Below are 70445 nucleotides of genomic sequence, written 5' to 3'. Positions count from 1 at the left end.
TATTATTTTCAAAAGTAGCCATTGGATCCAACAACTTCTGAACCTCCTCCATATTTGATAAAAGCTTTGGGGTTTCGGGAGTCGCGATAGTGTTAAAACAATTTTCTGCGTAGGGGAGTTTTAGTTGTTATCATAGGAGCTGCTTTTTTGACTGGGGTCTCTGGAGTTTCATTGGGCTTAGGCATTTCCTCATTAGCAGGAAACTGGGCTTCAGTTTCAATTTTAGGCGCAGGCTCAACAATTTTGACTGCATTCTTGATAGCTACGTCCTGCTGAACATTAACTTCAGAACTTGCTGCATCTGTAGGACTAATACCGAACTTTGACTCTAGTCAAGCTTGACATGCATTTCGAGAGGTGTTTAGCCAATCAAATTTGAAGTTGATGATGTCATTCTTCCCGAAAATAACGCTCGTACGCCACCAAACGGGACAATTTGGCATAGGCGTATCTCAAGGAAGAGTCACAACCTCGGACCTCAGCGCTCTGTTCTATTTTCTTTAGTGTTATTTTCGCGTTTGAACGAGGTTAAAATTTGTTTAAAACGTTAGCACGCCGAAAATAAATTAAAAATGCCGCAAATCATCATTTATTTCAAAAAACTCATGGGTAAAATCCTTCAGAATTTCGTTCAAACTTAGGCCCTGGGTTGTCATTATAAGCTAAATGGTTTTAATATTAGTAAATAACATCAATATTAGCAAACTAAATTAATACAATCATGCACATCATCAAATTAAATTGTGGCCACGGTTAGCCTCAGTCAAAAGCCACTAATGTAAAATAAAACCGCACTATTTCTTCACGCGCAATATCACAAATTATCTTAGGTGCATGGTGAATAGGCGAGGGGGATGAAACAGATTTTGCGAGTATGCATTCACCCCTCCAAATGCATGTCACAGACGAAGGAGAGAGTCCGACACTTTCCCCTATTTATTTTTGGTATTAATAAATAACATTGTATTACCAAGTGTAATGTGTATACGGTGTACACCTTTCCAAAGAGTGATTTACCCCTCGAGTGTTCCTGGGTGAAAACCTAACGCGAGATCCAACTCAACACGAATACTTCTTCCATCCACAAAACGTTTCCCCTTATTTGCACTTGTACCCATTGTCTAATTGCCCGAGGCAGCGCAGCCCGGAGACACTCCCACTCACTTATGGAAAGGGGCTGGGAACTTTGAATAGAATAGATTCGCGACGGATTACCGCCCCTATACTCGTTACAGATTTAGTTGTCACCAGGACCGAACACGTTGTTGCCATATTTTCTTATACATTTAAAACAAGGCTACACCTTTACCTTTGCTGTAAGGCAATTGTAGTGGTATTAAAGTTGAGGAAAAAATTCGTCAAAACGAGACAAATGTACACTATTACTAAATTTTAGCCCCTATCGGAAGAATTCCGAAACGTTTTTCTCTGACGGGGCCTTAAACAATTTCGAGAAAAAGGGACGAACACTTTCGGTACGCGTATCGTCTTCAATTATCTTATCTCGAATTTGGGCCCAATTATTTATCTTCCGTTATTCGTTTCAGGACTTAAAATGTTTCAAGCAATGGCGAAGGTCAGTTCGCTTTCAACGCGGATTATAAAATTTTGGAAACCAAAAATTACGAAGCTAATGGGTAAGAAATCAAAATGGAAAACCTATACGCGAGATTTTTAGCTTCATCCTCGACGATACTTTTACAACGTACTTTTTCAACGCTCTCTTTTTTTCTTCAGAAAAGGTCAAAAACGAACGAAACGTTCCCTTCGCGTCACACGCCGCTTCGTCGTCAACGACGGGACCCTCGATAAAAAAAATTAATTTTGAAACTGACGAAAACGCGTCCGAAAGGTTTTTTAGAAACTTTGCGTCTTTTATTTTTCATTTGTCTATTAACGCTAAATTTCAATTATATATATAGAAAACTTCTAAACGATGAACTTGATAGACAAGAAACAGGAAGAACCACACGTAGTACTAAATCTTCGAAAAGACACCTCTATGGAAAAAATGCTAGTAGAAGTTTGTCGTCTCTTAAAGCTTGTACATTCTGACAAAACAGGTAAATCCGACCGTAGAAGAAGTCTCTTCTATACCGTTTCCCCTCGACTAGAGGTCGGCGTTTGGACAAGATAATCCACAGAATTTTGGTTAATCAGTTATCCATGAATAATAATCAGATAATTATTCGTGACTACATTGCATTAATCATAAACTTCCCGTGGATAATTTCAAATTAAGGATAAAGATAAAACAAACAGATATTATCCTATCCAAATGCCGACCACTACCCTCGACGAAGAAAGGGTTAAAATTTTGTGCCCGAATGGCGTCAAAACTTTCGTGGAAAACTTGTGCCACCAAAAACTAGTATACGCCAACATAGACCCCGACAATTTGGCCGGCGCCACGTTCATGGCCAGAACTATACAACTTTTGAGCCCTTTAACGAGGGAATTCGCGAAAATCGTTAGTGACAGTAAGGCCAACTCGCGTAACTTTGAAAATCTAATTCAATTACTATTTCAGATAGTTTCTATGAAAATCTAATTCAATTAGTATTTCAGATAGTTTCTATGAAAGAAACATTCGTCAAGATAAGGAAATCTCTACAAAGATTTTTAGTCGCCGAAGAAATCGAAAAATGTCAGGTAAAGATGGTTTTCGAAGACAAAGGAGGGAAATTATGCGGAAGCGTCGAGATGGTCGAGTCCGCGACGAAATGTCTCGAAGGTCAACCAGAATTTTTAATCAATTTTACCACGGAGTTTATTGGAAATACGGATCGTTCCGACGGCGGTACGTTTCGCTCTATACTTTTTTATAAATATATATTTTTAATCGATTCTATCAATAACGAGAAATTTTTTCACCTAAAGAACTAAACAATCTCCTCGAAAAAGCGAACGAAAGAGCTCTCCGATTAAAATTTCCGGATGAAAATAGATCTTTCTTCGAATTAGCTAGTAGTAAATTAAGTATTACTAAACCAAAAATTTTTCATTTGCGAAAATCATTTTTCGCTCCCTTTTAGATCCGCGAGCGAGATGGCTATACGCCACGAATGACTCTCGCGAAGCCCGACGAGACAGACACGCTTAGGAAAGTCATTAAATTCGTCGCGCACGAGTTCATTTTCCTTTGCGGTAAAAATAACAAAAATTTGGATGACGTCGCTAAAAAATTCAACGTCGTTGCGCAGGTGCAATTGACATCCGAAGCGGGTACAGTCAAACTATTCGGCAATTTCTCCGACGTCATGCCTGCCGCTAACGCGTTAGAAAATATTCACGTCAAGGTTCGAAAGGACGTGGATTACATGTCCTTCCCAAGTACACCGGCCCTGGAAAGACAGTATTTGCAAAATAATAAACTCGTCAAAGATTACGGCGTTTATATCGAGAAAACCGAGGAGGGCATTTTTCGAATTCATTTTGACTAGGAAAACGAACTGGAATAGTTTTTCGAATCGTTAAAAGATTAAAATAGAAAAAAACCTTACCGTTTCGGGAAAACACGGTTTTAAAATTTTTCATCCGTTTTTCTCAATGGGAGATTGAAATTTATCGCCATTATAATTTTTAAATCGATAGAGATTTTTTGTTAAAATTTCATTAAAAAACTTGTAGAAAACGTACTAAAGTCGGTATTTTATTTTTTTGGAATAATACGAAAGTCGTAAAAAAAGAGTGCGGCTTTTAGTGGTAAATTTTTGTTGCCACTTTCGTATAACTCTAGGAAATAAGCGATTTACGTAAGTTTTTTTAACACAATTTTTTATTTTGCCAAACCGAGTTTATTATTAATTCGGCTTAATATGGGAATTAAGATAAATAACAAAACAAAAACTCAACGCTCGTCGTACGCTCGGAAAATTTCATTCTTTCAATTAACACCTGTTAATTTTGTTATACAAAAATAATACAATAAATACGACGAATGTTGGAGAACTTTGAATACACTTATCAAAACTTAACATCCTTCGTAAAGTTTTTATTTAATTTAATCCTTAATAATTTCTTTTCACATGATACAAGCCGTCGATATTTTGTATTTAAATACGGAACTTTGTGTAATAAAAGGGTAAGCGCAAAATGACTAGCAACGGTAGTACGTAGACGAAAGCCATTTTAATTTACTCGTGGCCAAGCGTCCGAGTTAAATTTCACCTTCAAGGAAATGGTTAACACCATACAAGTCATGCACAACACGTACTTTAATGAAATGGTATGCAGGGAGGCTCGTGGTGGAACATCTCCCATACTTCCCGAATGTAAGGAAACTGAAGGAAAAATTCTGCAAATGCGGTGGGGTGATGGACGTGAGTAATATAAGAAACTTTTATTTATAAATAAAGAGAATAAAAATGTAATAAATATGTGGGTGTGCGTGCTGTTAGGTGCAGCTATGGGACCCGAGAACCTCCACTGAGAACCGAGCGCGGGGGGAGATGTTTCTAAATCTTTTCGTGGAATCGATGGATGCAACAACATCGTTCCCTTCCGGAGTTCCTGTTGCACCTTCCCAACCTCAGGAATTCACAGTCACCGTACCATCAATGGCGGACAAGTTACAATAACAAATCAATCTTGATGAGATAATGACCCAGATAATGGCCGATCCTGAAGAGGACTAATTTTTTCACTCATTCTTTTCATTTATATACTAAACAATTAAAAAAATGAAAATACGTTGACTTTCCCTTTTCATTTATCTACTAAACACACTTTTATCTTCAAAGATAAGACAGAATGCAATCTCATAAGTCTCAAAGCAGTTCACCCTGAAATTTCAATTTTTGATTAAGCATATATTTTAACTCCCCAGATAGCCAGTTCGAGATTTTTATAGTCTAAAAGTGGTTCGAGGTGAAGTCGGTATATAAACCCCCCGAAATATTCCTCATTATTCTACTTCGAGTTACACCCTCCATAAACGTAGTAGTATTTCATATAATTGGTAAAAATGTTTCTGTGTAACACTTGTGATAAGCGGTATAAGAGTGAAAACATGCTGTCAAAACACGTATGCAAGCAGCATGACGATTTTAAATGCCACAATTGTGATCGGAAATTTAAGATAAAATGTTCGTTGGAAAGACACATCCGCGAACGGGTCTCGTACAAAATCCCCCTGGACATAATCCCCCCGGACAAAATCCCCCTATTTTGGATTTGCCAAGACTTTTTCCCCCCGATTTTAGACGTGTTTGTACAAAATCCCCCCAGAGAAAACGTCCAGGACAAAATCCCCCAAAAGGAAAACTGTTCAACAAAATCCTACCGAAAGGATCATTTTATTGAAAATCCCCCAGATAATAGGCATTTAGAAGTAAAGGTAAACGGAAGCCCAAATCCAAAGATTATCTTTAATAATAATGCAAAAGTATAATTCACAAGAGTGAAAGGTATTGCAAACAATGTTCCTAAACCAAAAGAAGTAAACTACTGATTTTGTTTTAACTTATTTCCAAAATTCCAATATTTTGGAAAAGGCGGCATTTTATGGTTAGTCAGCAATATTTTGGAAAAGGCGGAAATTTATGGTTAGTCAGCGATATTTTGGAAAAGGCGGAAATTTATGGTTAGTCTGCAATATTTTGGAAAAGGGGGAAATTTATGGTTAGTCAGCGATATTTTGGAAAAGGCGGAAATTTGTGGTTAGTCAAAAATATTTTGGAAAAGGCGGAAATTTATGGTTAGTCAGCGATATTCTGGAAAAGGCGGCAATTTATGGTTAGTCAGCGATATTTTGGAAAAGGCGGAAATTTGTGGTTAGTCAAAAATATTTTGGAAAAGGCGGCAATTTATGGTTAGTGATAGTCGGCAATATTTTGGAAAAGGCGGAAATTTATGGTTATCAGCAGTATTTTGGAAAAGGCAGAAATTTACGGTTAGTCAGCGATATTTTGGAAAAGGCAGAAATTTATGGTTAATCAGCAATAATTTGGAAAAGGTGGAAATTTATGGTTATCAGCAGTATTTTGGAAAAGGTGGAAATTATGGTTAGTCAGCGATATTTTGGAAAAGGAGGAAATTTATGGTTAGTCAGCGATATTTTGGAAAAGGCGGAAATTTATGGTTAGTCAGCGATATTTTGGAAAAGGCAGAAATTTATGGTTAGTCAGCGATATTTTGGAAAAGGCAGAAATTTATGGTTAGTCAGCGATATTTTGGAAAAGGCGGAAATTTATGGTTAGTCAGCAATATTTTGGAAAATGCGAAAATTTATGGTTAGTCGGCAATATTTTGGAAAAGGCAGAAATTTATGGTTAGTCAGCAATATTTTGGAAAAGGTGGAAATTTATGGTTATCAGCAGTATTTTGGAAAAGGTGGAAATTATGGTTAGTCAGCGATATTTTGGAAAAGGAGGAAATTTATGGTTAGTCAGCGATATTTTGGAAAAGGCGGAAATTTATGGTTAGTCAGCGATATTTTGGAAAAGGCAGAAATTTATGGTTAGTCAGCGATATTTTGGAAAAGGCAGAAATTTATGTTTAGTCAGCGATATTTTGGAAAAGGCGGAAATTTATGGTTAGTCAGCAATATTTTGGAAAATGCGAAAATTTATGGTTAGTCGGCAATATTTTGGAAAAGGCGGAAATTTAAGGTTATCAGCAGTATTTTGGAAAAGGGGGAAATTTATGGTTAGTCAGCGATATTTTGGAAAAGGCTGAAATTTAGGGTTAGTCAGCGATATTTTGGAAAAGGCGGAAATTTATAATTAGTCAGCGATATTTTGGAAAAGACGGAAATTTTTGGTTAGTCAGCGATATTTTGGAAAAGGCGGAAATTTATAGTTAGTCAGCGATATTTTGGAAAAGGCGGAAATTTATGGTTAGTCAGCGATATTTTGGAAAAGGCGGAAATTTATGGTTAGTCAGCAATATTTTGGAAAAGGCGAAAATTTATGGTTAGTCGGCAATTCATACTATTTTCTCCATCATTGGTTCCGCTTTTCCTCGTAGGGGGAATACTACTATTTTTACTACTATCCTACTAAAAAAATTTCCACTGTGGAAAACGACCTCTAAAATAGGAATGACCCCTGAAGGGTTCGTCTCCAAGGTGGGGATTTCGTTCCGTAAGCGGGGGATTTTGTCTCCAATTTGGGAGGGATTTTGTCTCCAGTTTGGGGGGATTTTGTCTGCAAATGGGGGGATTTTGTCTTATGCGCATTTGGACGGGGGGAAATTTTTGGGGGGATTATGTCCAGGGGGATTATGGGAGTCACCCATCCGCGAACAGCATGCCGATGCTAAATATTCGTGTGTTAGGTGCGGAAGAAGTTTCGCGCGCAAAACTCGTCTTAACCGCCATTCCCAGATACACAGCCGAAATCCGTTACCATCTCCTCAAAGGTCTTCCGTCTCAACCTAACCTGACGATTCCTCGTCAGAGGATTATCCGATAGCAACATCTCCAGAAGAGCCCGCCTCTGATAATTCCTTCTCTAACAATGCCGAGGAGATGTTAGCTCTGGGTGATGCCGTTCTTAGCGCTAGATATTCCCCGCCAGATATTCACACACACTTCGAACTCTTTATTACCCCTTTAATCCTCAGTTTAATTAAGTATTTGAGCGACCAAATGTTTAAGAGAAATGGGATAAAGTGGAATATATTGATTCGAGCACGTTATACTAAAGTCTTGGACGATGGTTCAGAAGTTGAGCACACCCCATACATCCGCAGCATAACACATAAAATTAACGAACACATTTTGTTAGGTTTCAATACTACATTTATTTTATCAGCTATTTACGATTTTAGTACATTTTATTCTCCTTGTACAGCCGAATGCTCAAACCTAACTGTATTTTTTCAGCAAAAAGTAAAATGCACATGCGTAATGTTTTTAAAACGATGCAGATATTTCATAATGAAATATTTTTACTATAGTCTGTCAAACGAAAGAAGAGCCCTGAGAAATTTGTCCAAATTGGTGTCGCCACCATCGACCCCATAGTACTTTATCAACTTGTTTTGTTTTGTCAATAGTCGTCTGTAATATAGTCTGCTATAAACAGATAGGCTTAATCGCAATAGAACCAATAAATTTTGCTATATATATTTAATATGTTTATGTTTCATGATTTTTTACGATCATCGAGTATTAAAGAATAAAAAACAAAATTAACGACAAGACACCAGTTTTATCTTTGTTGAACTAGCATTGCAATATATTTTAATGACATAAGTTAAAGTACTCGTCCATAAGTAGTTCAGCATCAAAGCGTCTTCAGTCCACGTTTTCATCAGAGTCTTCGCTGTCTTCTTCCTATTAATTTTAAGAGGTTCAATTGTGGTTTCGATGATGGGATCTTTTTCCCAATACTCATGCATTATATTCTCGACGTGCTCTATTGCCTTACGCCAATTCTCTGGTGTCACACGTTCAATGGCCCTCAATGTTGCATCTTTGACCGTCGAGAGTTTGAAACCAGAATTCTGCTTCGCAACGTCTCACTTGTGCCCATATTAGTTCAATCGGGTTAAACTGGTGGAATCATCACTACCGTGTGACCTCTACTTTTAGCAACCTCGTCAATTTTGTACTTCAGGGTTCAGGGCTTGTGACGCTTTATTATTTCATAAAGTTCACGTCGAGAATATAATGCATGAGTATTGGGAAAAAGATTCCATCACCGAAACCACAATTGAACCTCTTAAAATTAATATGCAAGAAGACAGCGAAGACTCTGATGAAGACGTGGACTGAAGACGCTTTGATGCTGAACTACTTAGACTTATGGACAAGTACTTTAACTTATGTCATTAAAATACATTGCAAAGCTAGTTCAACAAAGATAAAACTGGTGTCTTGTCGTTAATTTTGTTTTATATTCTTTAAGACACGATGATCGTAAAAAAATCATGAAACATAAACATATTAAATATATATAGCAAAATTTATTGGTTCTATTGCGATTAAGCTTATCTGTTTATAGCAGACTATATTACAGACGACTATTGACAAAACAAAACAAGTTGATAAAGTACTATGGGGTCGATGGTGGCGACACCAATTTGGACAAATTTCTCAGGGCTCTTCTTTCGTTTGACAGACTATAAAGGTATTTTGGTGAAAAATACTAAGATAAGAATTCTTTTCAAATATTAAATGTTTTATAATCATGGCATCCCATTGTTCTAGGATTCTTTTTACAACCGTTTCCAAAGACAGCCATCTTGTTTGACATGGTCAAAGTACTTTCTGGGGCTCTATTTTAACGAAATCATTGAATTCTTTGAATTCGGAAATTCTTTTTGCACTATGGCTAAAATACGAATAAATGTCTCTAGGGAGATCCTCGATTGTACGCGGCAATGTCTCGCAGGCTGACGAAGCACACAGATTGAATATATACGCAACCCATGACGCATAAATTAGGACAACGCTCTTTTAAAAGAGCTTGAACGCCACTTATGATCCCCATCAATACAGATGCATTATCTGCAGCAAATCCGATCAAGTTTTCTAGTGGAAGCCCTAACGCTCTAAAAGTTCCAGTAATTTTTTAAATAACGTTTGTGCGTCTGCTTTAGGAACTTCCACTAGTCCCATGAACGAATCACGGACGCGATTAATTTCCTCATCAAAATATCTTGCAACAAAAATGTTTCAAGACATTTGGAACGGTCATACTTAAATGGGTCATTAAATTATTCTTGGATAATTAGAAATTATTAAATTATATTGCTTTTCTCTCACATGACTAACATCTGACCCTCCACAAAATTACTAGTAATAAAAGGGAGCTAGTATGTGCCAACCAATATATTCAGTGCACGCGGATTTTATTGACCAAATTATTTTAACCAATTTAATTATATATGGGTAGGTGTGACTGTTCTTTTTTTTTCAATTTCGAGTTGGGATAGTTTAAAGTCACAAAGCCCAATTTTTAATAATTGTTTTTGATTTATTTATTCTTTTTTATGTTTGTACAAGATAGTGGCTATCCATTAACTCCATGGATATTGATCCCCATAATAGGGCCCGAAGAGTGTACCCCAGAATTTCGGTTTATGTCAGCTTTTTTAAGGCTAGATGTACCATTGAAAAGTGTAATGGATGTCTAAAGCAACGCGTTCGGTGTTTGCTAAAGGCTAGGGCTCTCCATTACAATCGGAAATTCGCGGCAAATAACATTATGGCATGTGTTGTTTTCCATAACATGTGTATGGCGAGTGGCCTTTGGGAAGACATTGACGTAGAAGACGACGATGCTCCATATGTGTTAACGTGTTACTATGGAAGATGGGTATTAAGAAAATTAACAAACCGAAATTCAACGCTCGTCGTTCGCTCGGAAAACTTCATTCTTTCACTTAACACCTGTTAATTTTGTTATAAATATGACAAAAATAATACAATAAAGACAACGAAAGTTGGAGAACTTTGACTACACTTATCAAAACTTAACATACTTCGTAAAGTTTTTGTTTAATTTAATCCTTAACAATTTCTTATCACATTATACAAGACGACGATATTTTGTATTTAAATACGGAACTTTGTGTAATAAAATGGTAAGCGCAAAATGACTAGCAACGGTAGTACGTACACGAAAGCAACTTTAATTTACTCGTGGCCAAGCGTCCGAGTTAAATTTCTCCTTGAAGGAAATGGTTAACACCATACAAGTCATGAACAAGCAGCACAACATGTACTTTAATGAAATGGTATGCAGGGAGGGAAGGGGTGTCGTGGAGGTACATCTCCCATACTTCCCGAATGTAAGGAAACTGAAGGGATAATTTCTGCAATTGCGGTGGGGTGATGGAGGTGAGTTATATAAGAAACTTTGATTTATAAATAAAGAGAATGAAAATTTAATAAATATGTGGGTGTGCGTGCGGTTAGGTGCAGCTAAGGGACCCGAGAACCTCCACTGAGAACCGAGCGCGGGGGGAGATGTTTCTCAACCATTTCGTGGAAACGATGGATGTAACAACATCGTTCCCTTCCGGAGTTCCTGTTGCACCTTCCCAACCTCAGGAATTCACAGTCACCGTACCATCAATGGCAGCACCACCAACTCAGCCGCCACCCCTAAGACGGTCTAGGAATCAAAAGAGACCAAGATTCCAACAACCAACGGAGGACTCAAGACCGTCCTTAGAGGATGGATTGGTGGACGGTGACGGCATTTTAAGTTTATTATGAAGAAAAATGAAATAAAAAAACAATTTAAGATAATAAAATATATTCCAAATTGGATAAAAAATTACTACATGTTTATTTCCTAGAGGCGAAGCATACATTTTCTTCATATAATTAGTAAAAAATTGATAAAAAATCACTTTATTTTCTACTCCACCCTCCCTATAAAGGTTAAGAATAATCCTTACACTGCAGTAAAATGTACAGCGTCTACACCGATTAATTTTCCTTATCCATTGCTCATTAGGCACGAAACCAAAAGTGATCACGCCCTTTGATTTTAACGCCAACATGCTAAAATTGCTTGCTTCACTTTTTCCCATGGCCGAATACGGCATAACGAACACTGCACCATTTCATTTCATTTTTAAACTTGTGTTCTTGAGAGTAGAAAGTTCAAACAAATGGAAGACTTCCCAATTCCAATGAAATATGGTTCATCCGACCCGTTTTCTAATGGTTGTTCGTGTCGGTGTGTGTGTACTCGAGCCCATGGGCGCCTAGTGTATCCATGCAAGGCAAATGGTGTCGAGTGCACCGATCGATTTAACTGAGGAGTTGTGAGCAAATGTGTGCTAGTTTGCAAAAACCAGCAAATTCCTAGCACCTCACGCGCCCCAGACCCTCAAATTATTGTGGGAAGAGCAGGGGAGCCAACTCGGTACCTCATCGAAGAATTGGAAAGAGGTAGCGAGGATTCGCATTTCCAAGATGAGGATCCCAACGAAGATACTTCCTCAGAAGTACTTCCCCAGCTCGAGGTTAGGTTTTGACTTTTTAAAATTAATATAAAATATGGCCACTTTGACGGTGCTGGACATTTAGTGTTGCGACCGCCGCATCAAGCGTGGCATAGCGTGAAAGTCATTCTTTGTTAATTGGCCAGATTTCTTTAAAGACCATTTTAACATAAAGCATCTGAGGATAAATATTGCATGCCCGCATGATTTGAATGACAGCCTCCTTTTTTAAGTTTTCATATGATGTAAGGACAAAATATAAATTTTATAGCCCACCCCGTCTCGTAAAAAACGTTGTAGGAGTCGCGGTGCCCGTTCAAGACGCCAACGAGACTCCGTGCTCCAACCGGCTCAAAAAAGGCTGCGACAAGCCCAAGACCCGGCGATGAGGGGGGCATTTTCTGTTTTGGGAGTGTCTGCCGAGGCAGGGCCATTGTCTAAATTAAATTCAAAGGTAAACAACATTTTTTCTTCGATGTTATCGACGGTCTAGATATTACTACCAAAGATAGACTTCTCCGAAGATTGGCCCCGTTGATTCCAGAAACAGAAGCTATTTTAGGAGAAAGTAAGACATTTTGTAATTGTCTAACAACAGAGAATTTCCATATCTCTTTCCACAGAAATTTATAGCCGTGTTCAATTGGACTTCAGCAGTCCTACTTTCTATCCTATATAACATTCTGACTGATCACGACTATGTATACGGTCTTTGCGTGAAAAAATGGGATAAGAAGTAGGGGTCAAAGTCGGTTTACGGCTACGTGAATATCGCGTTGAAAGAACATACTCCTGTAAACAGCAAGGAGACTAGAAAGGGGGAATGAAATGACGTCACAGGCTATACTTTAACGAAGAGGATAGAAAGAAGAGAAGTAGAAACTAACAGCTTCGGCAAGACATTTTTCGCCTTTCGTTTTTAATTTTACACGGAATTTTTATTCCGGTAAAAATTAAGAGAGGCCCCAAGCTTTTGCCCTTTCCCGGACGCGCGCACGATTTGGAGGGAGAGAGGTAAAGCGCTTGCCCTCTGAATGAGAGAAGGCAAAGGTAAATTTAAGAGATAGGGGAAGACAGGGGCCGATTTGGAGAGAAAGATAGAGGGGAAAGCGCTGGCGCGCTGAATGAACAGAAGTAAAGAGAAGGTTGTAGCGGACAGCTACATTTGGGCCTTCACAAACATCATAATTCTTATAGACTTACCCATTCAGGCTCCAAATCATATGCACTTAACCCTAGGCCTATATCCATTCTAGAAAATGGAGTCTCTAGCTAGAGGGCGCTCTATTGCACTACTTGAGCGGCCCCTTGTTTAGATAGGCGGAACTAGAGATAAGTTACAAGTATATATAGCCTGACTAGCCTAGGGAACTGAGTTAGTTAGTTAGTTCCTGGAGTAGTAAACTAAGAAGCTAGTCAGTAGGAGTTCGATTCAACAACCGAGTGGCTAACACCTGTCATCGGGAAAATAGAAGGTCGACATCCCGGCCCTCTAACGGCTTCTGTTTTTCAATCAGTGAATTCCCGCGCTTTGATTAGTTTCCTAGTCGCGTACCGTTTATAGTAGGGCACAGACACAGTTCACATGGCTCTTAACAACATCTCTGTAAGTGTTTCAACTCTTTAGTACGGACATTCCCTGCTGGCGCTTCCCATAATTACTTTCATTCTACATATGTAAATGGTCATTATCATAAATTTATTATATTTAACTAACTCCAAAATTATTATTATGTATAAATACCACTAACCTAACGAACCTGGATAATAAAAAGATCATTATATGTCATCCAAATTTTGGTCTCAATTATTTCTTGACCTGCTAACCATAGCTTTTTAAGCCAATCTGTTACAGGGGAGAAATAATTGGCGAGCATGCCAGGACCCAAATATTTCGAGTGTTAGGTTAGGTTACATTTAATTTAAGATATTGAATAGCCTAGGCTTACAGCCGTAGTCTTTAGGATCGGACTTTTAGGCTTATCGGTTAGTGCGGACTTTTTCCCCTCCGGTAAACCAGTTTGAACCAGTTATAAAATGTGGCGTAATTGAAACAATGCAGCCCCGGAGACGGAAAGCGACTCGGACGCTTCCCCCGTGTTGGCTGCGGGAGCTTCTCGCTCAAATAGATTAGCCAATCAGAGAGGCGCTAGCGCTGGATCACGTGATCCTCGCTGTATTGCCGCTAGAAGCGCTTTGTTAGAACTCCTTTTCTGTTGCGCCTTCACAACCAAGGCTTAGCACTAATACGCATGCCAATGTTAGTGTGCCTAGCTCTTATGTGACCGTTAGCACTAGGCCTATGACCAGTACTACTTCAGTGTTAGGACAACAACCTGTGGCTACCACAAGTATTTATCCTTCCAAAAATCCATTTGGTGACATAGCACCAATTTCGAACATTTCCTCAGTGTTAGGCCAACCAACAACTTCTGGTCCTTCACACTTTGCTCCTCAAGGAACTTTACCAGTAGCGGGTCGGGGTTCTGTAGCTTCCTATGGACCTTTACATTCCACCCCTATTAATCAATTTTTGCCTGTTCCGGCACCAGATCCATAAATTGCCATGTTAAACACTAAGGATACTGAATTAACAGAGTTAGTGTCTACTTATGTAGTTTCCAGTACCACGAACAATGCTACTATAGCTTTAAACATGTCACAAGGTGCTAGGATATTAAATCTGAATTTTAGATTTAATGGTAATTGCACAGAAGCTGCCAATTTCCTGTATCAATTAGACGGCTTTCAATTGTTACATTCCTTAAATGACATTCATCTTTTACGATTAATGCCTACTTTAATGGTGGCTGGAGCAAGAGTATGGTATCGGCAGGAGAGGATGGAAGAGGAAATGTCCTTACTTAATTTTAAGCTAAGAATCCTGGCTTACTTTACGTCTGAAGATAAACAACGGTTTATCAGGACAGAATTAATTACTACTAAACAAAGTCAGGATGAAAGTGTGGTTCAGTTTATTGAACGTATGCAAAATATGAACTTTGCCTTACGTAATCCTTTCAGAGTTTAGAATTACTTTCCTTGTTAGAAGAAGACTTACGTCCTGTCATTAGTTTATATTTACAAAGAAATTATAATACTATTTCTGATTTAAGCTCAGACAGTACAATCACGACTTAGGGCTTGTCAAACTAGAGTAACCTCTAGTTCTTCCAGAAGTGATAGTTCTCGAAGTATGACCGCAGCTAGTCAGGTTACCCAAGCCACGTCTAATTTTAGTAGCTCTACTAAGCTAGTATGCCATAAATGTGGGAAGGCGGGACATATTAGTACTAATTGTCCGCATTCAAAGAGAAATAAGCTGGTTTCTCCAAAATCCAAGGCATCGCAAACTAGTAAGAAGAAGAAGGGAAACTAGATAGCAAGAAGGACAGAAGATGGTCCCTTTCTTGCAGTTTTAAAACCCCTCCTAATTCCTATCGTTTGCCTTGCCTTTAAAATTTTCCCATACTAGAATTATTCTAGCTAGAGTAGATCAGGGTTCTGATACTAGTTTTATATCAACTAAGGCATACTCGGACATACTTATGGACCTTCATGACACAGACCCTGACACATATACACAAAACACCGAAGATTGCATCTTTTTGCCAAATGGGCAGTACTTCTTTACTAGTAAAAGTGTAGAATTAGAATTCACTATTTATGGGACTTCATTCACACACTATTTCCACATTGTCCCTGATCTGTTCTGTGAGATCATTCTAGGCGCGGATTTCCTTATGAGAAATTTAGCTATCATAGACTTCCCTAGTTTAACGGTAACTTTGTTAGGCAAACCCTATTCTTTGTATTATTATTTTTCTTTGAATATTGGGTGGTTAAAAAATAAAACACTAGAAATGGTCAGTAGATTAAAAACAAGAAACAAATTTGATAATTACCGTCGCCGAGGCTCTGTAAGCACGCACGCGGCACGCACGATTCACGAAGCGACACGAGTATCGGAGTATCACCGAGACACCCACAATTTTTACTCCTTGTTTCAATTTAATTGTGCTTCCGTAACTAAGAGGGTTTTCAGAATCGTAATATACTCGGCTTAATTTTGATTTCATTGTTATTGCTAAGGTTAAATTCTATTACCCTATTCCTTTTATTTAGAATTGATTTCACTATAACAAAACAACTGTATTCATACGCTATAAGTTATCACCATAAGTCTATAAGTATGGGTCTATAGGATATATGCCAAAAGCATTAATCACCTACGTAAATAGTAAGAATTTAACAATAGAATTTTTCCTGCAATTGAAAAGTATGAAACTAGCGCCTCGCGCGGAGTTAAAATGTGGGAAGGAACTCGCGATGATTCCCCGCGGCGGCGGCAGCGAACAGTTCAAACCATTGAAATATGCTAATTTTAGTTTCCACGCTCCTAATTATACCTCTACCGTGGTAAATAGTGGGGCCCTATACTACTCTAAAGTTAGTTAAAGGGTTCCCCTCAACACGAACTTATGACCCTCCCCATCTTTGAAATATTATAAAAGCGCTATTAGTCCTATAGTAAAACATCATTCGCCACTGAGAGCCCAAATCAGAACGAAGCTAAAAAGAGTCAACCCCTCTTCCAAAGAAGAAATGGCCCGTAATTGCAACTAATAAGTCTTCTTAATACTATTTTTTTTGGAAATAAAATCTCTTTCTCTCTGTGTGTATAGCTGTTTATAACACGAATTAGATACCACTTTTTCATCATCACGCCTAAGTGATTTAGAAGATCTCGAACCATTTAAAATTATAAAGTGTAGAGAAGATAATCCAACTAGTCCACCACTCTCACCGCCGCTACCACCACCACCAGCCCTACCTTGGCTAAATGAGGCACCATCAAAAGTGCATACGATTGTTTGTCATTGCGCCATGTATGTGTATATTTCACCTACAAGGAAATGGTTAACACCATACAAGTCATGGACAACATGTACTTTAATGAAATGGTTTGCATGGAGGAAAGGGGTGTCGTGGAGGTACATCGCCCATACTTTCCGAATGTAACGAAACTGAAGGAAAAATTCTCCAATTGCGGTAGTGTTGTGGAGGTGAGTAATATAACAAATCATTTTCGGATTCGTTCGTTTTGGGGTTTGGATGTCGACCTCTCCCTCGACTCCTACACATGGGGGCGATTATCTTCAATTCATTTTCGGATTCGTTGGTTTTGGGGTGTGGATATCGACCTCTCCCTCAACCCCTACCCATGGGAGCGATTTTCTTCAATTCATTTTCGGATTCGTTGGTTTTGGGGTGTGGATGTCGACCTCTCCCTCAACCCCTACCCATGGGAGCAATTTTCTTGAATTCATTTTCGGATTCGTTGGTTTTGGGGTGTGGATATCGACTTCTCCCTCAACCCCTACCCATGGGAGCGATTTTCTTCAATTCATTTTCGGATTCGTTGGTTTTGGGGTTTGGATATCGACCTGTCCCTCAACCCCTACCCATGGGAGCGATTTTCTTCAATTCATTTTCGAATTCGTTGGTTTTGGGGTTTGGATATCGACCTCTCCCTCGACCCCTACCCATGGGAGCGATTTTCTTCAATCCCACAACATTCAGGGCTTCTTGAACGACTCTTATCCCTAAAAAGGGTGATCTCTCGTTGGCCACCAATTCTTCTTACCAGCGGACGGCTTAAGAGCAAATACGGCATTACTGCATCTCTCTCTCATTTGTTTGAGTGTGAGTGGGTTTTTTAAGTGCCCTTTTTGAGTTCTTTTAATTTCGTTTTATGTGCGGATTTTTTCGTACTACGATTTTAAAGGACCGTTCGAAAGGTATTAACCTTTTTTCACTTTTTTTCACTGTATTTAAATCGCTTTTGAGCGTTTATAGTCGGTACCATCTCATTCGGACCTTGGCGCCCATATTTCCGCCTGAGTTTTATTTCCCGAGCCGCTATGGAAGGCGCACGCCATCTTTCAGACTCTCCGGACAAATCTATAAATAAATTACCAATGACCAGTCAGCCCTCTCCAGGGCTTACACGCTGTCTCTCGCTCTCTCGTACGCGCAGGCGGCAATGCCAACTACTACCAACGTGAACCCTCCACCAAATACATTTGTATTCAAATCTAAAACGCGGAATTCTGACCGTGGCATTTCCTTCCGCTCTACTCACCAGAGAGCATCAATAGAAGATTATCTAGTTGCGGTGGCGCTACGTCTGCTGCTTCTCCTGCTCTCACCCATACCGTTAACACCACCGCTCCCAACCTTACAGGCAGTTACAGCGCCCACCGTCACTACTACTCCTAATATTGCCGCAACTAATCCTATCACTACAGTTATCACCACCAACCCCTTGACCACGGTTGCCGTTACCGTTACCACTGCCAGTAAGGTAGTTTCCCCTTCCTCTACTTTGAACACTGGCACTTCTGACCAAGACTCCTCCATGGATGCTGAGGCAGGCTACTCTGTGGATATTGCTGGGGAGATCCCCTTTAAGGATGACCTAACAGTTAAGACCGTTACATATCACAATAAGCGCAGGCAGGCCGATTTACCGCCTGCTGAAGCCGTTTTTGTCACCCCAACACGGACACCTCCAAAGAACATAAAACAACGCCGTACACCAGCTGTTACCCGATACAGCTACGTTGCCGAAACAAACCACTGGACCGACCTCCGTGGCCACTTTTCCTCCGTTTTCCCGTATGATGCCGTCGCCTCTTTCGTCAGTGAGGCACTTCATCCTAGTAGCATGGATTCAGGGGGTTCACCATCTCAAAGTAAGGGGGGGACAGTAGCACGAAGAGATAGGGTCTGTAGCTAAGCCTAGGCCACTCTATAGGTTAAGAAGAAGCTCTTCGTTGGGTATAAAAAGTCGCCAGAACGCAAGCAGAATCACATTTTCTCGTGAGTTTCCCAACCAAGACGAGAACGTCGAAGTTTAAAACTGAACTTTTTTCTTGTTTTTATCCATTCTCTTTTTATTTTGCAATTTTGTAAAAATTTCCCGAGATGTCTCAGCATCAAGACTCAGAAGATTTGGATAATGGGTGATTTTATTTTATTCTTTATTTTTAGTCTCTACATATTTTATCGATGAGAAGCACACTTCGTTCTTGATTTCAATGTTTATTAAATTAATTTATTATTTGCCAGGTCAGAATGTTTTAATACTGTTTAGAAGTTCGGGGAGGTTATATAATTTTTTTCATTATTTTTCTTACAAATGCCAAGAATAACATTCAATCTTTATCCATTGATAGAACACGTGATATAAGAAATTGCATTTTCTAAATAAATCTATGCTAGGCCTAGTCCCAGTTTTAACAGAGGAAATGAATTTAAAAAATCACTGGCATTTTTCTTTCATTCATTCCCATACCTTTTCAAAATTCAATCGGGATCTAACCATTCAGAACATACTTATTGGGATAGAAGCATTTTAAACATAACTAATCTAGATCTAACCGTTCTAATCATACTAACATAATTATCGAGATTTAATCGTTCTTAACATACAAATCGAGATTTAATCGTTCTTAACATACAAATCGAGATCGAACCTTTCTTAACATACAAATCGTAATCGAACCATTCTTAACATACAAATCGGGATCGAACCATTCTTAACATACTAATTGGAATGGAACCATTCCAAGCATACTAATCGGAATGGAATCATTTTTAGCATACTAATCGGAATCGAACCATTCTAAACATCTATTAAAACGCGACAAGCAGAATTTTTCCTCTAAAATATGCACTAGTGTTAAAAATGACCCAAAAACCTTTTGGTCCTATGTAAATAAAAAATTCAAAGAATTCAAAAAATACATAACACTGAAGACTACTTGTGAACAACGACGAAATAGCCAGTGAGTTTCGCGACATTTTTTCTAATATTGCAAATGACAATTCGCATGATTTCGAATTTTCCCCGAATTGCAAGGTTCAAAGAGAATTCTTCAACACTATAATAACAGACGTTGAAATTAAAAATACAATTAAGAAACTTAAACCAAAATTGTCTTCAGGCGTCGATGGAATCCCAAACTTTATTATCAAGGGCTGTAGTGATCTGCTGTCCCCTGCACTTGCGAGAATATACAATCTCTCCCTGGGAGCTTGCCTGTCGGGGGGGGGGTTGCCACTAGCCCTCTCGGGACCGATGAGGTGTAGCTAGGTCCCTTCTGAACCCCTCTGTTAAGGACCATGGGGACGCTACGTGCCATTCAAATCAATCTGCACCATAGTAAGGCGGCCTCTGCGGTACTCTGCAGGAGGTTTGCTATAGAGGGTCTTGATCTGGCCCTCATACAAGAACCGTGGATTTGCCATGGCAAAATCCTCGGTCTTGACGCGGCGGGGTCACTATTTTATGACCATACTGCTGCTAGACCTAGGGCGTGTATTCTGGTTCGGAGGGATCTTTGTTGTATCTCTCTACCGCTGTACACGTCCCAGGACACGGCGGCCGTGAAGCTAGTCCTGGCCACTGGGCATGCCAAGTTGACTATCACGGCTGCCTCTGCATACTTTGCCCACGACGCGGACTCTCTCCCGACAATTGAGGTGATCAATTTGGTCAATCAATGTGAAAAGAGAGGAGACAAACTAATCATTGGCTGCGATGCCAATGCTCATCACATCACGTGGGGCAGTTCTGACTGCAACAGGAGAGGTGATGATTTACTAGAATATTTAATTGGTTGTAAACTCTATATTCTTAATCAAAACAATGCAACGCCTCTGCAGACGTCGTTGCAGACGACGGCTGGGGAGCCAATAGTCCCCGACTTATGTCCCGCCAGCCGTCATCCTTATCTTAGTAACCCCTCCCCCTTTTTTTGTACGCGATTGAAAACGAAGGTGATAAGAAACACCGGTTCTCGTATAACGAGCAGTTGCGTTTTAGTTTTGACCGCGAACAAGAAAATATAGTCGCTGACTTCAGGAACCAGGTTCGGGTTTTGTTTATGACATTCCGAACATTTTTGAGTCGCGTCATCCATTTGGAAAATTATATTTGAATTCTTTGAATAAAATATATTTCATCGAGAGCATAAAGGTATGTGTTTTCTTGCTTCTTAAATCTTTTTCCGTTCGGAACAATAGGCCGATAAATTCTATTTTTCCGCGGCTTGTAACGATTTCCCCTTCCGCGACCGGCCACTCTGTTTTCCGACGGGGCAATCAGTTACAAATGGTGCCGATGCCCATGCTTTTCGAACCCTGGGTTATCGCTTCCCTCGCTCCGCCGTCGCCATTTTTTTTCGACGGGGCGGTCGGGCCCGCTTCGGCTTCGTTCTCGTTTTAGTTCAAGTTTAGGCATGAAGGCCGCCATTTTGGTTTTGCGCCCATGTTTCTAGAATATTCTACAGCGTAGTTCCGACTTTCGGATTTCTATTATTTATTGACTCCGTAATCTTTACAAATGCCTATTTCTTTTATAATAGAATAAATTAATTAGGCTTAAATAATTATTTGGACACATAGTTTTTGACTAATGATTTTAGGCTATTTTTCGGGGAATTTATTGTCGGCATAAAATAAATTGGCTTTAATCTTCCTATTTTGAATGAGCGAATCCGAACCGTGCCCAAGCTTTAATAAATTTTATCGTGAACGCAAACAATCGGACTCGTCCTCGGCTTCTTCCAAACCTTCGGAATTATCGGGATCCCCGATTCATTCAGCTAAGCCTAATCTCGTGGTCGGAAGCCTTTTACGCCCCCCTCGGTTAACCACAACAAAGATGGCTTATGCAAACGACTCGAATGAGGAACCCCTGTGGGATGAGAACCCCGACTTAGATCCTGAGAGGACAACACAGTCTGGACGAGAAAATATATCATCTCAGACCCGTGCTCAAATTGAAGCAGAAAGACATAGGCTCGAAGCCAATTTAGCTCTTTTTAATCAAAGAAGCCAGAGTCCGGTCCCTAGCGGAAATTTAACAAGGAGAAACAGATTCGGGAGCATATCAGATCTCCCTACAGTACAAGTAACTCCTAGAAGTAGCCCAATTAGACCCTCAACCGTATTAAGCGCTTACGCAGGGGCCAAACAGTTTATGCAGAATTGGCCTACTTCCACGCGAATAAATCCCACAATTACGTCGACAGTCACAATGCCTTTAGCTACCCAAACGACAACTTCCAATCATGGAACCCTCCCAAGGAGAAGTTCCGTTAGTCACATGAGTGCCCCGATACGATTAGCTAGAGCAAATCCAATAGGACAATCGCAGGGGACCATCAGCCAACCCTCCGTTGCCCCTCAAACAAATCCTCCGCCCCCTCCTAGCTCTCAGCCACAAGGAACACAGGGTACAGGTCAGACCCAAGGGACACCAAATCCCCAATCACAAGGAAATCCTACTACCGGAGGCGCCCAACAGGCTGCTTTTCTAGCATCAATTTTACAGTCATTTTCTAATCTGGCAATATCTAACCAAGGAAATGTAAAGGGTTTAGAGCCCCCTGAGAGGCTAGCATTCTATGGTAAAAGGAGCGAGAGCGTCCCTGAGTTCATTAGGAACTTTGAGGAGTACGCAAGTTTGCACAAAATTAGTGATGACGATAAAATGCTTTTTATGCCAGTATTGTTACGGGATAATGCCCTCTATTGGTTCCGCTCCCTTCCCCCAGGAGTTGATTGGGCAGAGTTTAAGGGAAGATTAAAAAGGCACTATAGAATAAAGGATGAGGGAGCTAAAGCTAGATTAGACTTGCAGACCAGAAAACAAAAACCTAATGAGTCCATAGATGAGTTTTTCGGTCATTTTATTAGGGTTAATCAGAGTTTAAATCCCCCAATACCAGAAGATGAGTTACTCGTCATTATGAAACGTAATCTAAGGATGGAATTTAAGGGATTACTCATGGTCCTCCCAGCGGACACAATAACAGAACTACATGACGTTTGCTTAAATATCGAACAAACTTTTGACTTACATCCCCCAAGCCCCTCCAAAAAGGAGACTGCCCTACCTAACAAAGCCACTCAAGACCCCATAGTTGTTAGAGAACAGGTAACTCCCGCGATGGTGAATAGCTCCCAGACAGGGACTGGTCAAGGGTGTACCAATTGTATGGGACAGGTTACTAATAGGGACATCCAGTACGGAATTACTAACACCCCTCTTCCGGACGGATCACAAACCCCTACGTCTACCCCAGTTGTTCCACAAGGTCCTCCAGCTCATAACTACCGAGCTCCTTTCCCGAGAACAAACCCCCAAACTAGGCAACCTCAACGGGACACACAACGGGACACAAGAAGACGTCCCTTACCAGACGATTACCCTCGTCAAACTAGAATTTTTGAAAGAAGAAATCCAGCCTATGAACCACGAGAGCAACGGCCTCGACAACGAGCCCTTCCACCTCCTCCAAGACGCCACTCGAATCCAGAGAATCAAATCCCTCAGCATGTCCAACAAGAAGCTCGTCCATTTACCTGCTTCAACTGTGGTGGTCAAAATCACTATGCAAGCGAATGCCCCTCACCACGGGTTGAAAGGCAAAGAGACCAGAATCCGGGAAACGCCAACCCGGGGGGGAGTCACAGAGGACGTCTCCCTCCCGCGGCTCGATAGTCCCTAACGAAGAAGAAGGAACTGTGACAAGATCGCCCCTTCGACTTGCCACAGTCCAACGAAGACGAGGTCTTCCGAAACGGAATCCTCATTTATTAAAGATCAAATTTGAACATTTAAGCCTACAGACCAGAATTGACAATGGGGCAGAAGTATCAATGATCAGTCTAGATCAGTGGAGGGCAATTCAAAGGTTTAGAGGAGACGTGAGACTAGAGCCAAACTCAGAGAGATCCGAATGCATAGTTATGGGAAATGGACAGTATTCCTTCACCAAAGGCTCTACTGTCTTAAGGCTCGTTTACACAAGCGCGAGAATATGAAGCTTAAAGATGAGAGATGAAGCTGACCCATGCTTCTGTTTCTCGCGTGACCGTTCATATGCCCGCGAGACTATCACTTGAACGAGCTTTTGCCTAGAGATGAAGCTGATTTTCCGAATAAGCTCGCGATCTGCCAAGGCAGATTTTCTCGCACGAGTTCAGCTTAATCGGAAAGTCATGTGACCTTTGCTATCCAATGACAAGCATTTGTTTAGTCGGCGCAAGGTTAGTGGTTATTTTGTCTTTGTCTTCTAGTCATTCACGCTTGATTTTGAGAGTAAAATTAGTCAGAATAGAAAGAACGATGTCTTTGAAAGAAAAAAAGAACATGAAAAAACTTTGAAAGCCAACGATAGAAAAAAGGACAAGAAAGAAAGGAACATTTAATAAATATAATTCGCGATTACTCGGAGATTTGGGACAAGTCCAACGTTAATTATCGAGACAGGGACTTGCAAAACTTAAAATGAGAAGCCATTGCCAGGGAAATGAAAATGACAAGCAATTAATATTATATTAAATGATAACGTCGTTACTAGTCCCGCCGCCATTTTGCATGTTTACCTTCTCGGCTTCTCGCAAGAGTACCCAAAAGCGCGCTAACTTGAAGCGCCTATGTGAACGATAGGCCTCGCGTAGAGAACAAGCTTACGACGAAACCGATTTTTTGCGCGAGATACGACATCATACTTCGGAACCTACTTTCCGCTTCAGCTAGAGAACCTCGCGCTTGTGTAAACGAGCCTTTAGACTTCGAAATAACGTTTGACCAGAACATTACGAGGCGATTTAGCCAGGAATTTCATATCGTCCCCTCCTTACTATGTGACGCCATTCTAGGCCAAGACTTCCTTGAGGACTGGAACACGATCATCGACTTTGGGAAGTTGACTTGTACCATTGATGGACTTTCCCTTAAATTAATCGACGTATCGGACGATCAATTACCTCCATCGCCCCAGATGATCTCCAATGTAAACGAAGCGGTTGAATCAACCTCACTTTCGCGAAGGCAAAAGAGAGAGTTGAAAGAACTCCTCCTGCGATTCCCAGAGTTATTCAGTGACAAATTAGGGCGCACTAGTTTGGTACTGCATGAGATACATACCGGCAGCGCGAAACCCATCCACAAAAGACCATACCGCGTGAGCGAAGATAAAAAGAAAATCATTGAGATGTTACATCTACGAGATGCTGAAGGACGGCATTATTAAGCCATCGACTTCCCCATGGGCTTCTCCTGTCGTTATTATTGAACAAGATGATGGATCCGGGACCGGAAGGAAAAAGTACAGATTCTGTATAGATGTTCGTGAACTTAATTCCATCACAGCGAAGGACCCTTATCCGATTCCACGGATCGATGAGACTCTGAGTAAACTGGGAAAACCGAAATATATAACGGCCCTGGACTTGAAATCTGGCTATTGGCAAGTCGAGATGGAACCAGGAAGCGCACCCAAGACTGCCTTTATAACTCATGCCGGCAAGTATGAGTTTAATGTTCTCCCATTTGGACTCTGTAATGCTCCGAGTATCTTCCAGCGCCTAATGGATGAAGTCTTCCGAGATGGGGAAAAATTCTCTATCGTCGTATATCTGGACGATATCGTCATCGCATCTGAAACATGGAAGGAACAGAAAAATGCTCTAGAATACGTCATGAATAAATTGAAGAACGCTGGTCTTACTCTTCAATTGAAGAAATGTCGATTTGCTCAGTCGGAAGCTGTAGTCTTGGGACATGTCATAAATGAGACCGGAATCTACATCGATCCATCCAAGGTGGAAGCCATCCGAAAATATCCTCGACCAAGAACTTTAAGGTAACTTCAACGCTTTTTGGGAATGGCCGGATGGCATCACCGCTTTATACCCCATTATTCGAAACTGGCCACCCCACTTAACCACTTGAAGAAGAAGGGAATCAAATTTAAATGGGGCCCTGAACAAAACGACGCCTTCCAAAAGATCAAGGAAGCTATTTGCAACTCACCACCTCTAGCTGCGTACAAGCCGGATACGCCCAGCATCCTAACGACAGATGCATCAGACGCTGGGTTAGGAGCAATGCTCTCCCAGATTCAAGACGGAACTGAAGTCCCGATTGCCTACGCCAGCAGAAGTCTCAGAAACGCTGAAGCGAGTTACAGTACATCCGAGAAGGAATGTCTCGCGATTCACTGGGCTATTAGACATTTCCGCCCATATTTGGAAAATAAACCATTTACGGTGATAACAGACCACAAGGCTCTACAATGGCTTTTTGGACTCAAGGAACCCAATTCGAAACTCGTCAGATGGGCGATGTACTTACAGACCTTTGATTTCAAGGTTCAACACAAGAAAGGAGTCGAAAATGTCGTTGCTGATGCCCTCTCCAGAGCCCCAATTGGACTTTACGCCATGTCAATTGCTTCCTCAGTCGAAGAAGAGAACCCAGGCGCATCATCCGAAGAATCCAATGCACCTTCGGATCCGTCTCATCTCGCTTATATCTTACCGCCGTATCCTCACGCGAACTTCCACATTTTCGATCGCGACGATATTATAACTGCTCAGGGGGAAGACCCTGTTCTCCGCGATATTATCGAACATTTCCAACAAGAAAATCCACCGGAACATCCCGATTTTGAGATGGTCAATCATCTAATCTACCGCAAAGCTTCAGGAGTCCGTCCAGCAAGAATTTACTTACCAAGATCTTTACGAAGGGAAGCAATACGGCTTCTACATGACCATCCGCTTTCCGCTCACCGAGGGAAATACAAGACCAAAGAAAAAGTTGGCTATAGATACTGGTGGCCTGACCTCGATAAGGACGTAAGACAGTACGTCAAAGAATGCGTCTTGTGTCAACAATATAAGATCAGTAATCGCAGAACACCCGGACTCATGATCTCTACCGTTCCTACTGGACCATTCGACAAAATTGGAGTCGACATTATGGGACCTTTTCCAGTCAGTAAAAGAGGATATAAGTACCTTCTCGTTTTCACCGACTACATGACTAAATTTGTCGAACTAATACCGTTAAAAAGAATAACTGCCGACGCTTGTGCATTAGCCCTCAAGAACTTTGTCTGTAGATGGGGCGCACCGAAACAGATCCTCAGCGATCGAGGAACACAGTTTGTGTCCTCCCTATGGCATGACACCTGCAAGTTATTCCACATTGGACCGATTCATACATCCCCATATCATCCACAGTCCAACATTACAGAACGGGTCAATCGCGTCCTGGGAGAAACGATCTCCATTTACGTTGAAAACAATCATCGCACTTCGGATGAAACATTGAATGCTCTCGCCTTTGCAATCAATTCCGCTCCTCACGAGACAACTAAGCGATCCCCATTCTACCTAAACATGGGACGAGAACCTAGACTCCCATGGGACATAGACATTGGTATGCCACTTGAAGAATTCGAAGATCGTTCCGAGACATTAAGAATCCTTCGAGACCAATGGAAGCTCACAAAGAACTTTTCAAAACTGGCCCAAGCAAAACAAAAGAAGTATTACGACCTCAGGAGGGAAGATCTTGAGTTCGATGTTGGTACAATAGTTTGGAAGGTCACCCATCCGTTATCCAACGCCAGGCTTGGCCGAATGGCCAAACTTTGCCCGAAATGGACCGGCCCGTTTAAGATCATTGAAAAACAAAGTCCTCTAGTGTATATCCTTGAAGACATGATATCGAGACAGAGGACAGGCCCTATTAATATCTCCCAATTGAAATTGTATCAAACACCGGAAGCTCCATTGGAAAAGGATGAGGAGCATAGTTCTCCAAGAGAAGAACGAATGGAACCCATCGAACCTGAAAATCCTAACCAAGAAAGCGAGGAGACGCGACTGAAAGAAATTGTCTCTCCACTTCGACCGAGAGAACGCTTTACAGGTGGAAGACAACCCCAAGAAGTTCCAGAAGACGTCGTATCTGCGGAAGGAGTCCAGAATATAGAAGTCGTCAGACCGAGAACCCCAATTGCTCCAGTAAGGACAACAGAATTACCACCTCGTGAAGGAGAGCCTTCCCACGACGTATCACAAGAAGGACCTCAACCACCCTCTGAATCGTTCGAGGAAGTTGTCGAAATGATCGGACCATTCCGATTTGTAGATAAAGTTCCGAAGAGAAGAGCACAAGAACCAGAAATCATTACGCCGACCACTCCTCGAGCAGAAGTACCCCAACCGAAAGAGACACGGCAAGAACCCCAAGAGCATAATGTTATTCAAGAAGTACCTCCGGAACCAAATCCATCTCCCCAAGGAACCGTACCTCCCCCCGCAACTGCACAAGTATCTCCGAAACTTACAACCGGGAGAACGAAGAGGGATCACCCTACCACAACGTCGACGGAAGGGATCCGACCTAGGAAGAAAACTCTTCGGAAATTGAGTACATCTACCGACGACGACAGAGCATCCGACACGGAACCAGAAAGACGAGGTCCTCCGATGACCCCCACCGCGGCTCCAGGACCACGAAGACGGACATTAAGAAAATCGTCTAGTAGTAGTAGTCTCACTAGTGACGAACCCGAGATCCACGATCTCCGTAAATGAAGTCACCCGACAACAACGTCGTCTGGTATAAGACCAAAGAGGAAACAATTTAGAAAGGCCTCCAGTAAAAGCCCTTCGACCAAGGACTCCAGGAGTCGGACTAAGCAACGAATAGTTCAACCGAGAGCTCAAAGGCGGGATGAATTGAGTTCGTCCTCCGAAAACGCGGACCGAATTGTAAGCGCAGGACGAGGAAACAAACGAACCAGAGGGCCAACAACAGGAAGTTCGTCCACCAGACCTCAAAGGAAGATGCAGAAGGCCCACACCTTATCAACAAGCCCGGAAGGCGATCTTCCCCCTTCCGCCGTAGCAGAAGAAACGGAATCTTCAAGTAGTGAAGATGACACTCGACCCCTAATTACTCCCTCCTTTCCGGAACATAGAGCCACAAACTATGAGAAACCCTTCCGGAAGGGATGGATTCGCAAACTATGTTACCGCCATACAGTCCAACCCGGAAAAGTGAATATGGATATTTATTACTATCCCCCTGGTCGAAAGAGCGGTATGTTACGCTCCCCCAACGAAATCGGTCAATATTTAAGGGATAATCGAATACGCGACCTGGAACCGAGTGATTTTTGCTTTAAGTGAATGCCCATCGCTAAGCCGCCTTGGGAACGAATCCGATTGGCTCACCCGAGGAGGACCATATTAACGGCAGTTTAACTAGATGCATGGACGCGGCCCGCTGGCTAATGGTCACCCTCTGGATCTAATGTTTATTGTTTGATCATTTCCAGGATGGAACCACCACGCTTTTTATATAAGTCGGGAAATGTCCGGCTGCGCCGCGGAAACCACCAATTGCGTGCTCCGGAAGATTACCTTCTCAACCCCATTCCACGGAACATGCCGATCGTCTCGTTGCCTCCGGCAAGACACTTTCTTTCTGACGCTGTTCTTCAATCCCTGGACGTCTCACGTCCACCCCAACGAAATGAGGTCCCTGTCGGCCCTCAACCCTGTCCACGCAGCCAGAGCCAACCCGCCGACGAAGCAACGCCGGATATTTTGCATCTGCATCCGGAAGACACCGAGCGCCAAAACACTACTTGACGATGAAGAACGTGAACAACAAATACGTCCCGAAGGCAGACCTCCCCTCTTTCCACAAAATTTTAGGGTCCGCATCACGCGCCCCCTTTCAGCACCTGTCTATATACCCCTTCCCTCACGCGTGGATATGACGCCGCTGCTGCCACCCGCCACTACTTTGCAGGAGGCCATGGAGCTTAGTGCTCAGCTCTGCCCAGTGCCTTACCCATCCTCAACCGAAACGATGGAACGTTCTGTCCCTGCTCCCATGGAAACGTAAACCGCTGGTGCCAGTGCCACTCCAAAGACGAGCGCAACCGCGCCCGTCACTGCCACGTCAGCCCCGCCAGACACCGCAGAAAACGTTAACATCCCTGAAGCAGGTGCTGCCGCCTCTCTTCCAACCGAAATAGATCTTGACGTCACTCACGCAGACGACCCCACTCTCGATTTCGGAAGTCAAGCCGCTAATCAGCAAGCAACGAGCCTTAACGATTTTCCTCGCCAATCCACAGTGCCATTCAGGGACACCCTGCCCTTGCATACGCAATATGAACGTATGTTCCAGGACTACGGCCCGTTCCCATCCCGCAGGAGAAGCTGTACGAAGTTTCAGATTATGACCGCCTCTTTGTGCCAGATCTTCCGTACCTTCGAGCACCACCCCGCAACCGCACCCTATTCCCGATTGCCTGGGACGGAATGCTCGAGTCGGACCGTGCTCGCTTATATCCGGTAACACCTGGAGGGTTCCCTTTTATCACCCGTCCGGCTGCTACCTACGAATGTCCAGTATGTAACGCGGTAGGCCTCCACCGAGCGATGGTCTGCCCCAGAAAATTCATCCAGAAGGATAGGAAGAGAGGTATCAAGTCTTCCTATATAGATTTCTCGGAATATCCCCCGCAGTAACAAAAAAAAAAAAAAAAACAATTTTTGTTCCACAACCTTTTTGTATCAAACCCATTTTTTTGTATCTTTTCTTATACCCCGCACTTGGTTCCTGTCCCCCGTTCTCTCTCTTTGTTGTGTGGGCGGATGCAACGCCTCTGCAGACGTCGTTGCAGATGACGGCTGGGGAGCCAATAGTCCCCGACTTATGTCCCGCCAGCCGTCATCCTTATCTTAGTAACCCCTCCCCCTTTTTTTTGTACGCGATTGAAAACGAAGGTGATAAGAAACACCGGTTCTCGTATAACGAGCAGTTGCGTTTTAGTTTTGACCGCGAACAAGAAAATATAGTCGCTGACTTCAGGAACCAGGTTCGGGTTTTGTTTATGACATTCCGCACATTTTTGAGTCGCGTCATCCATTTGGAAAATTATATTTGAATTCTTTGAATAAAATATATTTCATCGAGAGCATAAAGGTATGTGTTTTCTTGCTTCTTAAATCTTTTTCCGTTCGGAACAATAGGCCGATAAATTCTATTTTTCCGCGGCTTGTAACGATTTCCCCTTCCGCGACCGGCCACTCTGTTTTCCGACGGGGCAATCAGTTACAACAATGAACCTACTTTTGTTACTTCTAATAGAAGGGAGGTCATTGACCTCACGCTAGCCACGGAAAACCTCGTGTCTTCCGTGTCTAACTGGCATGTGTCTAATGAGCCGTCTCTGTCGGATCATAGGCACATCTGCTTTACTGTCGCGACTACCTCTGTCCCGGCGAGGACGGAGATACGCAATCCAAAACGAACTAATTGGGCCGGCTATAGGGAAGACCTAATCCTACGCTACGGAGGGGGTCATACTCCTAAACTTACTTCACCTAAGGATCTTGATAGGGCTGCTGGTGATTTACAGTGCTCCATCATGGAGCCGTTCCACCGGAACTGCCCACTTAAGACCGTCAACCGCTCGAGGCTTGTCCCTTGGTGGAACGCGGATCTCAGCCGGCTTCGTCAATACACGCGCAGGCTCTTTAACAAAGCCAAGCGCACGGGTGACTGGGCTGGATACAGGCACTCCCTTAACACCTACAACAGGGCCATTAGGGCTGCTAAGAAGGACTTCTGTGAGCAAGTCTCCAATGTCCCTGCTACGGCTAGGGTCATGAAGATTCTAGCGCACGACAGCACACATCGACTTAATGCTATTAAGCTACGGGAGTGTGTGTACACTAAGTCTGGGGCTGAGACTCTCAAGCACATGCTGGAGGTCCATTTTCCTGACTCTACTTTTTTCAATCCAACAAACCCCGACTCTCTCTACCCTGTCCTGCACAGGCCTAAGAGTGAAGACTGGCTTGTAGCCAGGCAGGTTGTCACGATTCCCAAGCTTCGGTGGGCTGTCAACTGTTTTGAGCCCTACAAGTCTCCGGGACCCGATGGGGTCTTCCCTCTCCTTTTGCAGGAGGGAATAGACCACATCGCCTCTCCGCTATGCAAGATTTACAGACTCTGCATTGCTCTCGGTCACATACCTCGTGACTTGAAACGCTCTAGGGTCATCTTTATTCCCAAGCCCGGGAAGGCTTCCTATCTCGAGGCGAAGGCATTTAGGCCCATATGCCTGACCTCCTTCTTCCTCAAAATTCTGGAGAAGCTGGTGGACAGGTACATTAGAGACGAGGTACTTTCGGTAACTCCTCTCTCTTCTTCACAATTTGCTTACTAAAAAGGCAAATCCACTGAGACGGCCCTTCACGGCCTTACGAATTGCCTGGATAGGGCATTCGAGTTTCAGGATATTTCACTGGCCGTCTTCCTCGATATTGAGGGGGGCTTTGACAAGGTCTCTAGCTTGGTTATTACTGAAGCTGTTAAGAGATTTGGCATCAGCGACACTCTTGGCCGCTGGATCAAGTCCATGCTTACCGACCGCGAGGTGTCGGCGTCCCTCCTTGGGGACTCTCTAGGGGTGACTACCAGCAGGGGCTGCCCTCAGGGTGGAGTGCTCCCCCCCTGTTGTGGTGCCTGGTGATGGACGAACTCATGGGGAGGCTCGGGGGTGCTGGGGGCGGACGATGTAGCGATAGTCTTTACCGGGAAGTTCCCGGATACTGTTACCGCGTTTATGATATCTGCTCTCTCTAGCGTGGAGCAATGGTGTCAGGCGGTTAAAATCACCATTAATCCTGATAAAACTGTCCTTGTTCCTTTTACGAGGAAGAATACTAAGGATCTGTTCAATGATATCTCTTTCTTTGGCCAGGTCATGACAAAGTCCTCCGAGGTGAAATACCTGGGGGTGACCTTTCATTGCAGACTCACATGGAAGCAGCATCTTGATCGGTGTATTAAGAAGGCCAAGATGCTCTTCTGGAGGACCAGGAGCTCTGTCGGCCAGACTTGGGGCCTCAACCCCAAGGCTGTACACTGGCTCTATACTGGGATCATCAGACCCATACTATCTTACGGAGCACTTGTCTGGTGGACAAGGGTCTGGCTTAAGACGGTGCAGGCTGCCCTGCGCAAGATTCAAAGGCTTGCCTGCATTGGTGTTACGGGGGCCATGAGATCGACCCCAACTGCTTCCCTGGAGGTGCTCCTTGACATGCTTCCTCTTCATCTCTTCATTGAGGAGGAGGCTGTCATGAGGGCATACAGGCTCAACATAAGTGGCTGCTGGGTTCCAAGACTTTGGGATTACAGCCATACGAAGCTCTTTCGGGAGTACGCCGCACTTGAGCCGTCGCTAACGATGTGCTCTGACAAAACCGTTACCAGTTTTGATTTCATTAAGCTATTCAGCATCCACTTCCGCAGTCGAGGAGAGTGGGCTAACCTGCTGCCTCTTGGCACTGGGGGTGAAACTATTTGGTTCAGCGACAGGGTTGGCAACTACCTATCCAGTCCGGTTTAAACCACCTGGTTTAATCCGGATTAATCCACTTAAAAAAATCCACCTAAAATATCCGGCTTAATTACGAATGGGGAAAAATCAATTTTGTGCCATATAAATAATTAAAATACAACCAGAAACAAGGCAAAAATATATGTAGCGACAACTAAAGATTATTTATTATGAATGATAAAACTAATAGTTATGTTACCGGTTACTGTCCAGTTAGGCAGGACGTTACGCGATTGGCCGGAGGACCTTCTTTAAAATTATCCTTAAAATCTGAACCTAATTCGAATTTTAAAATCATTCGGAAGTATTTCCTGGATGTTTGACTATGCAGACTAGTCTTATAATTAGTAGAAAAATCGATAAAAAATCACTTGATTTTCTACTTCACCCTCCCTTTAAACTGTGGGCAATACGTTTAATATTATTTCGATTACAGCAGTCTATTGCATTACATATCTATTATTCACGTTATCAATCCTGCAACACAATATGGTAGGAAACATACTATTTTCAGTGGAATAATACTATCCCATAGAAGCTATTGGCCACTAATACCGAAGCCACCCTGTATACTTAATATAATAGAGATTTCCCTCCCTATCAATCACAGTTTGGGCGGAAACAGCAACCGCTCTTTTGGGAAATTGCGCTGTATTGAGAAACGCGGAAACAGCAACCGAGATTTTGCTTCCACGCGGTTTTGCAAACCGCTGTTTTGGGAACCGCTTTATTCCAAAACGCTCTTTTGAAAACCGCTCAACTACCCGTGAACCGGCATTTATACGTGCATGTATAAATCCCGCCCACTAGCCTTTGCCAAGCCAAACCCGGAATTTATAAGGAAAGTCCCCTTGTAAGGGATCCATTTCGTGAAAACATTTTATCAGTTAAACTAGCAGACTATATTGGAATCGGGGCTAGGGGTCGGGGAGTGCCCCAAAACTAAAATAAGACCTAAACAGAAGTACTTTGCCTTCAAAAAAACCTAAAATAACTCGTGTTTTTAAAAAATCCGGATAAATCCAATAAAATCCGGTTTAATCCAATAAAAACCACTGGTCTGGATTTTATTCAAATTATCCGGATTTTTGCCAACCCTGTTCAGCGATGGTTCCAAGACTGATTCCGGCACTGGCGCCGGCTATTAGTGCCAAACCACAAGGGTCGGCTTTTCTGCTTGACTGGGCACCTTCGCTTGTGTGTTCCAGGCGGAAATTGCCGCGATCTGTTATTGCGCAGATTACTGTATTAACAAAGGGTATACCGGACGGACTGTGAGAATTTATTCTGACAGTCAGGCCGCCCTGAACGCGCTGAACCAGTGTCAGATTACCTCTCAACTGGTGCGCAGCTGCCTTGATCTGCTAGCGCGACTGGCATCCTGCAACAGGGTTCTGCTTTACTGGGTGCCAGGGCATAGCGGATATCATGGCAATGAGCAAGCCGATAGATTTGCGAAAAGGGGTGCGGAGGCCAAGCTCTTGGGGCCAGAGCCGGCCGTCCCCATCCCATACAGGCACGTCAAACGGTGTCTGCATGACAGGTTGACTGTCATACAAAACCAGCTCTGGCATAACATGGAGGGCCAGAGACAGACAAAACTGTTAGTCAATGGTCCCTGCAGATCTCGTGCTAGAGACCTAATTTCGCTCAGCAGATGGGATATTAGGCTGGCCACCGGTCTTCTGACCGGGCACTGTCGGCTTAATAGGCACCTCCATCTGATGGATTTTGCCGACGTCCCTCTCTGTAGGTCGTGTCAGGAGAAGGAAGAAACATCCGCTTGCGTACTTTGCGAGTGCGACTGCTTCGCCTCGCTTAGACTAGAATATTTCGATTCACACACTTTGGAACCCTCGAGGGTCTCCTCTATTACGGTGGAGCGAATTCTTCGCTACGCTGTGGCCACGGGTCTATTCAAGACCTGAATACGTGGGTGCACAATATGCCTATGGCATCGGTGCTAGGGTGCGAGCCCCCCTACTCACTAATAATAATAATAGTTCACTGGCAAAATTTCAAAGCAGCAAACAGAATACGAAAAAAGTTACGGCCAATCAAAGAACACTCCTTTAGCATTAGAGGCAGTATCAAGTCTTATCTAAGAGAGCGACCGCTCTCCTAGAATAGTTGCTTGAGATATGCATATATGCGAACAATAGGGTAAGACTGCGAAGGAGTTAATTTAGTAAAATACTCAAATATTCAGCATTAATTTCGCTTCGGAACCAGGGCTCCGTGGCTTAGTGGTTACAGTGCCTGTCCTGTAAACAGGGGATCATGAGTTCGATTCTCGTCGGAGCCTCGCTGTTATGTTACTTGAACTAGTTTTCGTAGCTATTAAATTTTGAAAAACTAAAAATAATAGTTGCTTGAGATACGCATATATTTAAACAATAGGGTAAAACTACAAACGAGTTAATTTAGGAAAATTACTGAAATATTCAGCATTAATCTCGCTTCGTAACCAGGGCTCCGTTTCTTAGTTGTTAAAGCGCCTGTCTCGTAAACAGGAGATCATGAATTCGATTCTCGTCGGAGCCTCGTTGTTATGATACTTGAACTAGTTTTCGTAGCTATTAAATTTTGAAAAACTAAAAATAATAGTTGCTTGAGATAAGCATTATTGAAAACAATAGGGTAAAACTACAAACGAGTTAATTTAGTAAAATACTGAAATATTCAGCATTAATTTCGCTTCGGAACCAGGGCTCCGTGGCTTAGTGGTTATAGTGCCTGTCTTGTAAACAGGGGATCATGAGTTCGATTCTCGTCGGAGCCTCGTTGTTATGATACTTGAACTAGTTTTCGTAGCTATTAAATTTTGAAAAACTAAAAATAATAGTTGCTTGAGATAAGCATTATTGAAAACAATAGGGTAAAACTACAAACGAGTTAATTTAGTAAAATACTGAAATATTCAGCATTAATTTCGCTTCGGAACCAGGGCTCCGTGGCTTAGTGGTTATAGTGCCTGTCTTGTAAACAGGGGATCATGAGTTCGATTCTCGTCGGAGCCTCGCTGTTATGTTACTTGAACTAGTTTTCGTAGCTATTAAATTTTGAAAAACTAAAAATAATAGTTGCTTGAGATACGCATATATTTAAACAATAGGGTAAAACTACAAACGAGTTAATTTAGGAAAATTACTGAAATATTCAGCATTAATCTCGCTTCGGAACCAGGGCTCCGCGGCTTAGTTGTTAAAGCGCCTGTCTCGTAAACAGGAGGTCATGAGTTCGATTCTCTTCGGAGCTTCGTTGTTATGATACTTAAACTAGTTTTCGTACCTATATTTTTGAAAAACTAAAAATAAAGGTTGCTTGAGATATGCATTAATGCAAACAATAGGGTAAAACTACAAAGGAGTTATTTTAGTAAAATTACTGAAATATTCAGCATTAGTCTCGCTTCGTAACCAGGGCTCCGTTTCTTAGTTGTTAAAGCGCCTGTCTCGTAAACAGGAGATCATGAATTCGATTCTCGTCGGAGCCTCGTTGTTATGATACTTGAACTAGTTTTCGTAGCTATTAAATTTTGAAAAACTAAAAATAATAGTTGCTTGAGATAAGCATTATTGAAAACAATAGGGTAAAACTACAAACGAGTTAATTTAGTAAAATACTGAAATATTCAGCATTAATTTCGCTTCGGAACCAGGGCTCCGTGGCTTAGTGGTTATAGTGCCTGTCTTGTAAACAGGGGATCATGAGTTCTATTCTCGTCGGAGCCTCGCTGTTATGTTACTTGAACTAGTTTTCGTAGCTATTAAATTTTGAAAAACTAAAAATAATAGTTGCTTGAGATACGCATATATTTAAACAATAGGGTAAAACTACAAACGAGTTAATTTAGGAAAATTACTGAAATATTCAGCATTAATCTCGCTTCGGAACCAGGGCTCCGTGGCTTAGTTGTTAAAGCGCCTGTCTCGTAAACAGGAGATCATGAGTTCGATTCTCTTTGGAGCCTCGTTGTTATGATGCTTGACCTAGTTTTCGTAGCTATTAAATTTTAAAAACTAAAAACAAGTTGGGAAAACCAAAATATTACCTCTCCGTGTCGAGAAGATTATATAACCTTAAGTATCCAATGAAAACGTCGACCTTTTTGCCCTCATCCTTTCCCGCGCTTTGCGCTTCCGCATTTCATCCTTACTCTCAACATTATCTTCCTCCATTTTACATACAAAAATCAAATACTCACAAAAAGAAGCGGCAAAAACCTGCTGGCTCTTTACAACCACTTAATTTGACTTAATATCCAATTTCCAACAACAATAATATACCGTTAGTTTAATTGAATACCTACTAGGATCGAAATTCTCATTAAGAATGGCTCCCGCGGATAAAAAAGGGCAATTTTCAACTAGGTGGGCGTTATCTCATTAGATTTGAAAATTATCATTTGTCTTTTTTACCAATGCCTAGCCGTTTGGATTTTTTTAAAGCAATCTTAGCACCAAAAAATATTTTTTGATACAAAATAAATGTTTTATATTCTTATTAAGAATAACACAAGAGGATAAAAAAGGTCTGTCCTCTCGTAATTGTTTAAGCTTTTATCATGATTACTCTATACAACAGTAACAAGGAGTATAAACCCATTAGTGGAAGCAGTAATTTTTTTTCCGAAACAATCTCGCTTATGTTTATCCTCTCTAGACTTCGCTAAAAACGTATTACTCCTACGTAAAATATTAATAGACAGGCAATGATTCATACCATTAAAGAAGGAGCGCAATATTATCCATATTTTCATTTCATATACAGAGAAAAGAAATTATTATGTTTCTGAGAGGAGCTTCCCATTTTTGTTGTTGTTTTTAAAAATATATCGCAATGCACGGGCCTTGATAGATATAGGAGGCAATGAATGAAATATATCACAATGCACGCGCCTTGATAGATATAGGAGGCAATGAATGAAATATATGACAATGCACGGGCCTTGATAGATATTGGAGGCAATGAAGGAAATATATCGCATGCCCAGGCCTTGGTAGATATAGGAGGCAATGATAATCTCTCTCTTTGCACGAGAAGTTTATCTTTAATATTTAATTAAATATAATTATTTTTAATTATTTTAATCTTCAATAATTAACATTAATAATAGTTAAATCGTTTAAAATAAAGTAATACCTATTATCATCTCAAACTTTGCTAATATTGACGTTTAAAGTGAAGGGTACCCCTCTTGCCCGCTTTCTTCAAATTTTGGGGTATATATACTATTCGTTTCCATTATAATAGTAAGGAAAAAGCGCAATTGCGAAAACCTTTGGTGGCGATCCCACCTTAAGGCGCGTTTATAAGCGAGCGAAAACCTGAGGCTGATAGTTGAAGCTTTAATTTTTTACTCGGCGTCGGCTTCCGCGCGACCGTTTATAAAATTGCGAGAGCTGGTTTTCCATAAGCAGACGCAAACAGCACTAACTTATCGCTCAAGCTGAGCGCTTCAAAGAAGCTTTGATCTTCTCGCCCGTGTATTTTAGGTTTAGGCTCTCGGTTGGGGTCACGTGTTTAATTTTATCCACTAAAACGCCAAAAAAATATTTCGTCTGCTATTCTGCTTAGGTTTGAGACATTGCGAGATTTCCGCAATAGAGGTGGTTGTGTTTTTTTTTAAAAAATGTCGCTTAAGCAATTAAAAGAACAGCATAAAGCGAGGAAAGAAATTGAAAGGAAAAAAGACCACGAAGTTAAAGAAATGTTAATTAATATAATTCGCGATTATCCCCAAATTTGGGCGAAAAATGACCCACACCATAAAGATCGTGAGGCAACAGATGCAGCCTGGGAAGAAGTGGCTTCTATGGCCTCTTTACCAAGTATGATTAGGCATAATGATAATGAGGTAAATAATGTTTTCTAATTTTTATCTCATTAAAAAGAGGCGCAGGCAAAAAAGATATGGAAATATTTGAGAGATCAATTCGCATCCAATTTTCATACTGTAAGCAAAAAGACGTCTGGCCAGGAGTATGTGGCGGAAGAGGATATCCTTCTAGTGAAGTGGCCCTTTTTTAAGCAATTACTTTACCTTAAAGATGTTATTGCGAGAAGGGAGTGAGTAATGATTTTATGTGTATGTATTAGTAGTTGTTCTCATATGTTAATTATCTTTTTAGCACATCGTCAAATATTAGCCAAATTATGGATAAGGAAGCTAGTCAGGTAAAAGATATTTATACTAGTGTGAAATGTCAACATTTTTGGTTATCAAACAATTATAACTATGTATAGATATTATCTGCTATGTCCAATGGACAGTGTAATTATGGAGAAGAGGACACCTCCGACGAATTGACAATCCCCCCTCTCACAACAACTGAGGCGCCAACTCCTGTCAATGAAGAGATATCTTCACGACCAGATGATGAAATCGTGGCATCAACGTCGGGGGCAACTAGCCGTTCACCTACCCCGTCAACATCCTCGGGTAGAACAGACCCTTCAACATCTTCAGGTTTGAACAAAAAGAAGCACTGTTTGAAAAAGAAGTCATCTCACATCAGCAAAATGAGTTCGATTGAAAAAGAAAAGGATGCTATTGACGAGGAAATTGACAATATTAATGGGTAATGTATTTAAGACTATTAAAACATAAAGTTACAAATTGTAACTAACAATACCAATGGGCATTACCATTGATAGTACTCTTGGGGTAATGGCAACAGCTGCTCAAGCTATTGCTAAAGCTTCAGAACAGAAACCAGATAGTAAAGAAAAAGAAGACAAGGAAGACAAATTCGGAAAATATCTGGTAGAACTGTTGAGGGATGTAGTGCCAGAAAAGAGGCGAAAATGTGAAATGAAACTTATTGAAATTGTTAACCACTACATAGATGACAATGAACAAGAATAATTGTTGTTGTTAAACGCTCAATTAAAAATATTTTTATTGTTTGTATTCATATTTCATTCTCTCTGTCAACTCCGGGTATTTCACATTGCCAAGGAACCTCCCCTTCTTCACTCCAAAAGTAATCGGCAAATGCATTCCGTGTCACTTTGGCCTCTTCAGTAAAATTTCGTGCTGCTGCCGAAATAATGGGACAAAAAGCATTTGCTTCTTCATGGCATGCCCCTTGAAAATAGTTCCCCAAGCTGTTTGTATAATCGGCAAACCCAGGAGGGCAATAAACCTTTTTTGGTTGTCTCTTCTCTTTTGTCAACAAGTAATTATGCAAAACCACTGCGGCTTTGATCACCCTGTCAACATTAGTAGGAGCCAACGGTATCGGTTTTTGGAATATCCTCCATCTCGCCCCAAGGATACCAAATGCATTCTCACTACAGCGTCTGTTGTCATAAAAATGGAGCATTATTAAATGCAAATAATTGATGTTCTAACAATGAGAAGATACTACCTTGCTCTACTTAGACGATAATTAAAAACCCTAGTTTTTGAATTCAAATCATTCGCGGAAAATGGACGCATAAAATCGGGTCGAAGCTGAAATGCCTCATCTCCCAGCAAAACATGGGGCAATATTGTTTCGGATCGTGGTAATTTACACGGTGGTGGCAAGCCTAATTTGTCTTTGGCCAACGCCTGACCAATAGGGGACGCTTTAAATACACCCCCATCAGAGCTTGATCCGTAACCTCCTACGTCAACAGCTAAAAATCTGTAGTCTGCAGCTACCACAGCCATCAAAACAATAGAATTTGTGCCCTTTAAAACGTTTGAAATAATGAAACCTCTGGCTATAATTGTTCTATATCAATGCTTCGTACTTTATAATTGTAGTACATAGAGCCGGTCTTTGGTGGTTGTTGGATAACGACATGTTTCCCGTCAACAGCTCCACAACAGTTAGGAAATTGCCACAGACGACCATAATCAGACGCAGCTTGGGTCCACATAACTTCCGTTGGTGCCTTGTGTCAAAACTAATGTTATACAGAGCCTGATATCTAAGATGTAAGCCTGTTGGTACTTTACTTTCAAATATAAAGGCTGAAGGCGTTTCCAAATAGCATCACAAGTTTCTACAAGAACAGTATGGACTGTAGACTTATGAACTCTAAACCCAAAAGCTGTGCTAGTCAGAGAGTCACCACTGGCCAATAATCTGAAAAATTTATAATTTGCCTTGAATTTTTATACACACGATTTAACAATAATTGAAGATTTACCTTAAAAGTATGGCTAAACGATGAGCTGGAGAAAGTGGTTTTCTTGATGGTGGAAATTTTTTTAAATCATTTGAAATCAAGCCTACTAGCTCATCAAAATGTTCTGGTGACATTCGAACAAAATTGCAAAAATAATCTTGATCAAGATTTCTCATGTTCACTAACTAGTGTTATCAATATATAAATTTGATGCAAAATACATAGAGTAAAACAGGAAAGGCTTAACAACGTATGAAAATATCCCTCCTCTTCCCGGTTCAACCAAATTGGATGAGTTCCCCACCTTCGTGCTTTTCTTTCCTTTTTCTTTTCCAACTGTTTTTTCTTTTTTAACAGCAATAGTTTCTTTTTGGTTAGTAATAAACCTTCCATTGCTGTTAAAACGATTATGCGTTGCTCAATCATCGTCGCCATTTTAACTCTCTCGTTCTAAAACAATCAGTTCTCGAGTCGCGAGTCCCAGCGCCTTTATAAACATGAACTATCTAGTGTACGCTGACGTCGCAAGCTTTTTCCGATCACGACGATGAAGTTTTGGCTTCATACACAAGCGAAAGCACCCTTTCTCGCTCGCTTATAAACGCGCCTTGAGGGAGGCTAGACGTTTCTCGTAACCCTAGCTGATCGCCGCGTATATCCTAAAACCAAACGATGATAATGGAGTAGAAGCCAATGATACAGATTGGTGTCTATGTGGAATAGACGGAAGACCAGTGGGTGGTGGTGTTAGAAGCCAGTGTAAGTGCAGGCTGGTGTCAATGTGGGATTGACAAAGAACAGAAGATGGTGGTGATTGGAAGCCAGTATGTACAGACTGGTGTCCAGATCGAATGGAATAAGACCAGAAGATGGTGGTGATTAGAAGCCAGTAAGAACAGACTGGTGTCCGTGTGGGATGGACAAAGACCAGAAGATGGTGGTTTGAGAACTCAAGTAGAGGAGCCATTTCCGTGACTGTGAAAGCAGTTCGGAAATGGCGAACACGTTTGCTCCGATAGGCAAACTGCGAACGCGGTCACGTGGGTGTAACAACGGACAGACAGACAGACACACACACACACACAGACACGGCCGTTACAGAACCTCTCCTGGACTACGTCACACGGAGAGGTAATAATAGTTGCTTGAGATATGCATTAATGCAATAAATAGGGTAAAACAGTGAAGGAGTTAATTTAGTAAATTTACTGAAATATTCAGCATTAATCTCGCTTCGCAACCAGGGCTCCGTGGCTTAATGGTTAAAGCGCCTGTCTAGTAAACAAGAGATCATGAGTTCGATTCTCGTCGGAGCCTCGCTGTTATGTTACTTGAACTAGTTTTCATAGCTATTAAATTTTGAAAAACTAAAAATAATAGTTGCTTGAGATATGCATATATGCGAACAATGGGGTAAAACTGCGAAGGAGTTGATTAAGGAAAATTACTGAAATATTCAGCATTAATCTTCCTTTGGAACCAGGGCTCCGCGGCTTAGTTGTTAAAGCGCCTGTCTCGTAAACAGGAGATCATGAGTTCGATTCTCGTCAGAGCCTCGTTGTTATGATACTTGAACTAGTTTTCGTAGCTATTAAATCTTGAAAAACTATAAATCTGGGTGCACGGCAGTGCACCCGCCAAGTTGTCGTGCACTACCAGCAATCCTTTACCCGAAACATTTCAGCCTCATTTTGACCCCCTCTTAACTCGGTTCTGGGGAATAGTACACCACTCATATTTTCACCTCAAGGGCACAGTGTTAATCCTAGGAAGTCCTCCAACTTCCAGCTTTCTAACTCATTTGGTTTCTGTGATAATCCTATGTGAAAATGATACATTATGAGACTGACTGACTGACTGACACATCATCACAACCTCTAGGGCATTTCCGGTGGTGCTAGAATTTTGAAATTTGGCATACTTGTACCACTAAGCATACAAGCAAAGGGAAAAGTCCCAAAAGCGGGAGTTTCCCCCTTTTAGCCCCTGAAATGGGGGTTTAAAATTAGAGTCATCATCTAAACCTCTAGGGCATTTCCGTTGGTGCTAGAATGATGAAATTTGGCATACTTGTACCAATAAGCATACAAGGAAAGGGAAAAGTCCCAAAAGCGGGAGTTTCCCCCTTTTAGCCCCTGAAATGGGGGTTTAAAATTAGAGTCATCATCTAAACCTCTAGGGCATTTCCGGTGGTGCCAGAATGATGAAATTTGGCATACTTGTACCACTAAGCATACAAGCAAAGGGAAAAGTCCCAAAAGCGGGAGTTTCCCCCTTTTAGCCCCTGAAATGGGGGTTTAAAATTAGAGTCATCATCTAAACCTCTAGGGCACTTCCGGTGTTGCGGGAGTGATAAAATTTGGCATACAAAGAAAGGAAAAAGTCCCAAAAGCGGGAATTTTCCCCTGTTAGCCCCTGAAATGGGGGTTTTATAATTTATATCCCCTCGTAATAGGACATTATAATTTAATTTTTTCGTCTTTTAATATTAATATTTTTTACTAATATGATTCTTTCGTATTAATGCAAAATTTATGTTTTTTACATAATGTTTTAGTAATTAATTTTTTTACTCATTTCCTTTTCATTTCGTCTGAAATGGTTCTAAGCGTGTTCTGATTCATTTCGTTTTTCTTAAATCTATTCTGTTGATTAAAAGTGTTACTTGCCACAATATTGTGTTCTTCGAATAGAAATACGGTTAACATTTATCACAGCCTGAGAAAAAAAAAGAAAGTTGAATGCAAAAAAGTTGAAAAAGGCAAAGCCAAGTAAAACTCTTGGAAAGAACAAATAAAAATCTAAAAGTACAAATGTTTATTTCACTTCATAATCCTACTTCTATAAATCTACAAGAACATGCACGTACAAAAAGGAGTGAAATCTCACCAAAAACATCTCTGTAAAAATATGCCAAATTGTTTGGCCGTAAAAAGAAGTGAGATCTAAAATACGGCCAAGTTATTATCTCCAGGTGAACCAACATTTTATTCGACTTAAGTTAAAACTTCTCAAGAATGTTTTTCTGACTTGGCCATTAGCATTCCAAACTTGCATCCTTCTTCTTTGCACCCGTGAAGGTCAATAACGGAAATTACAAGTTTAACCACAAAGGCTTATCAAGAATATTTAACCAATTTGATTTAATATTTTAATTTCGATCCATATCTGGAATTAAACGAATCCTTGATATGCAAATGGCCAAGTCAGAAAAACATTCTTGAGAAGTTTTAAGTCGAATAAAATGTTGGTTCACCTGGAGATAATAACTTGGCCGTATTTTAGATCTCACTTCTTTTTACGGCCAAACAACTTGGCATATTTTGACAGAGATGTTTTTGGTGAGATAATAGTTGTTTGAGATACGCATATATTTAAACAATAGGGTAAAACCACAAACGAGTTAATTGAGGAAAATTACTGAAATATTCAGCATTAATCTCGCTTCGGAACCAGTGCTCCGCGGCTTAGTTGTTAAAGCGCCTTTCTCGTAAACAGGAGATCATGAGTTCGATTCTCTTCGGAGCTTCGTTGTTATGATACTTGAACTAGTTTTCGTAGCTATTAAATTTTGAAAAACTAAAAATAATAGTTGCATGAGATAGGCATATATTTAAACAATAGGGTAAAACCACAAACGAGTTAATTGAGGAAAATTACTGAAATATTCAGCATTAATATCGCTTCGGAACCAGGGCTCCGTGGCTTAGTGGTTATAGTGCCTGTCTTGTAAACAGGGGATCATGAGTTCGATTCTCGTCAGAGCCTCGTTGTTATGATTCTTGAACTAGTTTTCGTAGCTATTAAATTTTGAAAAACTATAAATAATAGTTGCTTGAGATAAGCATATATTTAAACAATAGGGTAAAACTACAAACGAGTTGATTAAGGAAAACTACTGAAATATTCAGCATTAATCTCGCTTCGGAACCAGGGCTCCGTGGCTTAGTTGTTAAAGCGCCTGTCTCGTAAACAGGAGATCATGAGTTCGATTCTCGTCAGAGCCTCGATGTTATGATACTTGAACTAGTTTTCGTAGCTATTAAATTTTGAAAAACTAAAAATAATTGTTGCTTGAGATACGCATATATTTAAACAATAGGGTAAAACTACAAACGAGTTAATTTAGGAAAATTACTGAAATATTCAGCATTAATCTACCTTTGGAACCAGGGCTCCGTGGCTTAGTTGTTAAAGCGCCTGTCTCGTAAACAGGAGATCATGAGTTCGATTCTCGTCAGAGCCTCGCTGTTATGATACTTGAACTAGTTTTCGTAGCTATTAAATTTTGAAAAACTAAAAATAATAGTTTCTTGAGATAAGCATTATTGCAAACAATAGGGTAAAACTACAATCGAGTTAATTTAGTAAAATACTGAAATGTAGCTAATATTTCAAAATAAGTTTTTTTTGGTTTTAATGCAGATTTATTCTTAATCACAAAATCTTTTTTTTTAAATTAATTTCCAGAATTTCAATCATATATTTTGATACATAGTAGCACTATGAAATTCCAAATGACATTTAGTGGGTTGAAATGAAAAACAGTTTAAATCACGAGCTTCGACTTGTGATCTAACTGTACACAAATTTAGACAATCGCTACCTATTTTGTTTCTTTTTTTTTTGGTTTTAATATCTGTAACTTTTGAAAATATTCTTTCTGCCTTCGCATTTGAAAATTGCATTGATATTATAATTTTAGCTAATTTACTAATATTTTGGAACCTTTTCGTTAAGACGAAGAACAAATGAGTTGTGTATTCCTACCTTAGTTGAACACCCATCGCATGCCACTAATATGTTTTCCAAGGGAATTTCAAACTTATCAAGACATTGGCTAAAACCATTAAACAGCTTTTCAGCGGGACAGTCTTTTGCGTCAAGTTTCATTAGTTCTAAAAGCTGTTTTAGCAACACCCGAACTATCGCATAGGTTCTTAAAATCGGCGATATCCTTACTTTCATCAACTAGTATAGAAAAATTTGAATTTCGCAGACGTTCCACTGTCTTCTCATTTATTTCTTTTGCGAGGATCCCATTAACTATAGATGAACATTTAGTTTGACATAGATGCGTTTTTCGTAAAACTTTTGAGTCTTTGAAGCAATCTTTCAAAAGGGGTATTAGATGGTCTTACAGTATGCAACGCTATATTATGTCCTGCAAAAAACGCGGTTAGTTTAATTTCAGCCTTCTTCACTGCATTATCTTCATTAGGTTTTTGGATTTTGTCGGAAATGCTACTGGTGTTGGACAAACTCTTAACGTTTTTGATGTGTTTCAAACTTTCAACCCCTTGGAATGTTTTTCCAATTCACTTTTTCCACAGCACGTAAATCATCATTACCAAGGCAGGCATCTTGGAATAGTTTGACTCTTTTAGAAGGTGGCTTATTGCTCTTGTCCACGTTTTTCGGGGGTGTGTGATAATTAAGAGTCTTCATCAGAAATTAAGAGTCTTCATCAGAATCCATGCTTACTAAAAAGTCTTTTTTCAAAGAAATTAAATTATAACCCGGTAGAATTGCACTATATCTATGCACATAAAATAACGGTCTTACCTGACTAATTAGACCACGGGGAGTTTAAAAAAATAGTTAAAAAAATATTGGCCCGCCGCAAGTTGGTCAAAACAATTATTGAAAATTTGAAAATTGCATGTACTACTACTTACCGCCATAAACAAAGATATTTTGCTAAATTGCGTAGATTATTTCGGAAGTAAATGAAGGTAAGCAATAATATTTTGGAAAAGGCGTAATATTATTTGGGAAGTAAATGAAGATAAACAATAATATTTTGGAAAAGGTGTAACATTATTTGGGAAGTAAATGAAGATAAACCACAATATTTTGGAAAAGGCGTAGCGGTCTTAATGGCGGTAAGTACATGCAATTTTCAAATTTTCCAAAAAAATTTTGACCAACTTGCGGCGGGCCAATATTTTTTTAACTATTTTTTTTAAACTCCCCGAGGTCTAATTAGTCAGGTAAGACCGTTATTTCATGTGCATAGATATAGTGCAATTGTACCAATAACCCCTTGTCACTAAGAGATATAACTGAAAATCACAATATTAGAAAAAATGTCTCACATAAATCCTTAAAAGATACTCAGGTTCCAGGACAAAAAATCTCTTAACGCTCGTCTTGTGTCAAACTTAAAACGGCAGGTGTGAGCCGCATGAATACATTTGGTTCGGTAATTCGGTTGGATAAGTTAAAGGCTAAGCTAACTTTGCAGGCACCCTGTCTCAGCCGGAGTTTCCCGCCTAAACTATCAACTTCTACGCGCAGCTACCCAGCCTCTACCGCTTACCGTTGAGTCATGACGTATGACTATGAGTATGGAGAGTTGAAGGAGCCCCAGAGCTGTTTCTATAAGAGGTGGATCTTACAGGTTAGAGTGAAAAAATCTGCCTTGTTCTTTGCATTTACTTAACCGATTAAAATTTTTCAACAACCACGAAAATTCCCACATTTGACCGAATTTGGAAAAAAATTACCTTCTTCCCACAGAAACAAGACCAAAATTTCCCACAATGTGGGAAAATTCCAAAATAATGGCAACACTGTTGTACTTATTAGTCATTTAGAGAGTTTGCGTTCATTGATGATTATCAACGGGAGAAGATTACGTAAACAAAGCGGAGTTACTTTTACCATGATAATGAACTTATATATCGTCTATCTATTAATGGAAAAAAATTCCTCTCTTCAGAATTTCTCGTACTTAGACCTGATATTTGACGCAAGGAAAGAACTCAAGTTGGGTGACTTTCAAAATTCTTTCTTTTTCAAACGCCTCTGGGAATAGCTCTAAATTTTCTGAGGTTTTTTAAACAAGGCCCAACTTATCTTATCAGTATTTTGGATAGGCAAGAAAACATTTCAAAAACAAACAAGGAACGCTACGTGTACTTCCCAAACTGATAACGAGAGAGTTAAGATTACTACTCACGTGATTGACGTCACACATTCGTTGCTGACTCGATAAGGCGACGCCATTTTCCCATTTTGAAGAGAGACTCTGGAATGGGAAGGTTGCATTTCATTAGCTCTGAATTCTTAGATTATAAATTAATTGGATGGAACTTGGAAGAAGTGCGGACCTCTCTGAAAGGCCTTAATGCGCTCTCCGAGTAGAAATCCTAGTTATTTATCTGATATTTATGTAAAAAGCAGAAAATGATTACTATTTGAAAATACCTAGGCTTAGCTGAAAGCTTGAGCCTAATTAATTCGTGAAATAGGTTAATTTTGGATGCCATGAAAAAATGTGAGCGCTTTCATAATGGCAAAGGCGCATAGAAAAACCTGAAAGTGAAGAATTTTAACAATTTGCTGCCTTTTGCAACGGTATTCGTGTAAAATTAGAAGCAAAGGGGGACACAAGGGGGTGGTTGATGAGCCTCGTTTTCAACTACCAATCGAATCAGAGTTAGATTAGCTCATCATTAATGTCACGTGACAAGCTGAAAGTAGTTTGCGATGGTAGCAGCTCTTGGGGATAGTGGGGAATACTATAGAAAAATCGGCTGCTCAACTAGGCTTAACGGTTTTCTTTAGCTCTCTTTCCGTTAAAGATTTGCTGAATTTTCCAGTTTCTTTAAGATGAATTTTTATATTGTTTCCAAGATTTCTTTGTTTTTTAATTGAAATACCTAGCAAGAAAACAGCAGAAGCCGAAAAACCAAACTACCCAATATAATTTCTACGCTAAACTTGGCCACAATGTTGGTTTACAAACAACAATGGATTTGGAAATATCCAATGCTACACCAAGTTCTTATGATCTGTCAGTTCAGTTTGACTCTTTAGTAATGAAATCTGATATTAGCGTGGGTACTGAAAATTGCGTGTATAGCGATATCGGATTTCGAACTGAATCACTCGGTTCTGATGTAAATACTGTTGAAACTCATACAGAAAAGTATGCATTTCACCTTTAATTTTTCCGTGTTTATCAATTACGAAAAAGTCACCCTTATCTTAGATTTCTAACATGTTTGCCACATTCAAATCTGACATTGTGAGAGATTCCCGACTACTTTAATGATTAGATTACATTAGGTCTTGGTATTAAAATGTAGCAGACGACATGAAAATAAGGAAATACGTGAACTATATTTTTCAGCCTACTTTCGCATGTACCTTGTGTAAAACTACGCGAAAGTAAGCAAGTAACCTTCGGACTTCCCAAAACTAGCTTCGAACTCGCCTTTCTTCTTATCTTTTCCTTCTTTTTTTTGCAAAGGATTTCTATCAGACTTCCCACTGCTAACTTCCAGATTTTCTCTTTCGTCATCACCTAGAGTAAAATAATACGAACGTACGTAAGTTCATGATCTAGGTCTCGCGTTGGATCATGACTCCTAGTTGAAGCTACGAAGGAAAATTTATTGAATCGCCCATACTTACTTTCCGAAGTACTTTCTGTGGGCTACGAAATTTCCAAATCGCTATACCTTTGTTTATTTACTTGGCTTTCGTTGTCGCCTGCAATCGTGTATTACTTACGCCTAATTTAAGGTGAAAGATTAATATAAAATATCCATACTCTCCGAAGTCTTTCCCGGACTGGCTAATAACAAAGCGTCATCCTCTCCACTAGACGAAGGTCTAAACGAAAAAAAACGTTACTTTTTCATTACGGAATAACATTTATAAAACCAACCAGAAGGGGATTTGAATATCTTTGCACCTTCTTTGTAATCTAAAATATACAAGTTATTATTACCCCAAAATATTAGACAAGCTTAAAAGCTTCCCCGGCTTAATTAGCGCGCGGTTGTCGGGAATGCTTAAACACTATAGAATAGGTAGATATGTCTAACCAGAGTCCTCGGGGCCTAGAAGCCTCTTACTGGATGCCAAAAGTTTGAGAGTTTTCAAAGTGGTCCCTCCTCTCTTTTTTTGGATCAAGTTGAAGAAAATTCGGAAAATATTGTTGAAAGCAACATTTTGCATTTTCCACTAGAAAACCGAGATAAAATTTGTAATTATATCCAGGGGGAAGAACGTATTTCTGTCTTTTCCGAGGTGATTACAAAGATGGTTGACCAATTAACATTACAACTAAAGTATTAAGTTTCGAAAATCAACGCGTCACTTTCAACGAGATGCTTTTAAAACTTAAGGGGCGATTATTCATAACGGTCAATAGTTGGCTGAGGGACATTATGTGAACTTTGTGAGGAAAGACAACGGCTGGTACGAAGTCAGTGACGCAATGATTAGAAAAAGAGAGCGGTTCGTCAGTGAACTGCACTTAGAAATAGTAATTTTAAAGGGAATGTAAAGTGCCTGGAATCCTTATAAAATTTAACCAGGAGGAAACCCTAAAATCAATGGTACCTGGCCAAGTTGTACAAATAGTTTAACATTCCCTTTAAAATAATTCATGACTGGGTAAAATTATCGGCCCTCGAACAAGTTTAAGGTTTTCGATGGTTCAGTGTTAACTTTGAAAGAGTTGTCTTGGCAATAGCTGTGAAAAGGGAGAGGTGGGACGGTTCTAGGGCTTAGCTATTGCTACGAGAGAAAACAAGTTGGGAAAACCAAAATATTACATCTCCGAGTCAAGAGGTCTACAACTACAAACTTATTTACCTAGATATGGAATTATTTCACTTTTTGAAGTAAAAATTTACGAAATATTGAAGCAGTATTCCAAGCATAGCGAATATACAGTAAAGCAGACGACATTTTACATCCAATAAGGATAAATCTTGGACACATGGAAATCAGTCAATGGGGAAAAAACAGGAAATGAGGTCAACGCTTCAGCTGTTTACCCTATATTCTGATAGCTACATTAATAACTGGTTTACAGTGTAAACACTATCGTCTCGTCTCACTTCAACAATATTCTTAGTTTGCCAACATGAATGTTAACGTTAAATAACACCAAAGCTAGACGCACTAATAGTCAATGCGCACCATAAAGAGAATAATAAGTCTGTAGCTACTACCCGTTTACCATTAGCCCTTTTACTAATCTAATTGCCACCATTTCGTCTATTATAAAATCTTAACCTGATTATTTAACAGTGTATTTAACTTATGGCTCACTCTGAACCGTTGATGTCTCTTCATTTCAGACAAGAAAATCAAAGCCAAAAGTTTACTTCACCTCAGGCCCAATTATTTACTCTTTGTTTCACTAAGCCTATTGCGGATAATACTTGTTATACCCGCCGGAGTCTAGGTCTTAGTTTTCTTCATGAAATCACTAAACCAAGGATTATTCTATATAAGATGTAGTATAGCTTAAGTAATATATAAACAGCCATTTCAAATAACAATATTAAAAAAAATCTTTAGAATATCAAAATGAAACAGAGCTTTAAAGCTACAAAAGTACTAAATGCATCATAATTACGAAAAATACTTCCACATATTCACTTTATATTATGGAAAAAGGGAATATTAAGGTTCTGTATGATTTCTTAACACATCAACACAAGGCTAACTGCTAACGCGACGCACTAGTGTAACAATGGACGGACACACACAGACAAAAACATAGACTGCTTTTTAACTCTTTCCGTATTAATTTTGAGTTGAGAAACAAGATTATCTTAAATATCAAAATAAATGTAATTAAAATTAAATATTTTCTTCGTTAGTTATTTGTCTCTTTGAGCGTTACATCGTTTTGATAAAGAACAATTAAACATTCTTGAGAGAATTGATTGATATTGGCGTTTGAAATGAAGCATACGCCGGTTGCTTCGCCTTACTCAAATAGGTAGTATATAAGGGTGTCGAACTACAGTTAAAAGCAAGAACAACCGCAATTGCGAAAACCTTTGGTGGGCAACCCACCCTAGGGAGGCTAGACGTTTCTCGTAACCCTAGCTGATCGCCGTGAATGTCTTAAACCAAACGATGACGATGGAGTTAGAAGCCAATGAGGCAGATTTGGTGTCTATGTGGAATAGACGGAAGACCAGTAGTTGGTGGTGATTAGAAGCCAGTATGTACTAACTGGTGTCCGTGTGGGATGGACGAAGACCAAAAGATGGTGGTGATTAGAAGCCAGTAAGTACAGACTGGTGTCCAAGTGGAATGGACGAAGACCAGAAGATGGTGGTGATTAGAAGCCAGTATGTACTAACTGGTGTCCGTGTGGGATGGACGAAGACCAAAAGATGATGGTGATTAGAAGCCAGTAAGTACAGACTGGTGTCCGTGGGGGTTGGACAAAGACCAGAAGATGGTGGTGTGAGAACTCAAGTAGAGGAGCTATTTCCGTGACAGTGAAAGCAGTTCGGAAATGGCGAACACGTTTGCTCCGATTTGGAAACTGCGAACGCGGTCACGTGGGTGTAACAACAGACACACAGACACACACGATCGTTACAGAACCTCTCCGTGACATACGTCACTCGGAGAGGTAAAAAGCCACAAATCTGGCGTTAATTATAGAATTTCTAAGAGGTAGAAATTAAAAATAAAAGCGTAGCCCCTGTTGGTAAAGCGTTGCAACTAAATATGATTCCTTAATCAGACCGTAAAAAAGGCTACTTAACACTGAACAGACTTGTTGAACTTAAATTTAGGCTCTAGTATCCAAATTTTAAAACAATATCAATTCGAATTAATTTTTTCAAAGAGTTCACTAAATATCAGTTTCACAACTTCATTAACAACGTTCTAATTTTTTTCCTTAAGACACCCTTTAAATTTATACATAACTCATTTTAAAAAGTTTCAAATAATCCCCAAGGTTTTATAAAACCATAGCATTAATAATCCAAACTATATAGTTTTTAGCTACAACTAGAACATTACAATAGCTGAGATTTTATATTAAAATATTATCTTTTAGTATATTCTTTTCTTTGTATAATTTTTGTAAAATATACCAGTAATAGTATTTTCGCTAAAATAAAATATGAACTAATTTAATTGTCTGATTAACTAACACTCTACACTTTGTGTAGAAATAGATTTTTAAGTGTAATAGAACTTTTCACTATTGTGGTTACCAAAAAAATATAGACATTGCCCCCAAAAATAACTAAACAATTTTTTTCAATCAAAATATTCCGGGAACTTTTGCATATTCTCTTTGTGTTTCTAAATAGCTAGGGTAAACTGTCTGCGTGACAGGTGGCTATTCCTATAAATCAACAGGGGTAGAATTTGCAAAAAAATTCTGAAAATATTTAAAGTACATTTAAAATTTGAAAACCATTCCATCGTCTCTTAGGTAACCCATGTTCAAAAAATGATTATAAAACAGCAGTGTTCCTTAGGTTTAAGCTAAGAGTTTCGTGACAAAATTTTAAAAACATAGCCAAAAGTTTTATATTTAAATGAACATTTAATAGCCAGCAAATGTTAGTTTTATTTCAACCCCTCCCCCTATTTACACAACTAATATAACCAAGTACAACATTGTTTCGACAAATGAGCATTTTCCTTCAACTACATACATATCGTATCAACATGCGCCAATAGAAAGATATTTCATCATAGCCAACAAGAGTAAAATTAAATACTAAAAATACGATACCCTATAGAACTTCCAAAATCATCATTATGAAAAAAAAACACCACCACAACAAGACCTACGACAGACACGACGTATCGAGAGATATCCATATTCAATTTCTCTACTGAAATAACAGACGTTTTGGATTGGCACGTTCAAAGAGTGAAAGTGATTAAGAACAACAAAGATGTACAAAGAAATAACCCCAAAACGCAACCTAAAACCACAAGAGCTACGTTCGCATGTCAAAAAATGGGAATGCATGTTAAAGATCCAATAATCACCAATCGTTTTCACCTTTAATGCAGAATTTGAGTTTAAATAATATAAATGTTAAAATTTGTTAAATGAAAGAATCTGTACAGTTCTGTTCGTCATTATTTCCCTTGAAAATTATCACTAACGTTTAATGAGCGGAGGTTTGATCATTAAGCTTGGTTCTAATCAAGACATTTTTGATTATTAATATCTCGCAGCTCTCACAGATAACAATGTAGTAATTGATTAATAATTGATTTGTTTATAATTTATTTGAACCTACCGACAGTATTCTTTTATCCCCAATAGCCGAAGTTGATGATGAGAAGACAAATTAGACAAGTAGAAAATCAACATTACATACATAACGCTATCTTGACCGAGGCTTAGCGAAATTGTTTTATTTGTTTAATAATAAAGTATTCTGTTGACTTTTAAATTTAAAATTAATTTTAGTAAATTTCAAAGATGTTTTTTGTTTTGAAAATAATAAAAATCATACCTTATTAGCCACGACCTAATTCTAATTCCAAAATTTGGGTTTTAACCGAGAGCTCAAACGCCATGTTTATTTAGCTAAAGTCCTCTTACGGAAAGTTACGGCGTGAATAACGACAAAAACGTCGTAAGTCCAATATTAAAAAATGAGGGCTAAAATGCGTGTCTCTAACAGTGGTAAAACGCCGTAACTCCAAAACCCAAAACAACGTAAGTCATAGTAAGTGTTTTTAATGATAAAAATCAATACTAAAACTTAATTTTTCATTATGAAACTAAGGGAAGGCACATCTATGGACTGTTATCTTTCATTTAAGATGGTTCCCAAACGTAACGAATGAACAGTTTTCTTTATACACTATCCCAATTAAGGTCATTTTTCCAAAAAATCCCATGTTATCTCTATGGAACAATATAGTATTTTTCACCAAATGTCTAATTCATTTTATGGATTCTAAAACCACCCTTAGCAACTTCGTTTTTTTATTAAATTAACTACTAGATGGATCTTTTTGAAATTTTAACCACAAAATAAGGGCCCGAATTTTAGTTCGCTGGCAAAATTTCACTTCAGCAAACACAATAAGAAAAACGTTACGGTCAATCAAAAAACCCTCCTTTAGCATTAGAGGCAGTATCAAGTCTTATCTAAGAGAATAACGCTAAGTGACGACTCCCTCGTTAGAGATTCTTTCTTACTCAAACATCTCCATCTAGTAGATTTCCTAAACCAGATTTTACCAGTAAACATTTCATGTTAAAACAGGACTTCACTCGCTCGCTAAAAATCACTCTCAAACGGATATATAATTTTCATTCTCTGAGTGAGAGTGAAGTTCTCAATTTTTTTATATTTAAAAGGCCTTAAGAGTGATTTCGTCTCGACTTATAAAAGTCACTCCCGACAATTGAAAGAGGCATTGGTGAAAGAAACCTTATAACTCTTTCAGAAAAACATTACTTCGCGAGAGTGAGATATTGTAATTCGCGTGTATGAAACTCTCAAGCCACGAGTGCTAACAAGTCACTCATTCTTGTCTCACTCTTTCGGCGCGAGAGACGTCTTTAAGAGAGACGAAAAATCTTTCGCAATGCGAGTGACAGTCGCGATTTGCCCACCACTGCTTGGCAGCCCTCCTTAAGCCTTAGTGTAGAGGGATATTGACCTTGCCCATCAGCCCGCCCCTTTCTCAACGCTAAGCCTTGGTCCCATAAGCGGCCTTAAATGAGTACTCAATATTTTAGGCTCTAGAATACAAATCCAATTATGAACTTTACGAAAAGAAGGTGAAAAAATTGACATCAGAAAAAGCTGCTACAGTTCCAAGTGAGAAGGTTGTCAGTATACCAAAATCACTTGATGATGCTGAAGATGATTTAGAAGACATCGTTCTGTTTCAAACACCGGCTTACGACTTCGCCGAATACGCTTACATAAATGGGAATTACGTTTAAAGTGATCACGAAAATGATTCGGAATTTGGTGTGACGAAAAATAGGTCAAAAGTTGGCAAGAAAGGAAATAGAACGGTGAAGAAATCCAGGAAGTCGCAAGAAAAGACATCTTTCCCGACAACCCAAGAACAAATCGACAATTTAAACGAAAAGATAGCGGAAGCTGAGAAGTTTAAGCTAAACATCGAATACAATGATGAAAATAGGAAGTCATTCGTAACTCCGGATCAAACGCTAAAACTTGCTCAAACCGAAGTTGTCTTTTCCAGCCCGAACAAATTTACGAAAAGTCCTACTAAAGAAGCGGTCAGTTTAGTGTTAAGTCCACGGAAACCACTCGGCCAGGCGAATAGACTTAACGATGGGGATACGTACCATAGCGAATCAATTACACCCAAAAAATCTGTCGTCTCAACTCCCGAACACGCCACAGCCCAATCTCCAGTTTCCAATATGAGGCGACAAGAAAGCCCGAAGATGGTTAGCGTTGAGCTTGTCCCCGTAAAGGCCCGTTCGCAAAGGCGCTTTTACCTCAAGCTTATTGCTGAGAGAGTACGCGGAGTTCGCTCTCGGCGTCTTCCATGACTGTTTTCAAAAGAGCTTAGGCGGGTTTCATGCTGGCGTACGCTGGTAGCAGAGGCTGATTGTCGGAGTCAGCCTCGATCTATCGCTGCTAGATATATAGCTTATCAGCGTTATTTTTTGTCGTCTGCTTATACGCACAGAAGCGAACTTTTCGTGTTTGTGCGGTTAATAACATGTCTCTAAAACAAAAGAGAAGCCGAAAAGGCTTTAAAAGCTGAACAGAGAGCGAAATATATTAATAATTTTGGTTTTGTTTTTTCTTTTTAACAGTAAAAGAAAAACTTTAGCTCGATTTCCATCCTCTCACAATTCCCATATTTATATTTTTGATCATGTCCTATATTATCCTATAATTTCATGAAAGGTCCCCAAATATTCGATATTTTTGACTATGTTTTCCTACGGTTTAGCATCAAATTTATTAATATTTAATTCTTTTATCGCGATCACATTTGACTAGACACCAAAATTGCGGAGCTTTCTTTGTTTGCTCAGATTTTTTATATTATATTTCAATTACGTTCCTCTTTTCAAAGTAAAGTGTTTTTCTTATGAGATTTTTCTACATAATTTAAGCCAAAATATATATATGGGCAGTTTTGCTCCAATATTTTGATATAAAAGCACAGTTTTTCTCCTATAAATTCTATTTGTGATTGCTTCATTGAAGCCAACATTGTCAAATACAGCATTCACGCAGAAGGCTATAAATAAATGTAGTATAGCTACAAGTAGGGATAAACGCGCATTTCAAATATAATAACAAAAGACTTTCTTAGATTATCGAACTAAAACCGAGCTAAATAGCCTCTAAACAACTAAAATAATCGAATTGCCGAAAATATTATCCGTATTTTCATTTCATATACAGAGACAAAGAAATTATTATGGTTCTGAGAGGAGCTTCTCATTTTAGTTATTGTTTTGAAAAATATAACGCAATGCACGGGCCTTGATAGATATAGCAGACAATGAATAAAATATATCGCAATGCACGGGCCTTCATAGATAGAGGAGGCAATGTGGGAAATATAACTCAATGCACGGGCCTTGATAGATATAGGAGGCAATGATTTAATCGACTTCGGTACTTGAGAGGTTCGTCTTTAATATTTAAATAAATATAATTATTTTTTAATTGTTTTAATCTTCAATAATTAACATTAATAATAGTTAAATCGTTTTTAAATAAAGTTATTCCTATTATCTTTTGAAACTTTGCTAATATTGACGTTTAAAGTGAAGGATACCCCTCTTGCCCGCTTTCTTCAAATTTTGGGGTATATATACGATTCGTTTCCTTTGTAATAATAGATAAAAACGCATTCGCGTGAGCCTTTGGTGGAAGCCCTGCCATTGGGAGGCTAGACAAAGACCTGAACATGGTGGTGCATAGAAGCTGGTGTCAAGGTTAAATTGACGAAGAACAGAAAATGGTGGTGCTTGGAAGCCAGAGAGTACAGACTAGTGTCCATGTGGAGTGGACGAAAACCAGAACTGGTGGTGTGGGAACTCAAGTAGAATAGCCAGCGGAGACAAACACAATTTTCCAAATTACTGTGAACTGTCAATGCAGTCCGGAAATTGGGAACACGTTTGCTCCGATACGCAAACTGCGAACGCGGTCACGTGGGGTGTGACAGACACACACACACACACCCACCCATACTCACAATCCATCAGCGCAATACCTAGGTGTGATTATATAACCAAACCTAGCCAAAAATCCTAAAATTAGAAACCGTCCATCTATCCTTCAAGCTTTTACAATCACACATCGCATAGACTCACTCAATAGTCTGCCTAAGTAAGGCACCTTAAGCCTTGGTCAAAACTGACATCTAAAAAATTAATTAAATCGGTATCTTTAGTAAAGAATTTCAACTGAGACACATAATTGAACAAAAATTTGTAAACATAGTGTTATATTAATTTAAAAATATCAAGTAAAAGTTTCAAGGCGGTGAAATGGCAAATAAGTGTCGTCTACAGTAGAGTAGAATTATCCTTTGAGGTACTTACATTTTTAATTAAATTAACATACTTAGACTTAATTGATTTTGATGAAACTTAAAAGCACACCTTGAGTAGTTACTTGTTAATTTGAAAGTATTTCGAAACCTAACTTCGCTTTAGTTTTTAAATGATTCGATGTGCTGGAGCACCAAAAACCCCATGTTATTCCTATGGGAAAATCTGTGAATTTTCACTTAACATTACGCGAGGGTGTGGGTTCTTATCTAGAAGGGCCTACCGGCCCTCTAGAATAGGTAGGCATCGTAAAACAGGGTGTAAACAAGTAAATGTTTATTATATATGTATGTATATTATAGGGATTATAATCTTTCTTTTTATCAAATAAACTAGAAACAGGAAAAAATGAAATTTGAAAAAGGAAGGCATATTTAATGTTTACAAGAAACAAAATGTACAAAGTGAGAAATGAAAGGTTTATCATTTTAGTTTGGTCAATTTACTTTCCAGCTTCCGTAGTTCTATATTCAAACGTTTCACCGACTTTTTCTTTCTCCAAAAATTAAATATGCATTAGCTTATAGTAAATACTTATCCTTTAAAATATTTAATCTTTGTCTTGATGCTCCACATTTTCAGAAGCGTTCTAGGATGAAGGCACGTAAATAGAGGCTACGGCGGATTGCAACTCGATGTTGTCTGTACTATTAGCAGCTGCGGTTTTTTCTCGGCGTTGTTTCTTCAAACGTTTTACCGACTTTCTTGTTTCTACAAAAAATATACATTAGCTCATAGGAAATACTTTTCCTTTTGAATATGTAACCTTTGTCTTGATCTTCCACTTTTTCAGAATCTTTCATGGATAAAGTCATGGGAAATTGAGGCTACGGCGGATTTCAACTCGAGGTCGTGTGCTGTCATTTCTATATCTGTACTAGCTGCGGGTTTTTCTCTGAGATTTTCCATTATACCTAGTAAAAAGACAATAGAAATAATGAAACACAAAATTATCCTTGTTTCATAACTTACCGAATATTTTGTTGAATCCTGAATGCATTGAATTGTCGTTTGATAGAAATACTTCTTCATTACTATTCTGAGAGAGCGGTAGCTAGAGAGAGAAATTGGGCAGTAACACGTACTGATCATGCCCTGAACTATGAGAAAGAACAATACGACGGTTGACTAAAGTACACTTGATATTACATCATTTTGCAAAACTGCGAGTAAAATCTTACTGTCCCTATTGAATTTGGCGCCATTGGTTTTAGAATAATTAAAATGTGCCGATCACGAATGGGGATGTAACGTCTTTAGGAACCTTTTAAAATGCTAAACCATACACGTTCTTTCCCAAAAGTAATTAATGAAATGATAAAATGTTTTCGGGGAATGGAATTTTGGCCGAGATAAGTAAATTTTTGAAATTGATTACCAGTAAAATAATTTATTTCAACGGGAAACAGTAATGGAACGTTGTTTTTTCTTAAGCATGCATTTAAGTTTCAATTAAAAAGAAAAATTAATATCTGATCCTTCAGACAAGTGATAACCTCAGTCTTATCGATACTTTTTAGGTCTTGATTCTAATCAAGACATTTTTGATTAATCCATTTCGACTTCATTCTTTTCCTCGATTGGTATATTTTCTCGATTTAAATTTTCGTTTTTTCCATCTTGATCTTCATTTTTCTGGTTTTCAAGCTCTTCTCTTTTTTTCCTACATTTCAAAATCATCTCTGTTTTTTTTCTCTATCTCTATTTCCTTGCTGTTGGTACTCTTTTCTTTTTTTCATTATTTGAAACTCTGTTTTTTAACTCTTGACAATTTTTCATTCTTTGAAACTCATCTTCCTCGTTCATGTTTTCAGGTTGAAAACGGTTTTATTTCTAGTCCGGGTCAGATTCACTTTGAATGGAATTTTCCATTTCGTTTCCAGCTAAGCTATCGTCTTCATCTGGCGGCAAAATTTCATTAACAAATTCTGAATCGTTTGAATTCTCGTTACAATTTCGCGATTCGTTCGAATTTTTGTCAACATTACGAGATTTGTTCGAATTTTTGTCAACATTACGGGATTTGTTCGAATTTTTGTCAACATTACGGGATTTGTTCGAATTTTGTCAACATTACGGGATTCATTAGAATTTTCGTCATCATCTTTGTTGTTTTCGCTTCGAAATTTAGTACTTTTTTGGGAAACAACTGTGTAGAAGTTAAATCAATACTTAATTTAGTTTTATACTGTGCTAAAGATCAGACCAACACCTAAATTTGTGGGCAGCCCCCAATAATGAAGCCTTATGACGTCAATACTGTAATATACAATGTGTAAATAACTACATGTCAATTTAAGAAATAAAAATGTTTCAAAGGGTTTATCATAGTCATCCCACGGCAATATTAAGGGCCGTCAACAAAGACGTTGGTCTCTTCTTTCCAAATAGTATTTTCTTCAACATTGCACATAATGATTTATTCACCTTCAAAACACTTATTTGTTCTTGTCTCTTTGGTTTTTGTTCCTTGTTCTTTTGTACTACCTAAGATTGGACATTATGAATAAAAAAAAATTTTTTTCTTTAACCAGAACTTAATCTCCAGTTTGGTTTCAACTCATTTAGTAACTGTTCTTCACTTTTTTTAAATTTAGAACTAAGTACTTGAAGTTTCTTAGATATTTTTACCATTTTTTGTACTGAAGTTTCATAAGCCTTTGCTGGGCAAAATAATCTCAGAGAGTTTACAACTCTTTCGTTTTCTTCTTCTTGCTTTTTCTTTTCCAATACGGCTTTTGCTTGAATCTTTAGATCTTTAAGTTTTTCTTCTTCTGTTTCAATTTGTTTTTTAGGTTTTTAATAACTCTTCCTTGAACCAGTGAATGAACAAGTTTAATAATATTACTCTGCACACGTTACGATTTTTCCATACAAGTATTTTATATTCGAGATATGATACCAATTCCACTACACTCATGGATTTCACAACGCATAAAATGTTGCTGACTTCATTGTTTGTTTCCACTTCGTCACTGGAATGCGTGATATCGGTGTCACCTGATAGAAAACATTTCATTAGATACTTAAATTCCGATGCGCGTATTTCTATTTTTATATTACGCTCTTCAATTGTTTCTCCATCAATACATCCTCTGGACTTTGCTCCTTTGAATAAGTTAGTGTATTCAGGAGGAAGAAGAAGGGTTTTTTTAAATTTCGGAGACATATCTTTTCTGATTTTATGCCCATTAAGAAACATTTCATTTTGGTGTTTCGATTTACGGACTTTGGATGGCTTGGATTAGTGTTTCATATCTTGGGAAAGTTCGTGTAGATTTTTATAGACTTACAAGCACCACTACCATGACGCGAAACATTGCTCAATGCTTAGCAGTATAGGCTAACTTAAGTTCGGCAGTTAGACATCACTTAGCCAATGTCATGTTATGCACCTGTAGCGAGAGTTAATGTAAAGTTCGGCAATTAAGGCCCATTTACACTAGACTAAAATCTTACGTTCACGTCGGCAAAGTCGCTTTGTTCGCTTCATTAGACTGTTCACACTTGTCAACGACTACGTAAAATATTCGCGGGTTTAAGGTTGAAAAAATTCAATTTCGTCGGTCAGTGTCGAGATGGCAGCAGCTCTTTTTAGCGCCTTTTCTTTAGCAGACGGCAGACGCGCTCTTGGGCTCTACTCAGTTTGGACCTTATTGGAATGCAATTCGGCTATTTTAGGATTTAAATAAGACGGACAGAAACAACCTGTATTCTGACGAAAAACGGAAAATCTCATTAATAATGTGCTGACGAAAAACGGAAAATCTCATTAATAATGTGCGTGAGTATCACGAATTATGGGATAGTAGGAAAAATGTGTATAGGAAAAACAACATAAAATATTTGGCTTGGAGAAAGGTTTCGGAAGACATGGATTTTCCAGGTAAGCTAAGCCTTTGCAGAAAGTTAACTTTAAATTGTTGTCAGTGGCTGGAGAATGGAAATATTAATTTAATTACTTTAATTTAGTGGTGGAGCTAAAGGGATGTTGGAAGCAGGTTCGGGATAAACATGTACGGGTAGAAAGAAACTTGGCCAAAGAAAAGAAAAGTGGAAAAGGCGCTGCTCTTCTTAACACCTGGGGTTTCATGGAATCGTTGTCCTTCTTGAACGATACCATTTAACATATTCCATATAGCAATCTTTCCCAAAGGTTATCCTCAAAGATATGAAATTTAAATCTCAAAATTCAATAGAACCATAGATAGTATGACGCCATCATCCAATGAAAAAGAGAATTTCGAGTTTATCTTGGAAAAGGATATTGAGGCTACAGAAATTTTGAACGAATCAGCTTCAGGGAACATTGCGATGAAAGTCATGTGGTCGAAGGGTTGGATTTTATATATGATGAGGAAGCTCTAACAATAACATCAATTACATGTACTAAGTTTGATATTTTATCAAATGAAGCTAAACCTTTCAATCCCAGATAACTATAATTGTTAGTATTACATTCGTAAATGATAGACAGCGACCAAACAGCTGCTGAATCATCTGGATTAAGAATAAATATCAATGTTTCTTGTGAATGCCAAAAATCTATGGCAGGTCCATTCATCGGTGCTTCTCCCCCAAACAAGAAGAAGAAAAATGATAAAGTTGAACGAGAAATATTGAGTATGATGAAAGAAAATAATGAAGCAATAAAAACAACTTTATATTCAAAAAATAGCCATTCAGATGACCAGTTTCTTCTTAGCCTAAAATCAGATTTGGGAAAATTTTCTGACAAAAAAAGATCCATGGCCAAGATTAAGATAATGCAGTTAGTTTATGAATTGGTTTACGATGAGGATTAGAAAAATTCAAGTTACTTTCGGAATTTTGTGCAAAACAGTCCTAGTTTTTGTTCAGTTTTCATTTTTAAACATATTTATTAACTAATAACTAATACTATACATGTTTAAAAAAATACTAACCAAATAAACTTATTATTCCATGTTTTCAAAATTCGTTTGTTGACAGTTATTAAATCAATAATTGTTTTGCCAAGACACTGCACCAGTGCTATTGAAGTAGTTGCAGAACTAAGTACGAACAGCGTCTCCAGTAATATTTTTCGAGCCCAATTGAGGACAAAGTGAAGTTTTTACGCTAGCCACTTTAGTTCTCCAGGCACCTTCCTGGGAAATTCATTGTCTATCAACATAGTCACCATAATTTGAAGGACAATAATGCTTTATGGCACTCCTCTCTTCAGATTTGACTAAAAGGTTATGTAAAACACACGTGGCTAAAACTACCTTCTCACCATTTTGAGGCATCAGTGTCATCGCATCGCCAAAACTCCAAATCGAGCTGCCATTATTCCAAAAGCGTTTTCGATACAATTACGCGCTCTAGACAATCTATAATTAAAGACCCTTCTTTCTTTAGTCAAATCTTTGGAAGAATATGGCTTCATGAGATGTTTGGAAAGCGGGGATGCCTCATCTCCAACTAAACAGTATGGCACTGGAATTAATAAATCTGCCCCAGGCAAGGATTTTGGAGAAGGGGAAAATTCTGAATTTTTTACAGCGTCTCCCAATGAACTCGCGTTCAAAATACCACCATCACTAATTCGTTCAAAGTTTCCAACATTAACAAATGTAAATTTTTAATGGGCGTCACAATTTGCCATAAGGACAATACTGTGGTGCCCGTTGTAATTATAATACAATGACCTTGATTTAGTCGGGGCTATTATGTTAACGTGCTTCACATCAACAGCTCCTACACAGTTGGGAAAGTTCCACTTTTCCAAAAAGCTCTGCGCTGCCACAGCCTTTTTGTGTTTGTTCATCGGTGGAAGATATATAGGATGCAGGGCATCCCATAAGGCTTGGCAAACAGTGGGGATTATTCGTGAAACCGTCGCTTTTCCAACGCGGAAAGCGAGCGAAATGGAGCCAAACTCCAGTAGCCAAAAATCTTTATATATAAATAATATCAAATTTTTGTTTGTGGCATTAATGAGACTAAATACCTCAGTGTTATGAACAGGCGCTCATTCGCTGAAATACTATCCCTCAAGTGCAACTCTTCAACACATATTTTACTTTCTATCAAGCCTAAAACATATTCAACTTGACTAGGCGTCATCCGACAATATTCCATAAATAAAGGGTCTTCCCTAATTTCAAAAGCCATTTGAAGTTTTGGTATGAGATTATAAAAATCTCCGTCTGTGAATCTATCTGCGAAGACTTCTCTCAACCAAATTGCCTATTTGATTGATTTTTCGCTCTTATAAAGGAAAAATAACTTGCTAACAAATGATTATTTTGCAAAATTAGTGCAGTAGTCTCTTCGGAGTTCATACTTGTTCGAAATAGGCCTAATTCAATGCAAACATATTTTTCACTTTCAAAATTTCTCGCCTTAACTGAACGAGATCCTGATTGGTTCAAAAATCAGAGTATATCTCACTCACTTTTTGGTCGTCACTGTCGTCTGCTCTCTTGTCTGAACAGTCGAAGTCGCGCTTGTTGCTCATAGACGAAGCGGGTGTTCCGAATAAGCTCCGATCTGCCGACTTAAATATTTCAGCTCATGTGTGCTTGTCGCAAAGAGTCACGTGATTTTCCAAGCCAATAATATCCAAGGACCGAATATCAATTGATATTTTTGCGTTTTTTTATCTCGCGAAATAGGCCTAGGCACTAACATTGAGAATGTCTTTAAAAGAACAAGATAAAATTTTTGAAATACGTGTAATCACATTGCCTCATCCTTTCAAGCTCGACAATTAAATCAAAATTATTCTCAAGCTCAAGTAAAGACAAGTTGGGAAAGCCAAAATATTACCTCTCCGTGTCGAGAAGATTATATAAACTTAAGTGTCCAATGAAAACGTCGACCTTTTGCCCTCATCCTTTCCCGCGCTTTGCGCTTCCGCATTTCATCCTTACTCTCAACATTATCTTCCTCCATTTTACATACAAAAATCAAATACTCACAAAAAGAAGCGGCAAAAACTTGCTGGCTCTTTACAACCACTTAATTTGACTTAATATTCAACTTCCAAACACAAACATTTACTGGGAGATAAATTGACAGCCTACAAGCAAAGAAAAATTCTCAAGAATGGCTCCCGCAAATTTAAAAGGTCTATTTTCAACTAGGTGCACGGGCGTATCTGATTAGATTTAAAATATATATTTTTGAAATTTTTGGTCTGACTGTTATCTTCACCTAGATGGTTTTCAGTCAAACAAACAAGGAGCATAAACACAATAGTGGAAGCTTCAGTCTTATTTAAAACATGTAAAACAATTATCATCTCTGCACATAGCTTACACATGTCTTTTTAACAATGCCTAACCGTTTGGATTTTTCTAAGGCAATCTTAGCACCAAAAAATATTTTTTGATACAAAATAAATGTTTTATATTCTTATTAAGAATAAAACAAGAGGATAAAAAAGGTCTGTCCTCTCGTAATTTTTTAAGCTTTTATCATGATTACTCGATACAACAGTAACAAGGAGTATAAACCCATTAGTGGAAGCAGTATTTTTTTCCGAAACAATCTCGCTGTTTATCCTCTCTAGACTTCGCTAAAAACGTATTACTCCTACGTAAAATATTAATAGACAGGCAAGGATACCATTAAAGAAGGAGCGCAATATTATCCATATTTTCATTTCATATACAGAGAAAAGAAATTATTATGTTTCTGAGAGGCGCTTCCCATTTTGGTTGTTGTTTTGAAAAATGCGCGTATTGATCCTGTCCGTTAGTCATTTTTAAAATACTGTTTTAGATTATTCTACAATTACATTACTCTTAGTAAAAAACATGGAGTTAATACCGATGAGAATAACTGTAGTATTATCAAAACATATGACAATCTGGTTTATATCAATCATCCTTATAAATCGCTTAAACACGGCTCCATTACTCCTAGTTTCAAGTATGAAAAGAATTTCAATGATGCTTTTTTACACCATTCTGCCATGTTAGAACTTAAATTCATTTTATACTTTTTAAATAAATAATTTTACTTTACGTGGTGATAGGCTATGTTTAAACAATAGATAGTTTACACACGGGTAGGATTCATACCATTTACACCAGGAGGGCAGGCTAGCTGGATGACAAAAACCCGTCTGCTTTTGTTCTGCAGGTAGCCCGGAATCCTGGTGTAAATGGTATGAACCCTCCACGTGTGGAAAATATCTATAGTTAAAAAAACCAAACAAAAAACATAATGATCGCTGTTTGTTGCTTTAAATTCAGTAATAACCAATAAAAAACCTTTATGTTTTTCTCAAAGCCGCAAATAAAAAATATTCTGCCAACTTTTTTAAACTGGGAAATGCATGTCCTTAATCGTTCTGTATTATTTAAGTCGTAAGGTTTTAAAAAAAAGTCATAAAACATGTCTATTAGTGAGTAGGTTTAAATAAAAAAATACTTTTTCAATAAAAAAAAAATTGAAAATTCTGTACCCTCGAAACACTTGCGTTTCGCGCTGCCAGAAGTTAGTGTCTTAAAATAAGTGCTTCCAAGTTCAAGAATTTAAGTGACGCCGGTTATTGAGAAACAAGATAGCAGAGTACAGGTTAACAGTAACTGTTTTTCACAGATTTAGTTTTCATCCGTTTCAGCTAGGAAGTACAAAAAACTGTGGTTCCTAAATTATGGCTTACCTAATTCGGTAAATAATTTTCATTTCAATCATAATAATATTAGAGTCACCCCAGAAAAGAGTAATTTTTTTAAAATCATAAGACAATAATATATATATTATTTTCTTATGTTAAAATTTAGTATCGAAACGAAAAGGTTATTTATTTTATTCTATATTCCTTGTAGAGCAGAAAAACCACCGTATGTATTTAAAGTTAAAGTTGGTCGTGGGAAAACCATATGCGATAGCCTTATTCGTACCGATCGATATTTTTCAAGAATGCCTATAAAATTATGGGAACATTTGGCCGATGCGCCTTTTCAAAGGCTAAATGACAGCATTAAATCGGTTGAAGACGTAGAGTATTGTATTGGCGTGACATTGGCCAATATACAAATAGATGATAAAACCATGCACAACCACAAAGTTCTTGTTAGTTCCGTGGAAACATTGTTTTCCTTAGGGACAATTACCCTCTTTGGTCTTGGAGCAAGCATTCACTTTCGTACAAAACGATTAACCTTGACGCTAGCGCAACCACTAACTGAACTTCAACTTTTCCGTATTTTCAAGTCTCAATATGGAGAAAATGAACTCAAAGAAATATCGTCTCCACAGCCTTTAAAAGATGTCCAGTGCTTCGTTTGCAAAGAATGGGGTCATTATAAATCCAACTGTGAAATAAATGTGGCTTCCAGCAAAAGACAGGAAAATCGAACTGCACCATATAGTAAAAAAAGAACGCCATCTCATCCACTAAGTCAATCTGACTCAACATCATCAACTCAACAAAGTCAATCTCAGTCAACAAGCTCTGCGCAGCAGAAATATTCACACCACATGGAAGATGATGATGATGATGATGATGATGACATCGAAGAATTTGATGAATCAATTATAGATTCAATAGAAAGGCGTTTTTCCCTGGATAAATCTAAAAATCTGGTAACACGATAAACATGAAATTTAATTTTATAAATTTGCAAGCATGATAACAAAAAAACGTTTTGTAATATTTGTATTTTTTATAGGCCCAAGAGATAAATGTCCCTATAGTCACGAAAGACACTACTTCTCGACCACCTTCTACAATTGAACTTGAAAAAACTGACGTCAACGTAAATCGAGATGAAACCACGAAAAACTATGATGACCAAACATCACCGCATACCGTTAAAGAAGTAAATGCTAGTCAACCCGAATCTGATAAGGACATTTTCAACTAAACGAATATATATAAGTTTCTATAAGATTTGTTATCTCCTCCTTAAAATTTATTTTATTTTTGTAAGTCAATTCAGACTGAATTGGAATTTGAATATTTTCTTTCACTTCTTAAATATTTGTAATTTCATGATACACATTGAATATGTATAGCTTTATACACAATAAATTTTTTTTGCTGAATAAATTACATCAAAATACATGAACAAAACGATTTCTGGATAATTGATGTATATCAACGGATAGGCAATTTTACGGACACAAAAACATTTATCATGATTACTCTATACAACAGTAACAAGGAGTATAAACCCATTAGTGGAAGAGGTATTTTTTTTTCTGAAACAATCTCGCTTATGTTTATCCTCTCTAGACTTCGCTAAAAACGTATTTCTCCTACGTAAAATATTAATAGACAGGCAAGGATTCATACCATTAAAGAAGTAGCGCAAGATTATCCATGTTTTCATTTCATATACAGAAAAAAAGAAATTATTATGTTTCTGAGAGGAGCTTCCCATTTTGGTTCTTGTTTTGAAAAATATATCGCAATGCGCGGGCCTTGATAGATATAGGAGGCAATGAATGAAATATATCACAACGCACGGGCCTTGATATATAGGAGGCAATGATTTAATCTCTGTTTGCACGAGAGGTTTACCTTTAATATTTAAATAAATATAATTATTTTTAATTATTTTTATCTTCAATAATTAACATTAATAATAGTTAAATCGTTTAAAGTAAAGTTATACCTATTATCATCTCAAACTTTGCTAATATTGACGTTTAAATTGAAGCGTACCCCTCTTACCCGATTAGGATCTAGATCCACTTCCCTGGGTTAGGCTTAACGAAAAAACGCGGAAGTGACAATTAACGAGCAGACAACCATGATTTTCTGGGGGTGGCCGTATAAAACGCCATCTCTCAAGTGAAACTTGAGGTGAAAATTATTTACTCTCACTTGAAATTTCAACTAGGCCTCACGCGATATTAGAAATAGGCGTAACAACTATTATGTTCGAGTATCGCTGAAGGTTATTTAGTCCACGGCTAGGAATTTACTAAAAATAACTACTTGAGTCCGATAAATTTCCAGGTGTGTTATTTTTACATACCGACAACACAAAAGGCCAGCCAAGCAGCAGAGAAACTATTATTGGAATGGAAAGACTACTATTGCAGTTTAGCAGCTATGGTTGTCTACACGAGAATACTTCATTTCCTTTCTTAAGGCGTTTTAAAACTTTCCTCAAATAATTTTGAAGGTTATTTAACATAATAATAATAATAATAATAATAATAATAATAATGGGCTTTTATTCAAGGATCAATCATTAAGAGAAAAAACTCTTGTTTACAGTGATGTCCCTTATGTGTAAATTAAATTAATTAAAAGATTTGTTTCAGTTATAGTTAATAATTAATAGGTTTGTTTTTAAGTGATTTCTCGCTGCGTTTTTAAACTGATTTATTGAGGATATAGATTTAATTGTACTTCCAAGGTAATTCCAAAGCTTTATACCTTGGAACTTAGCACTTTTCTGCCTGTATTTTGAGTTGTAAAAATTATATTTATCGCCTCTAGTACGATCCATTGCGCTGTTTTCTTTGAACCAGTTTGGTTACGTTGGCCGGAAGGAGTTTATGTTTTACTTTAAACATGAATATTAATAGGTCCTGGTTGTAGTTATCAAGCGGTGTGTTTATTCTGGCAATAGCTTTGGCTTCTGTGGCTGACGAACGTCTACTATGTTTTGAGATTAGTTTAGCGCATTTGTTGTGCAGAGCAGAGAGTTTTGTGTCGTTTGCTTTCGAGGTATTGGTGTAAAATAAGTTGCCGTATTGTATCAAAGGCTTGATACATGCCGAGTAAAGTATTCGTAATACGTCTGTATCCAAGTGTTTTT

The 70445-nt window shown here is 39.0% G+C and overlaps 8 non-coding genes across 8 annotated transcripts; all 8 read left to right on the top strand.

Moving 5' to 3' along the window:
• Nucleotides 1-35456: 35456 nt before the first annotated feature.
• Nucleotides 35457-35529, top strand: TRNAT-UGU (transfer RNA threonine (anticodon UGU)). The gene has a single exon. It is a non-coding gene; the product is annotated as a tRNA-Thr (tRNA).
• A 404-nt stretch (nt 35530-35933) lies between these two features.
• Nucleotides 35934-36006, top strand: TRNAT-UGU (transfer RNA threonine (anticodon UGU)). The gene has a single exon. It is a non-coding gene; the product is annotated as a tRNA-Thr (tRNA).
• A 165-nt stretch (nt 36007-36171) lies between these two features.
• On the top strand, nt 36172-36244 carry TRNAT-UGU (transfer RNA threonine (anticodon UGU)). The gene has a single exon. It is a non-coding gene; the product is annotated as a tRNA-Thr (tRNA).
• Nucleotides 36245-36885: 641 nt separating this feature from the next.
• Nucleotides 36886-36958, top strand: TRNAT-UGU (transfer RNA threonine (anticodon UGU)). The gene has a single exon. It is a non-coding gene; the product is annotated as a tRNA-Thr (tRNA).
• Nucleotides 36959-37124: 166 nt separating this feature from the next.
• Nucleotides 37125-37197, top strand: TRNAT-CGU (transfer RNA threonine (anticodon CGU)). The gene has a single exon. It is a non-coding gene; the product is annotated as a tRNA-Thr (tRNA).
• Nucleotides 37198-45046: 7849 nt separating this feature from the next.
• TRNAT-UGU (transfer RNA threonine (anticodon UGU)) lies at nt 45047-45119 on the top strand. The gene has a single exon. It is a non-coding gene; the product is annotated as a tRNA-Thr (tRNA).
• A 166-nt stretch (nt 45120-45285) lies between these two features.
• On the top strand, nt 45286-45358 carry TRNAT-CGU (transfer RNA threonine (anticodon CGU)). Its single transcript has one exon. It is a non-coding gene; the product is annotated as a tRNA-Thr (tRNA).
• Nucleotides 45359-45524: 166 nt separating this feature from the next.
• On the top strand, nt 45525-45597 carry TRNAT-CGU (transfer RNA threonine (anticodon CGU)). The gene has a single exon. It is a non-coding gene; the product is annotated as a tRNA-Thr (tRNA).
• Nucleotides 45598-70445: the final 24848 nt, after the last annotated feature.

Source organism: Phalangium opilio, unplaced genomic scaffold (genome assembly GCF_054372755.1).
Source record: "Phalangium opilio isolate 3A_F unplaced genomic scaffold, DU_Popi_V2 ptg000032l_1, whole genome shotgun sequence".
NCBI classification, from domain to species: domain Eukaryota; kingdom Metazoa; phylum Arthropoda; class Arachnida; order Opiliones; family Phalangiidae; genus Phalangium; species Phalangium opilio.
Note: the sequence above shows the minus strand (reverse complement) of the source record. Positions and strands in the feature narration are given on the sequence as shown.